Source organism: Bombina bombina, chromosome 1 (genome assembly GCF_027579735.1).
Source record: "Bombina bombina isolate aBomBom1 chromosome 1, aBomBom1.pri, whole genome shotgun sequence".
Taxonomy (NCBI): domain Eukaryota; kingdom Metazoa; phylum Chordata; class Amphibia; order Anura; family Bombinatoridae; genus Bombina; species Bombina bombina.
In genome coordinates, this window is record NC_069499.1 from 1144542668 (window position 1) to 1144614756 (window position 72089).

Sequence of the window (72089 nt, forward strand, 5' to 3'; positions counted from 1 at the left end):
CCCTGAAGATCCACTTACAGTTTTGAAGAGCCGACATCCATCTTCAACGAAGCCGGGAGAAGTCCTCAGCGAAGCGGCAAGAAGTCTTCATCCAAGCCGGGAGAAATGGTCCTCCAGACGGGCAGAAGTCTTCATCCAGACGGCATCTTCTATCTTCATCCATCCGGTGCGGAGCGGGCCCATCTTCAAGACGTCAGGCGCGGAGCATCCTCTTCTGCTGACGACTCCCAACGAATGAAGGTTCCTTTAAGAATTCTATCAGCCAATCGGAATTAAGGTTGAAAAAATCCTATTGGCTGATGCAATCAGCCAATAGGATTGAACTTCAATCCTATTGGCTGATCCAATCAGCCAATAGGATTGAGCTCACATTCTATTGGGTGTTTGTGTTTAGCTGTAATTTTTCTCTTACTCATTTACTGTACATATTATATACTATTTTTCTCACCATTAAATGGACTTTCTAAAGATACCATTCATCAAATCATATAATTTACTATAAAAAATATATATAAAATATGTTGAAAAAATGGAAACACACTTTTTCTAACGTAGACCCCCAAAATCTGTTACACATCTACAACCACCAAAAAACACCCATGCTAAATAGTTTCTAAATTTTGTCCTGAGTTTAGAAATACCCAATGTTTAAAAGTTCTTTGTTTTTTTGCAAGGATAAGTACAAGTAGCACTTTGCTATTTCCAAACCATTTTTTTTTTCAAAATTAGCGATAGTTACATTGTAACACTGATATCTGTCAGGAATCCCTGAATAACCCTTAACATGTATATATTTTTATTTAGTAGACAACCCAAAGTATTGATCTAGGCCTATTTTAGTATATTTCATGCCACAATTTCACCGCCAAATGCGATCAAATAAAAAAAATCGTTACCTTTTTCACAAACTTTAGGTTTCTCACTGAAATTATGACACAAATTGTTGTAAATGCTTCTCTGGGATCCCCTTTGTTCACAAATAGCAGCCATTTATGGCTTTGGCATTACTTTTTGGTAATTAGAAGGCCGCTAAACGCTGCTGCGCACCACACGTTTATTATGCCCAGCAGTGAAGGGGTTAATTAGGTAGCTTGTAGGGAGCTTGTAGGGTTAATTTTAGCTTTAGTGTAGTGTAGTAGAAAACCCAAAGTATTGATCTAGGCCCATTTTGGTATATTTCATGCCATCATTTCACTGCCAAATGTGATCAAATAAAAAAAACATTGTTCACTTTTTCACAAACTTTAGGTTTCTCACTGAAATTATTTAAACACAGCTTGTGCAATTATGGCACAAATGGTTGGAAATGCCTGTAAATTAGAAGGCTGCTAAATGCCGCTGTGCACCACACTTGAATTATGCCCGACAGTTAAGGGTTTAATTAGGTAGCTTGTAGGGTTAATTTTAGTTTTATTGTAGAGATCAGCCTCCCACATAACACATCCCACCCCCTGATCCCTCCCTGACCCCTCTCTAACATCCCCCCCCCACCTTACAATTGTCACCGCTATCTTAAATGCTGGCAGAAAGTCTGCCAGTACTAAAATAAAAGGCTTTTTTTATTTTATATTTTCTGCAGTATAGGACCCCTCCTAAGCCCCCAACCTCCCTGATCCCCCCCAAACAGCTCTCTAACCCTCCCCCCTCTACCTATTTGCTGCCATCTTGTGCACTGGTACAGTTTGCTACAAAATGTGCTTTTTTATATAAATATAATAGATCCTCAATTTTTCTGTAGTGTAGCTGCCCCCCTCAATACTCTCCCCCCTCCCCCTCCCAGATCCCTTTCCCCAACACTTATTCCCCCCTCCCTCTCCCATCTTCCCTCTTCCTCCATCAACATGCTCCCCTCGCGCGCACACGCCCTCTGCCGTTCACTCCCGGATCTGGAACTCCTCTCCAGCGATGGGCCTCCCACCCGCCCCCCTCGTATCCCCTCCCACACCACCACGGCACCATCGCTGGACAATGCAGAGAGAGCCACAGAGTGGCCCTCTCTGCATCGGTTTGCTTAAAAAAGGGTATTGCATGATGCCTCAATATTGCAAGCGACCAGAGCTTGAAACCTCAGTTTGGTCATTAACTGACACCCTTTGTAGGACGTGCCTGACACGTCCTCGGTCACCAAGGGGTTAAAGGGACATAAAAGACAAAAAAAAAATCATGTTTCAGACAGACCATACCATTTTAACCCCTTGATTGTTAACGACAGCTCTTAGCCGTCGCAGAGTTTCCCACTCTGGTGCTAACGATGGCTCAGAGTCGTCACTAGCACTCTCCCACCTTGAGGGGCTCCCACCCCCTCCTACCCCGGTGATCGGGCCTGCATAGTGACAGGCATCGCCGGGGCTTTACGTTATGTGTGGTGAAGTCACGCGCAATGACATGATGACATCACAGCGCAACTTTATTTTTACTTAACAATGTTAAGTATAGGAGCAGGGGGCATTCTGCTTAGAAGCCTGTATCTCAGGCATCTAAGCAGCTACAAATCCCAAAGACCCACCGTTGAAAAAGTAATCGCCTAACCTTTTAAACAGTTTAAGTCTTGGGGATCTGAAAAAAAACTTAGCACCCAGGTTTGAAAGTGCTTAGCACTCAAAGGGTTAAACAATTTTCCAATTTACTTCTATCATCTAATGTACTTTGCTTTCTTGGCATCATTTCAAAATCATAGCTAGGTAAGCTCAGGAGCTGAGAGCTAGCTGCTGATTGGTGGCTGCACATATATGCCTCTTTTCAAAGGCTTACCAATGTATTCAGCTAGCTCACAGTAGTGCATTGCTGCTCCTTTAATTACATTAAAATGTTTAAAAATGTATGCTCTATGGTCTATCTGAATCACAACAGAAACATTTTGGGTTTCATGTCCCTTTAAATCTTGCAATCATGATGTAATTTCAGTTTAAAATTAAGCGTTTTTTTTAAATACACTTCTATGGGGAAGATACTTTTAGTGAAACCTCTTCCCTGTTTCACACAAGGAGCTCATGTAGTTATGCACCATCCACCCTCATTCAAGCAGAACGCTTGCTCACAAGATTTGTCTGTAATGCTTATTGCAACATTAATAATATATGACACAGCCAGTTGACACGTGGCACCCTCTGTATAGGCATATTGTTTTAAAGAGTAGGCACAGTGCTTAAAGGGACATTGTACACTAGATTTTTTTTTTTTTTTTGCATAAATGTTTTGTAGATGAGCCACTTAAATAGCCTATCTGGGAGTGTTTTTGTAACAATGTATAGTTTTGCTTATTTTTTTAATAACATTGTGCTGATTTTCGGATTCCTAACCAAGCCCCAAAGTGTCAGATGTACACTGATGTCTACAGACTTATGCTTGCACCTGTTTGTCTAATCTGTCTTTTCATATGCAGGGAAGGGGGTGCGGGAGAGTGTCTGCTCCCAGCCCATTTCACTGGGTGTTCCAGCTAATCTCATCAGCAGTGCTAAACTTGGAGCTTCTAAGTAGGTTTTTAAAAGGTTGTATACTGGATTTTTAGATCGGTATCTGTGCATATTCTTCTTTATAGTAGTGTCTATCACATGCAGTTATATGAAAATTGGTGTTTACTGTCCCTGCAGCATTTTGCTAACACAAGTACATCATAAAATGCTTCCACTGAAATGCACTAATGTGCATTTTAAATTTGACATGTATGTCTCTTTAAAAGCTAAATTGATGCACACATATGGTATGGAAATCTGCTCAGCTTGATTGATTGGTTTAACGGTTTAAGTTTATTGTTTCTATTATCCGTATTGTCTTGAGCTATCCTATAATTTTCTGCTGATGATTAGTTTGTTACAATTCCAATAGATCACAGTTAGGGTTGCCACCTCAGCCATGTTTTCCTGGACACTTATGAGTTACACATGCTGCAGGGTTTGCAGGGAGGAACTTGTATTGTGCTGTTCATTAGCACTATTCATGTGATGTCCAGAGGCTCAATACATGTCCCCCCGCTTACCCTGCAACATGTGTAACTCATAAGTGTCCAGGAAAACATGGCTGAGGTGGCAACCCTAATCACAGTAGACACATACTGATTATTCCTAGCAGCATTACAGTTTGACATTTCACACAACAGCATGCTGATGCACAGGTAATAGACCTGATATGACAGTAATTTCCCTAAAAAAAAAAAAACAATAAGCTAAGTAATGTTATCCCATGTGCCACCAATGTCAAATGACATGGGGATCCTATGGTCTTACCTAGTCCAATTATAAAACATTCCATGAAAATGTCACAAAAATATTTTTTGGGGTAAAGGTAGCAGTAGCGTCGTCAACTTTAAAACCTATTTAATTTTGTGTATTAATTTGCATACCTGGTAAATCACAGAAAGTGCAGTTACTGACAGAAACCTACTGATATACAAACTTGTGTCTGTTTTAATTTATATTCTAGTTTTAGTGGAAGATTATATAATCTCTAAATAGACATGAACTTTATTCTTAACATGTTTATTAAAAAGCTACAGTTAAAGGGACATTAAACACTAAATACATGCTAGATAGAATGATGCATTCAAAGAAAAGATTAGTCCATGACTAACATGTAGATGTATTTTTTAAAGTTTCATTAGTTGTTTAATAAGTGACAAAATAAGTGTAAAGTTTTAGTGTCTATAAAACACTGGGAGCTGCCATGTTGTAACTTGTGTTACCTTCTCTGCTGTGGCCAATTAGGGATAGTTATACATAGGTCATTAGAGTGTGCAGCCAATGGTTGTGCTGGATTTAACAGTGTTCTGCACAGGAACTGAAAAGCTCACAATTTCAGAATGGAATTACAGTCAAATAGGAAAAAATAAATAATGAAAGTATATTGCAGAGTTGTTTTATATATACAATTTATCATTTTATATTACCATCTCAAAGTGTTTAATGTCCCTTTAAGCATGTTATTTATTTAATTAATGTATTATTATTAAAAACGGTTGAGTAAACTTTTTTTATTTGAAGTGAAACAAGAAGTACAGAATGCTGTAAACTGATTTCTGGGACAGAACAGCTCACTGGTAGACAGGGACAGGAACTATAATAAAAATAGTTTATTTAGCCCAGGAGCATCCATTAAAAATAAGTGTTAGAATACATTTTGAAAAATTCTCTTTTAAATAAAACAGAGAACATATTTGAGTAACATGTCATTTTAAAATATTTTTTAATCTTTTGCTTAATATGTTTGAGAATGAGATGATCCAAGAACATTTGAAATCTTTATTCTTTTTTATTTTTTTTTTTTATTTTTTTTTATTTTAATGCTTTTATTGAGATTTTTCCAGGGTATACATAGAATAACAATAAAGAAACATTCAAAACAACAACAATTATTGCAATAGATGAAACATTGTTACAATTATGCCACTATTCTTAGGACAGTAAAGCTCGAGGTTAGCTATTACTATTGGTTTGAATGACAAATACCAATCAGCTGCCGTCTATGTATGTAGATTATCTATGAGTGAGGTATTAGTAAGAGTGGCCGCCTCCCACCTGTTTTGAATTAGCTACATTGCGTAGCTGTATTGGTGTTCTGGTTATGGAGAGTGTGATCAGTAGTTAAGGGGTTGTGAGGAAATGAATTGTTACTGACTATTTATATATTCTTCCCATAAGAATATTATGTTGTGAAATTCTTCTACTCGTTTAGTGCGGGTATAGTGGTACTTTTCCAGTTGAAGATAGTGTGTGACTTTTGTTTTCCAAACTGCAGGAGATGGTAGGTTTGTTTTTTTCCAATTAAGTGGTATTAGTCTCTTTGCTGAATTGATCGCTATAGTGAGGAGGGTTCGTTTTAATTTACATGTAATTTTGGGGAATTTGTTGAAGAGAAAAACCCAGGGCGTGAACGGGAGTGGTGCCCCCAGAACCTTTTCGATTTCTGGTTTAAGGGAGTGCCAATATGATGTTACTATCGGGCAGGTCCACCAGATGTGTGCAAAAGTTGCCGGTTCCCCACAATCTCTCCAACACATGGTGGACGTGTTGGGAAGTAAATGGTGTAGTCGAACAGGTGTATAATACCATCTACTTAATAATTTTATATTCATCTCCAGCATCGAAATAGAAGATGAGGCTTTTGTCATTTGCTGGAAAATTATGGTCCAATCTTGAAAGTCTAGGGTGGTTTCGAGGTCTGCTTCCCATTTAGCTATGTATGTGGGGGGTGTCGCGTGTGACACCTGCGACAACATTTTATATGTTAACGATAAGATTCCCCTCTGTGGATGAGGTTGGAAGCATATTGTTTCAAATTGGGAGAGGCGTCTTTTCAATTGTGGTCTGAAAGGATGTGTTGATAGAAAGTGTTTCAGCTGTGTGTAAGTAAACCAGTTTTGGAAATGTGTTCCGAGGGTGTCGCAAATGACCTGTTGCGGTTGAATTTCTCTATCGTTATATAGAAGGTGATGTGGGATTGAGCTTTGTAGGGAGGAGGTAAGGTGGGCTGTGTTGGGTGTCTTTATCAAGGAGGAGAACGGTGTATTTTTGCTGACTGGTGTTAGGGGGGAGTACGTGGTGGAGATCGTGGGGTGTTTCTTAAGTATTTTATCCCATTGTCTGAATGTTTCATGCACCAGTCTTGGGGCTGTGGGTAATAGTTTACGTTGGACGTTGGGAATCCAGCAATTCCCGCATAGATAGTGCTTATCAGAGAGTGATTGTTCTAGTTGGACCCACTCTTTGTTCGTGTTATGTTTGCACCAATCAACAATTCGTGTGAGGAACACTGCCTGTCTATAGCGTGATATATTAGGGGCTCCTATCCCACCCAACTCTTTTGGGCGGTATAAAGTAGAGGTGGCAATGCGAGGTCGTTTGTGTGACCAAATGAAGCAGTTGATTTGCTTTTGTAGTGAGAATAGTAGGTGTTCTGGGAGTGGGATTGGGAGAGTTTGCAGAATGTATAAAATTTTAGGTAAAATGATCATTTTGATCGCGTTGATTTTCCCTAGCCAAGAAAGGGGTTTAGGGTTCCATGCATTGAGGGTATTTTGGATTGTCGAGTTGAGGGTTTTATAATTGAGGGAGATTATGGATTCCGCAGATGGTGAGATGTATACTCCTAGATATTTAATGGCCGTGGGTTGTATGGGGAAGTGATGACGTTGTTGGATTCTATCTATTATGTTTGGGTGCAAGTGTATGGCTAGTAGTTCAGATTTTGTGATATTAATTTTGAAATCTTTATTCTATTGAACCAAGGGTTATACCTTTGTGTGGGTAGAAATTGTATTTTAAAATTACCTAGGGGCAGCTCAAGACTACTAGTACTACATGGGTTAAAGGATGTCCCTGTCCACTACAGTCATGTAAACCCAACCATAGTCAGCTGTACCACTAAACATCGATTTTAAATCCCTTCATTAATCCCACATGTGCTTACTTCCTCCCTGCCAGAACTCTCAGGTTTCATTAAAATTAACACACTATCCCAAGTCTGTTCTCCAGACCAGATTATGTATCATCAGGTTTACTCTATGAAATTAATAATCAAATGTTGCAAATCTGTTCTTGTGCGATTACCCAGTGACAAAAATCAGTGCCTGGTTTACATTTATCATATTTAACCCCTTATATGTTTTTGTCAAGCACTATGTATTTGACATTGATAACCAGTCAAAAAATCTAAATTTCATAAAACTTACCCATTTTCTAATTCTATATATAGACTGACTATGTGTTTTTAAAATAAGATCACTAGAAAAGTCATCATTTATATTTACCAAAAAGTACAGAGCATTATTTTGACACCGCCCCTTCCAGACATCCCAACTTACAAAAACTCATTTCAGGAGGTGGCTTCAACCGCTGCTGGAGTTTCAGGGAGATTGCATTCCATTTGCTAGCATCAGGGAGTCACTATTACAATCAGGGAGACTCCCTTAACTTCAGGGAGAGTTGGGATGTCTGACTTACAATACATTTAATTATTCACAAAATATAGTTGGTTAAAACGTATCTTAAAATAAAATCATAGCTTACATGTCACTATTAAAACATAGATTGTAAGCTCTTATGGTTGTACTCAACTCATTTTCTTCCCTGTGAACTGTTTTGTTTTCATGTATCGTTTAATACTGTGTACAATTATTTTGCATGGATTTTTTTTTTCCCTGCACAGCGATACATATGGCAAGAACTTTGCAAATAAATAATATAAATTATATCACTACCTCAGAAAACATATTCGTTCAGGAAAGTATACATAAAATAGCAAATGACGACACATAAATACTCAGATTTTACAATCATGTCACTGTACAGCTGCAGTGCATGTGTGAATTCAATGGGAAAAAACTGATTTTGCAAATTTGTTTTTATTAATAACAAGTTTCTCGTTTGTTTTTTTCAAGAGCTTTTTGCGTATGAAATATCAGGTAGCAGCCAAAAAGTTTGCACGTCCAGTAAAAATCCCCCATTTATGAGTGAGAAACTGAATAACCATACAGAATAGTACTGTCCAATCCCAATAACCATAACAATGGGCCAATAACAACACTTAAAATCAAACCAATAGGAAGAAAGGTTTCATATGACAAATTTCAGGAAATACTGTTTTATGTTATGTACCACAGCACAAAACAGTAGCAGTAAATGAGATCTGATTATAAAGCTCCTCCGATTCCCTTCAGCAAAACACCTAGTTTGTATTTATTTAAAGGGCTGTTCGATAGATGCTGTTGAATTGTGATGTTGCTGGTATAGAAGCTATGAATGTGTCTCAGTAGATTCAATATAGAATAACCGACTGCTTGAAGGACTGTAGAATGAAGGTGCTTTTGTACGGTCTGATGCTCTTTGCCTCCTGCGGGGTGGTATCTCCTGCACGGGTGTTTAAGACACTATCCCACCTAAAAGCCCAGATGAATGATGATGTGCAGACGGCAGCTGTACAGGATTTGCTGCGCAGACTGATTGGTGACCGGGCGGATGAGTTTTCTGTGACTGTGGACAGCACCTTGGCTGGGAAAGAAGGTTTAGACACCTACCGGTTGAGCTCTTTGCAAGGGGGCAGGGTGGAAGTGGTGGGCAGCACTGGGGTAGCAGCTGCCACTGGATGCTACAGCTACTTGAAATATTACTGTGGGTGCCACATATCCTGGTCTGGTGTTCAACTGCAAGTGCCATCACCCCTCCCTCCAGTTAAAAATCCAGTCATTGTCAAAACGTCCAACAGGTAAAGTTCATGAACAAAGTACAAGGAAGTATAATTACTGTTAAGTTAATAGTAGAATTTATTTCAAGCACTAGCTGCATAGATTCTTCTTAAAGGGACAGTAAACAGCTTGCATTTTCAAGACATTTCTGTTGTGTTGCTATAGTATATTATGCCAGCTGAGTTTTAATTAACAACAACAAATTAACATCCTTTTCTACTGCGATTTATTTTTGATAGCCAAACTCCACTCACTGTCTGTTTATTTGGAGGAGACAGAGTCAATCTGGGCTTTAGTCCACTGACAACAAGGCTACCCGCTATCATAAAGTATAAAATACATTGTTTTGCAGTTGTTATCTGATATCTCTGAGGAAGTGAGCCTGGTGGCACATGAAATGTATCATTGTAGTGTCAAAATTAAATGCTATATTGCATTACATTTTATTTTTAAACACTTGTTTAACAATTGCAGACAGGTTTGATACATTGTCAAAGATTCTGCTAACTATAGGCCATTCAGTTTGACCTCAATTGCAGGGAAATTAATGGAAACTCTTTTAAAGGAAAGACTTGTATCTTTCATTCAGACAAACAACTTAGAAGACAAAGGACAGCATGGTTTCACTGCTGGAAGATCATGCCAGGCTAATCAAATTGATTTCTTTGACCATGTAACTAAAATAATAGACCAGGGAGGAGCCATAGATGTTGCATATCTAGAATTTAGCAAAGCATTTGACACCGTCCCACACAACAAACTTATTCACAAAATGTATTGCCTTGGAATAGATGCTAAGATTGTTAAGTGGGTAGAATGCTGGCTTAAAGATAGACGACAGAGGGTTTCAATTAATGGAGTACATTCAAATGAGGCATCAGTTACTAGTGGTGTTCCCCAAGGGTCAGTTCTTGTTTATCATGTTCATAAGTGATATTGGAAGTGGGCTTAAGGGGAAGGTTTGCTTGTTTGCTGATGATACAAACATTTGTAACAGGGTAGATGTTCCAGGAGGAGTTGATCAAATGAACTGTGATATTAATAAACTAGAGGACTGGTCAAATAAATGGGATCTCAAATTGAATATTACCAAGAGCAAAATTATGCATATAGGATCCAAAAACCTGAAGGCCAATTATAGTCTCAATGGTACATTACTGACTGTAATTAAAGAAGAAAGGGACTTGGGAATTATTATTTCAGATGATTTAAAATTTGGTACACAATGCAGCAGTGCAGCCAGCAAGGCCAGTCAAATGCTTGGTTGCATTGGAAAAGGTTTTAGTAGCAGAAATAGCAAGGTTCTTATGCCACTTTACAGATCATTAGTTAGATCAAATATGGAATACTGTGTACAGTTCTGTAGACCATATCTTCAGAAAGACATAAATAAACTAGAAGTTGTCCGAAGGAGGGCTACTAAAATGGTACATGGTATAAAATATAAAATGTACAAAGAAAGACTCTATGATCTAAATATGTATAGCTTAGAGGATAGAAGGGAAAGAGATGACATGATAGAAACCTTCAAATATATGAAGGGACTTAATAAATTAGAAGCTGAAAGCATTTTTCACAAAAAAATAAATGCCAAAACAAGGGGTCACAATCTAAAGTTAGAGGGTAGCAGATTCAGGAGAAATTTGAGGAAGCATTTTTTTTACAGAAAGGGTGGTGGATTCATGGAATACACTTCCATTTGAGGTGGTAAACACAAAGACTGTAAAGGAATTTAAAAATGGGACATGCATAAGGCTATCCTAAGGAAAAAGTAATATGGGTAGACTTGATGGGCCTTTTTGGTTGTTATCAACCATCAAATTCTAGGTTTCTAAAGTTGTGTTCCTATTTCACTATAGATTAGAACAGTGGTCGCCAACCGGTGGTCCGTGGGCCACTATTGGTCCACGAGAAGATGTTGGTGGTCCGTGACACCATCAAGCAGGAATTCATCTCCTCTGATGGTGTCACCCCCCCCCCCATCGTGCCACAACTCCCTACAGTGCCTGGCTGGACATCAGTGAAAATCAACAGAGGAGGAGTTAAATTACAATCTATTTACGCACGTTGCATAGTACTGCGCAACTTGCGTAGCTAGATTGTATTTTTAACTCCTCCCGCCCAGCGTGCTGCTCAGAGATAAATGCTTCCATTCTAAAGCCAGCAGAGGTTGGTATAGTCTTGGTTTGAAATAGTGGAATTATAGTATATATATATAAAAAAGAACATCTTAAAAAAAAAATTCTCTCTTATATTTAATTTATTTTCTTCCCTTTACCTGTCTCTTTGTAGTAGTTTTCCTAATTCCTTCAGATGGACTTACATCACTATTTGTCTTCCTCCCCTCCATTTTCTTATTTTTTTATTTTTTTTTAAAATATTAATTATTTTTCATTCTAATAATTTTCCCGCGCACAAAGCCATTCCACCTGAATTCCAGTAATTGCCATCCAGCAGACCAGCCATATCCCACCGGTATTATAGTAATTGCCAGTAACATCAGTCGTGGTTAGCTCACATCCATATTGAGAGCTTTCTGATATAAACTTAAAGGGATAGGACAGTAAAAATAAAACTTACATGATTCAGATAGAGCATGCAATTTTAAGACACTTTTAATTTCACTTCTATTTTCAAATGTGCTTCGTTCTCTTAGTATCCCTTGTTAAAAAATAAATACGCACATATCATACACTAGTGGGAGCTGCTGCTAATTGGTGCCTGTACACATTTGTCTCTTGTGATTGGCTAAATAGATATCTTCAGCTTCCTGTCAGTAGTGCAATGCTGTTCCTTCAGCAATGGATAACAAGAGAATGAAGAAAATTTGATATAATAATTAAATTGGAAAGTTGTTTAAAATTGTATGTTCTATTTGAATAATAAATGAAAATGTTTGGGGTTTGCTATCCCTTTAATTTATGACTCCAATGTCTGTCCGTAATCATAAGTAGTTTAGAATAATTCCTAACTGAGGAGGTAACTTGGAAGTTTTGTGGTCCTTTTAAAAGAAAATTATTTTTTTCCCACTTTCTGCCTCTCTGTTTCTAGCTCAAAATATAGCACTCACCCTTCATCTGTCATTTGGAAGTATTCTCTCAGTTCTGTCATTCAGTTAGCTAATTCCAAAAAAATAATTCTTAAAAATGTATATCCTATATAATAAAAGGCCAAGTGTGTTTGTCTGAAGCTGTCATGCACAGTAGAGACTGCGCGCGAGGACCAACACGCCTGGACTTAGAGACCCTACCCGAACAGCCGGTGCGGGCGAAAGTGGGCACGGCGGGGGCGTGGTCCGGCATGGCATGGCGGGGCATGGCCGAGCGCGGTCGGGATAGAGGGGAGAAAGACAGAAAGAGAATGGGTGAGAGATAGAAAGTGAGGGGGAGAGAACAAAATAGATGGGAAAGAGCAAGAGATGGGAATGAGCAAAATAGAGGAAAGAGAGGGGGGGAGAGAAAATAAGAGGGGGGAAAGAGAGAGAGCAAAAGAGAGGGATGGAGAGAGAGAGCAAAAGAGAGGGATGGAGAGAGAGCAAAAGAAAGGGGTAGAGAGAGCAAAAGAGAGGGGGGAGAGAGAGCGCAAAAGAGAGGGGGGGAGAGAGAGCAAAAGAGGGATTGAGAAAGCAAAAGAGAGGTGGGAGAAAGTGCAAAAGGGGGGGGAGAGAGCAAAAGAGAGGGGGGGAGAGAGAGCAAAAGAGAGGGGGAAAGAGAGAGTGCAAAAGGGGGGGGGAGAGAGCAAAAGAGGGATGGAGAGAGAGAGCAAAAGAGAGGGGGAAAGAGAGAGAGCAAAAGAGAGGGGGAAAGAGAGAGAGCAAAAGAGAGGGGGAGAGAGAGCAAAAGAGAGGGATGGAGAGAGCGCAAAAGAGAAGGGGAGAGAGAGAGAGAGCGCAAAAGAGAAGGGGAGAGAGAGAGAGCGCAAAAGAGAAGGGGAGAGAGAGAGAGTGCAAAAGAGAAGGGGAGAGAGAGAGCGCAAAAGAGAAGGGGAGAGAGGAGAGAGAGCAAAACAGATGGGGGGATAGAGAGAGCAAAAGAGGGGGTAGAGAGAACAAAAAAGAGGTGGAGCGAGAGAGAGCGCAAAAGAGAGGGGGAGAGAGCACAAAAGATGGGGGGGGAGAGAGAACAAAAGAGAGGGGGAGGGAGAGAGCGCAAGGGGTGGGACCACTATACTGCAAAAAATGGCCTGTGTGAACGGGCTTTAGGACTAGTGTGTGTGTGTGTATGTATGTAGGTATGTGTGTGTGTATATATGTGTGTGTGTGTATATATGTGTGTATGTATATATGTGTGTGTATGTATGTGTGTGTATATATATATATATATATATATATATATATATATATATACACATACATACACACACACACACACACACACACACTCTAAAGGTTTGTACCTTTTAATAAAAATTCATGTTAGTGGTCCACGGGATTCAAAATTGTGAGTTTAGTGGTCCCTGAGGTCCGAAAGGTTGGCGACCCCTGGGTTAGAATACAGTCAGTTAGGAACTGAGTAAAGGCATACATGTGTATGCTCTGGTCACTAGTTGTACCCTCATCTGGAACAGAATGTGGGTGTTTCAAGATTTCAACTTTAGTTACATGCTTAACCCTTTTGATTATTGTATTTTTAAACTAGAAAGTCCCTTTTTAAGTAGTAGTTTTGTTTTTTTCTTAACTGTAATTTATTTTGAAACATTCTTCTGAAGACGGAACAAATATAGAAATCAATAATAAAGTAACATTTTTAATGAAGCTTTACTTCAGCATAAAAGTATGTTAGGAACAAAATGGATTCTAGAACATGTTGATATCCTCTGGAAGTTGGTAATATCACCCGCATAACCTAGAAATGATGTAGCAGGGCCCGTAAATTTTTTTTTTTTTTTTTTTTTTTTTTTTTTACACTATTTAATTGATAGTATGCACCAATTTTCATATAACTGCATGTAATAGACACTACTATCGATAAGAATATGCACAGATACTGATCTAAAAATCCAGTATACTGTACAACCTTTTAAAAACGTACTTAGAAGCTCATAGTGTAGCACTGTTGATGAGGTTAAACTAGGACTCCAAGTGAAAGGGTCTGGGAAAACAGGAAGAGCATAAATTCACTCCCTCCCCTGCATATGAAAAACAGATTACACAAACAGGAACAAGCAGGAATCTGTAGACTTCAGTCTACATCTGATACTTTGGGGCTAGGTTAGGAGCCTTAAAATAAGTACAATGTTGTTAAAAAATAAATAAGCAAAACTGTATTTCTTCTATAAGATACGACGAGTCCACGGATTCATCTTTTACTTGTGGGATATTATCCTCCTGCTAACAGGAAGTGGCAAAGAGCACCACAGCAGAGCTGTCTATATAGCTCCTCCCTTAACTCCACCCCCAGTCATTCTCTTTGCCTACTCTAAGTACTAGGAAGGGTAAAGTGAAAGAGGTGATAAAATGTTTGTTTTTATTTTCTTCAAGGGGTTCCGTTTGAACCTATGCATTCCATAGATATTAAGCTTCTATCTTGGAAAGTTCTGTTTTTAGTTGCTATCTCTTTGGCTCGCAGAGTTTCTGAACTATCTGCATTGCAATGCGACTCGCCTTATCTTGTTTTCCATTCTGATAAGGTGGTTTTGCGTACCAAACCTGGATTCCTTCCTAAGGTTGTTACTAATAAGAATATTAATCAGGAAATTGTTGTTCCTTCTCTGTGTCCTAATCCTTCCTCTAAGAAGGAGAATCTGTTGCACAACTTGGACGTGGTTCGTGCTTTGAAGTTTTACTTGCAAGCGACCAAAGATTTCCGTCAAACATCTTCTTTGTTTGTTGTCTATTCTGGAAAACGTAGAGGTCAAAAAGCTACGGCCACCTCTCTTTCTTTTTGGCTGAAAAGCATTATCCGTTTGGCATACGAGACTGCTGGACAGCAGCCTCCTGAAAGAATTACAGCTCACTCTACTAGAGCGGTGGCTTCCACCTGGGCTTTTAAAAATGATGCTTCTGTTGAACAGATTTGTAAGGCTGCGACTTGGTCTTCGCTTCATACCTTTTCCAAATTTTACAAATTTGATACTTTTGCTTCTTCGGAGGCTATTTTTGGGAGAAAAGTTCTTCAAGCAGTGGTGCCTTCTGTTTAACCATCTGTCTTGTCCCTCCCGTTCATCCGTGTCCTGTAGCTTTGGTATTGTATCCCACAAGTAAAGGATGAATCCGTGTTCTCGTCGTATCTTATAGAAGAAAAGTAAATTTATGCTTACCTGATAAATTAATTTCTTCTATGATACGACGAGTTCAGGGCCCGCCCTGTCAATTTAACGGATTATATTTTTGATTTGAAACTTCAGTCACCTCTGCACCTTTTTAGTTTCTCCTTTTTCTTCCTGTACCTTCGGTCGAATGACTGGGGGGTGGAGTTAAGGTAGGAGCTATATAGACAGCTCTGCTGTGGTGATCTTTGCCACTTCCTGTTAGCAGGAGGATAATATCCCACAAGTAAAGGATGAATCCGTGGACTTGTCGTATCATAGAAGAAATTAATTTATCAGGTAAGCATAAATTTACTTTTTTTTACAAAAACTCTTCCAGATGGGCTATATAAGTGGATCATCGGCAAAACATGTATGCAGAGAAAATTCTAGTGTACAATGTCCCTTTAACTACAGATTATTAAAAATACATTGTTAAATAATGTAATAAAAAGTATATGGAATATTCACTTACTTTTAAATCTTGAAAATTTTGCAGCTTGACCATCCTCCGAAAATAATTGTCATGGCTAACATACCTTATTAGTACGACCAATCGCTGCACGATAATTAATGAGCCGTTTGCTTAATTTCTTTATGCAGGCTCACTCCGAGTGTATGCAGAATCCTTCTTTTCTTCATTGCATGCACATTTTTATACTCTATTATTATTAGCGCAGGTCACATCATTTTTTTTTCTTTGAAGACTAAGCTTCATTACAGTAAAAGTCTAGCTCAGTGTCACAAATTTAAATCTATATTTTACAGTGTTTATTGACTCATAAAAATGTTTAAACAATATTTTTATCTGCTGCAGAAGAGTCTGTGCCTCTCACTAAGACCCTGATGATCTAAAGTGCTGCGAGGCAGCGATATATTAAAAATGGATCTGACTCAATGTTGAGAATACCGGAAAAATATAAAAAAGTGCTAGTATTACTGTTTAAAGCATCGTTGTGATGTATTTTACTATACATCGCAATGGGTGGCGATGCTGGCAAAATATTCCAAGCAGCATCGGCATGTGATGTAAAGGATCTTTTTTAAATATATAGTACCAAGCCTAATACATATACCTATGTACCCCTAAATGACATTGCCCACCATTCCAAACTTACCCTACATAATTGATATACCGTCAATAGCCCACGCAATAAACGCCTAACCTATTAACTTCAATACCGCCATAACCCCCTTCAAAAACACCCCCTAAACTGCCACAACCTCCCAATGCAAACACCCCCTAGCCTATTAAACCCTAAACTGTCACAACCCCCAACGCAAACACCCTTAACCTATTAACCCCCTAAACTGCCACAACCCCCTAAGCAAACTAGCCCTACACCACTTAACTACATAATGGCTAATCACCTTAATACCCCTAAGCTAAGACCAGCTAAGTTACACAAAATAAGAAAAACGCTAACATTACAAATAATAATAAAAAAAAAAGCACTACCAACAAAAAAAAAAACAAAATACGGTTAGGCCTATCCTAAAACTAAATTCCCCATAAAAAAGCCCACCCAAAATAAAAAACCCTATGCCATGGTGGACTTTCGGGCGGCGGCCATGCTTGGACGCAAAATTTTGAGCTGCTCCAGTCATCCTGTTACATCAAGCTAATATCTCAATTTGGGATCTACATCTGGACTTCAATCTGATAGCATTTTGAACTACAGAAGATTTACTCTTAGCAGATACCTTTCTTTTCAGGATTGCTGCCTGATCTCAAAATCTGGAGCTTTTTCCTGAGGTTTAGGCCTCAACACAACCCCCCCCCCAGTGATTTTCCTATCGGACTTCATATGTGCGCTGATCAATAACAATCTCAGATACCTGCACAAAGCTAGTCATAGAGATTGAAAATGGAGACTGCTACATATATCTTGACTGAATTGAGCCGTTTGCTCGTAGGCTACCGAGTCAATTTCGAGGAGAATTTACAAATTGCGCCTAAACCTATCAGTGCTTGCTCCTCAGAAAAATGTCTCCAATTGGAGCCTGTTTGCTTAGAAGACGAGAGAGACGGAGCTTCTCATCCCCAGTGCATATTACCCGCTACTGGACATTCCTGTACACTCACTGATACAATTCCTAATACCAGGGATAATACAGCGCTGAGGGAGATTCACGGTGGCTCTACAACCAAGGGTTGTTCTGCTCTTACAGCGGGGTCAAAGGCTATGATACCAGCAACTGATGGGACCGCAGCTAACGTCTTTACCAGACCAAAGATGAATAACTGGCTGCTAACACTCACATTACCTGGACTGGAGGACCCATTGACTAGGTGAGACTTCGCTGCAAATTTTCTAGTCTGTCCACAGCTGCCATCCGCCTCCATGCGTACAGAGACGCCAAATGTGAGCCAGGACACAGGTACTGTCTTTCCATCTCCCAAGCAGCTCTGTCTCGAGCTAGATGCTGCAGAACTGGATCCTAACGCAACCTTGCTACCAGTAAAAATCCCATCATTTGTCCAGGATCTGTGCCGCCTGAGGGATATCTGGTACCAGAGATCTGCCCAGCTTGACCGCATTGGAGTGGGCTAATGGTCTTATATATTTTCCCTTCTGTCCTAGCTTAATTACCTTAGCCATCCAAGGCAAAATAACAAGAGCACTAATAGACTTACTTCATTAGCAGTTCTTCAAAGTACGTTATAGGCATAAATAAAGTTATATACACCATGTTACAGAGTAATATTATTACACCTCTGTCTTCCTATACCTATGCACCAAATTTGCCTGTAGAATCTACTGTAAATTTATATCTTTTTAGAAATTGCAAATAACTGTAAAGAATAATCTATATCAATGTCAAGTTAAAGCTAGATTCACAAGGGATATTTTAGACTTTAATAAGCTACCTAAGTTTATTTTACTAGTGTTAATGTGTATATTTCACTGTCATAAGAAATGCTTACTCTCCTCATATATATGACATGACTTCAGTTATCTGCTTTCCAGACATAGAAGCTATAAAAGCAGCATATTTTCTACTGGTTCATTCACACAATATTCCCATGGTAGGGTCTTATATGTTATAATTTAGATATTTCTAGTCTCCCTGTCTCTAGCACCGCACCCAAAGGGGTGTTTGATTCTTTGAAGTATGTTATTGGCAAAAAATAAATTTCTATGCACCATGTTACCAGGTTATATTATCCCTCCTTTGTCTTTCTATACCTATGTGCCCGATTTGTCTATAGAACCTAACTTGTTAGAAAGGGACATATTTAATGTATCATGTAGCTGAGCTGCCATCCCTTACTTTGTATTTAAACCCATCTCTTCTCATCATTTGTTGTGTAACAGTAGCTCTCCTTGAGAGTCTACATCTAGATCTTATTTATCACTAGCAAGAAGCGAATACAAATGTTAATTTATATGCATGGTAGATACTGCAGTTCTCACATTGTGTATTGAGCAGGTGTCCATATTCAATCTGAACCTTAAGACGTTGGTCTTTGCTACTAAGCGGACATAACTTTACCATTATTTAACTTTCCTACAGTTGTAGTTTATTTTACTCTAGAACTAGATTGTGTTAAAGGGACACTGAACCCAAATTTTTTTCTTTCGTGATTCAGATAGAGCATGAAATTTTTAGCAACTTTCTAATTTACTCCTATTATCAATTTTTCTTTATTCTCTTGGTATCTTTATTTGAAATGCAAGAATGTAAGTTTAGATGCCGGCTCATTTTTGGTGAACAACCTGGGTTGTCCTTGCTGATTATTGGTGGATAAATTCATCCACCAATAAAAAAGTGCTGTCCAGAGTTCTAAACCAAGAAAAAAAGCTTAGATGCCTTCTTGTTCAAATAAAGATAGCAAGAGAATGAAGAAAAATTGATAATAGTAGTAAATTAGAAAGTTGCTTAAAATTGCATGCTCTATCTGAATCATGAAAGAAAAAAATTGAGTTCAGTGTCCATTTAATGTTCAGAATTTTAAATCCATACTTGTAGGCCCAAAAGTGGCCTAACACCCTCAAACACCTCCAGCAAGTGTCATCTATTAGAAATGAAAGCCCAAAAGTGGCTTTAGCACAGTAGAGGAGGTATGAAATCTACAGAAGCTTAAAAAAAGAGGTTTTAAGGATAAAGGTTGTGAACTGTCATGGAGTATTATCACTTATGTTTCTGGTATTTGTTTACAGTTTTTATTCTGTCATTATATATACTTCTGACATTGTTGTGAAATTCTGTAAAATCCAAAGATGTGACTCCCTTTTGTACTTTGACTTTAATTGCTGGAAATGTTTTTGTTTCAACCCCCAAAAAATAAAAAACTAAGCTGGGTGCGGCCGTGTTGCAACCTAGGTTGTCCCCTTATTTATCCCTTATCTATTTCTTTTGCTTGAGACAGTTAGAGACAGATATAAAACAGGCAATAAAAGAAAGTGTGCAAATAAGGCTGTTAAATTATCTGAGTCTCCACACAGCCTTGTTTGCATACTCTCTTTTATTGCAAAAAGAAATTGGAGGAAGATAGTGAGATAATGTCCAGGAGAAATTATTAAATCTAATAGTATATTAAAATTTCTCCTGACAGGGTGTAGGCACCAAATGAACAATTACTAAAATAATTGTACATAGGCATACAAGTGGAAAGCGTGCCGAGCCCTGTATTGTAATTCAGAAATCACCACCTTTTGAAGTGAATATAGTTTGATTTTTAAACTTGCATATCCACATTCATATCTATGTTTATTGTTTATACACAGTCATGCAGTTACACATAAAATTAAAAACACTCAGCCGAATCTTTACCTGCCATCATAGTACCTATATCGATAGAAGGCAATTGACAGATATTTAATATTGCAGCAACTTGTTCATGACAAATCAGACTAGTCTTCTACAATCCGGGAGCCAAAATTAACATTAGCATTAACATAGCAAGTGCCGCAGTGAATAGGGACCCCTCTGAGTTATGTGAAACGCGCGTCAGGGGATCTCTGGAGAGTTTCATCTCCCCCTTTTTTAATTGCCAACTGTATGCTATTATCTCTAATCACTCAGATATACATCTATATTTTGGAAAGTATGCAGAGGGAGGTTTCCTATTCACTCCGGAACTTGCTATGTTAATGCTAATGTTGACTCCTGGATTGTAGGTGCTTAGTCTGGGTTATTTATTTAATATAATTCACATGTTTTCAAGCAATGTTCCCTGGGTAATTTGTGTACCCTTATAAGTGTTAATTTAAAGGGACAGTCTACACCAGAATTTTTATTGTTAAAAAAGATAGATAATCCCTTTATTACCCATTCCCCAGTTTTGCATAGCCAACACATTTATATTAATACACTATTAATACACTTTTTACCTCTACAGACTGCCCTCTTATCTCAGTTCTTTTGACAGACTTGCAGTTGCATTTTAGCCAATCAGTGCTGACTCCTAGGTAACTTCACATGCGTGAGCACAATGTTATATATATCCCACACATAAACTAACACCCTCTAGTTGTGAAAAAATTCAAAATTCATTCAGATTAAAGGCGGCCTTCAAGGGCTAAGAAATTGGCATATAAGCCATTCTAGGTTTAGCTTTTAACTAAGAATAACGAGAACAAAGCAAAATTGACGATAAAAGTAAATTGGAAAGTAGTTTAAAATTACATGTCCTATCTGAATTATGAAAGTTTATTTTTGACGAGACTGTCCCTTTAAGGCTCACGCTCTTCTTAGTAGAATTAAATGAAAACATTATTTATAATCACTAAATTGCATGTATCTCCACATAAAAAATACTGTTGTGTACTTATCCACTCATCTGTTAATAGCATGTGACTTATTGTTTTTCTGTCCCGCAAACACCAGTGAAACCAGTTACTAATCAGCAAGTCTTGTGATCTGACCACTTGTTAACACTTCCCTATTTTTTCCTGTAAACCCTGCAACTGTCTTTGCAGTTAATGTACAAAATAAGGTGGTGCAGTTTTATGTACTTTGGTCTAGATCCTATTTAAAATGCAATTTACTTCTATCATCAAATTTGCTTTGTTACCATGGTATTCTTTGTTGAAGAGGTACCTAGGTAGACATCTGAAGCACTACATGACCGGAAATAGTGCCATCTAGTGCTCTTGCAAACATATAGCATTCTTTCAAAACTGCTGCCTTATAGTGCTCTTGCAAACATATAACATTCTTTCAAAACTGCTGCCATATAGTGCTCTTGCAAACATATAACATTCTTTCAAAACTGCTGCCATCTAGTGCTCTTGCAAACATATAACATTCTTTCAAAACTGCTGCCATATAGTGCTCTTGCAAACATATAACATTCTTTCAAAACTGCTGCCATATAGTGCTCCACGTACGTGCATATTCATGAGCTTACGTCTCTGCTTTTCAACAGATACCAAGAAAACAAAGAACATTTGACAATAGAAGTAAATTAGAAAGTTGCTTAAAATTGCTTGCTGTATCTGTATCATGAAAGAGAAATATTGGGTTTCATGTCCCTTTAAGGAATAATAGGGATAGTCTTGTCTCAGTGCTAATACAACCCTTTTTTCATTACGACTTTAATTAACTTTTTTCATTACGACCTTTTAAGCTACATAATTAACCCTTCACTGCCGGGAATAATAGATTTGTGGGGGGCAGCTGCGATTTGTGGCCTTCTAATTGCCAAAAAACAATGGCAAAGCCATATATGTCTGCTATTTCTGAACAAAGGGGATCCCAGAGAAACTTTTACAAACATTTGTGCCATGATTGCACAAGAAGTATGTAAATAATTTCTGTGAGAAACCCAAAGTTTGTGAAAAAGGTACCAATTTTTTTATTTGATTGCATTTTGCGGTGAAATGGTGGCATGAAATATACCAAAATGGACCTACCTTTGGTTGTCAACATAAAAATATATATATAATTTTGATAGGTAAATAAAAAAATAAAAAAACAAGGCTCTATTTCTGTTTAAATTGAGTGATAGCAAAAATGCTAACAATTCTCTGGTATTTTAGGCAAGTTTTTGTCTAAAAGTCCCGGTAGTGAAAGGGTTAAACAGCTAGGCACAAATACAGTAGCAGGGTTACTTTTCACCATGTGTCTCTCTTTAATGTAGCTCCCTTATTTTAACCCTTAACTGATACCTCTAAGTGAAGCTCCTTATCTTCACATCTGGCGTTTCCATCTTGCACCATGTGACAGAAGCGCTGTGCATTCACAGATCAAAGACATTGTCTTTTTGACAAGTCAGGTCACACTTTAGCATACACAATACAGAGCAGGAGCTGTACATTTCTGCAGTGTCTGGATTGCTCTGATCTCTATTATTGCCAATGTTTTTTTCATATGTTTGTTATATTACTTTTAAACACTGTAAAAAACTGAAAAAAAAACTTTACACTATCCTATCATTCAAGCTTAACCAAAATGTAAGGTACATTTTTGCTTTCTTATTTGTTATTTACTGGGTGCTGCATACTAGAGTTTGGGTTGCACATTAGGCCTTTGCTGTTGGTTGAGATTAGTAGAGATCACAATAAGGTTTTATTGTGGGTGTGTGGAGGAATACATTTATGGTTAATGGGCAGTGACACTAGTACCTATATATGTATCAGTGGGTTAGACGTTGCTAAGAATACACTTTTATTCAGTGACAGGAGTATACAAATTGCTAAATAATAGTAATTTGTGTGTGACACTGCAGCAACAATACAACCCCTATGAAAAAGATTCTGAGATGAAGCAGTTGTGAGGCAGCAACTGTTATCGCTAACTGTTGTTTTTTTTTTAATAGCACCTCCATTTTAGCAGCTCACATAGACTCTAGCTGTTAGTTCAGTTTTATTCACTTAAAGGGACATTAAGCCCCTCAAGATATTAATTCGAATTGTTTAAATACATGTAGTAAAACAACTTTGCAATACACTTTCATTATTTATTTTGTTCTCCTTACAAGTAATTTAATTTTGAATATTTTGGGCATTCCAATTCATGTTAATTATGGAAGTTCAGACACAGCTATATTTCGCACAGTCAGTGGTTGCACACTCTAGTAAGCTATTTATAACCATTCCTAATTGGCCTCAGCAGAAAAGGTAACCTAGGTTACAATATAGCGGAGCCCACTGCTTTATGCTTAGAATGTTACCCTTATTTGTGTCAATATTTAAACAACTAATATAATTACACTATTACAAAATAAAATACATGTATAAGTTATTCTCAAGCTAATCTTTGCTTTTAATACAACATTCAAGCAATGATTTATTTAGCGTTTAGTGTCCCTTTAAGCGTAAAATTGTGTTTCTCTTGTTAAGTGTGTTCAGTCCACGGGTCATCCATTACTTATGGGATATATTCTCCTTCCCAACAGGAAGTTGCAAGAGGATCACCCAAGCAGAGCTGCTATATAGCTCCTCCCCTCACATGTCATATCCAGTCATTCTCTTGCAACCCTCAACAAAGAAGGAGGTCGCGAGAGGAGCTGGAGTTTTTACTTAACTATTCTGCAATCAAAAGTTTGTTATTTTAAATGGCACCGGAGTGTGCTGTTTTTCTATCTCAGGCAGTATTTGGAAGAAGAAACTGCCTGCGTTTTTTTTCTATGATCTTAGCAGGCGTAACTAAGATCCACTGGCTGTTCTCGACATTCTGAGGAGTGGGGTAACTTCAGAAACTGGGAATAGCATGCGGGGTCCTCCGCAAATGAGGTATGTACAGTACATTATTTTCTGGGAATGGAATTGACTAAGAAAATACTGCTGTTACCGTATGATGTTAGTACAGCCTTAAATGCAGTAGTGGCAACTGGTATCAGGCTGATAAATGTATGCGCAGTCGAGTTATTTTCTAGGGACTAGAATTTGACTGAGAAAATGCTGTTAAAACTGAAATAATACTTAAGCCTTATCTGCAGTGGTAGCGACTGGTAGCAGGCTTAGTGATAACTTTGCATGACATTGGAAAATGTTGTTTTTTAATAAAACGTTTACTGGCATGTTATTCGTTTTTGTGAGGTACTTTGGTGATAAATCTCTTTGGGCATGATATTTTCCACATGGCTAACATATATTTTCTGCATGGAAACCGTTATATCAGGGCTCCCACTGTTGTAATAGGAGTGGGAGGGACCTTGTTTTAGCGCCTCTGGAAGAGGCGATTCGCACAGCGCCATTGGATGAGGCTTTGTGCAAAGTTAGAACCCTTAAGCAAGCTAATGCGTTTGTTTCAGATGCCGTAGTACATCTAACCAAACTTACGGCTAAAAATTCCGGATTCGCCATACAGACGCGCAGAGCGCTCTGGCTTAAATCCTGGTCAGCGGATGTAACTTCCAAGTCTAAGCTACTTAACATTCCTTTCAAAGGGCAGACCTTATTCGGGCCCGGCTTGAAGGAAATTATTGCTGACATTACGGGAGGTAAGGGCCACGCCCTTCCTCAGGACAGGGCCAAACAAAGGCCAAACAGTCTAATTTTCGTGCCTTTCGTAACTTCAAGGCAGGAGCAGCATCAACTTCCTCCGCTCCAAAACAGGAAGGAACTACTGCTCGTTACAGACAGGGTTGGAAAGGCAACCAGTCATGGAACAAGGGCAAGCAGGCCAGAAAGCCTACTCCCGCCCCTAAGACAGCATGAAGACAGGGCCCCCTATCCGGAGACGGATTTAGTGGGGGGCAGACTTTCTCTCTTCGCCCAGGCTTGGGCAAGAGATGTGCAGGATCCCTGGACGTTGAAGATTATATCTCAGGGATACCTTCTGGATTTCAAAACCTCTCCTCCACAAGGGAGGTTCCATCTATCGAGGTTATCAACAAACCTAGTAAAGAGAGAGGCATTTCTACAATGTGTACAAGACCTCTTAATCATGGGAGTGATCCACTCAGTTCCGCGATCGGAACAGGGACAAGGATTTTACTCAAATCTATTCGTGGTTCCCAAAAAAAGAGGGAACCTTCAGACCAATCTTGGACTTAAAGATCTTAAACAAATTCCTAAGGGTACCATCGTTCAAGATGGAAATCATTCGAACCATCCTACCCATGATCCAAGAGGGTCAATATATGAGCACAGTGGACTTAAAGGATGCTTACCTTCACATACCGATTCACAAAGATCATTATCGGTACCTAAGGTTTGCCTTTCTAGACAGGCATTACCAGTTTGTGGCTCTTCCCTTCGGGTTAGCCACGGCCCCGAGAATTTTTACGAAGGTTCTGGCTTCACTTCTGGCGGTACTAAGACCACGAGGCATAGCGGTGGCTCCGTACCTAGACGACATTCAGATACAAGCGTCAAGTTTTCAGAATGCAAAGTCTCATACAGAGATAGTTCTAGCATTTCTGAGGTCGCATGGGTGGAAAGTGAACGTGGAAAAGAGTTCTCTGTTACCACTCACAAGGGTTCCTTTTCTAGGGACTCTTATAGATTCTGTAGAGATGAAGATTTACCTGACGGAGTCCAGGTTATCAAAGATTCTCAATGCTTGCCGTGTCCTTCATTCCGTTCCAAGCCCATCAGTAGCTCAGTGCATGGAGGTAATCGGCTTAATGGTCGCGGCAATGGACATAGTGCCATTTGCGTGCCTGCATCTCAGACCGCTGCAACTATGCATGCTCAGTCAATGGAACGGGGATTATTCAGATCTGTCCCCTTTGCTAAATCTGGACCAGGAGACCAGAGATTCTCTTCTCTGGTGGTTGTCACCGGTTCATCTGTCCAAAGGAATGACCTTTCGCAGACCAGATTGGATGATTGTAACAACGGATGCCAGCCTTCTAGGCTGGGGAGCAGTCTGGAATTCCCTGAAGGCTCAGGGATCGTGGACTCAGGAGGAGAAACTCCTTCCAATAAACATTCTAGAATTAAGAGCAATATTCAATGCTCTTCTAGCTTGGCCTCAGTTAGCAAAACTGAGGTTCATCAGATTTCAGTCGGACAATATCACGACTGTGGCTTACATCAATCATCAAGGGGGAACCAGGAGTTCCCTAGCGATGTTGGAAGTCTCAAAGATAATTCGCTGGGCAGAGTCTCACTCTTGCCACCTGTCAGCGATTTACATCCCAGGCATAGAGAACTGGGAGGCGGATTTCCTAAGTCGCCAGACTTTTCATCCGGGAGAGTGGGAACTTCACCCGGAGGTATTTGCTCAACTGATTCGTCGTTGGGGCAAACCGGATCTGGATCTCATGGCATCTCGCCAGAACGTGAAGCTTCCTTGTTACGGATCCAGGTCCAGGGACCCGGGAGCGGTGCTGGTAGATGCATTAGCAGCCCCTTGGGTTTTCAACATAGCTTATGTGTTTCCACCATTTCCGTTGCTACCTCGATTGATTGCCAGGATCAAACAGGAGAAGGCATCGGTAATTCTGATAGCGCCTGCGTGGCCACGCAGGACCTGGTATGCAGACCTAGTGGACATGTCGTCCTGTCCACCATGGTCTCTTCCTCTGAGGCAGGACCTTCTAATTCAGGGTCCTTTCAACCATCCAAACCTAATTTCTCTGAGGCTGACTGCCTGGAAATTGAACGCTTGATTCTATCAAAGCGTGGGTTTTCGGATTCGGTTATTGATACATTGATACAGGCTCGGAAACCTGTGACCAGAAAAATTTACCATAAGATATGGCGTAAATATTTATATTGGTGCGAATCCAAGAGTTACTCATGGAGTAAGGTTAGGATTCCTAGGATATTTGCTTTTCTACAAGAGGGTTTAGAAAAGGGTTTATCCGCTAGTTCGCTAAAGGGACAGATTTCAGCTCTGTCTATTCTTTTACACAAACGTCAGGCAGAGAATCCAGACGTCCAGGCCTTTTGTCAGGCTTTGGCTAGAGTTAAGCCTGTGTTTAAAGCTGTTGCTCCTCCGTGGAGCTTAAACTTGGTTCTTAAAGTTCTTCAGGGTGTTCCGTTTGAACCCCTTCATTCCATTGATATTAAGATTTTATCTTGGAAAGTTTTGTTTTTGATGGCTATTTCCTCGGCTCGAAGAGTCTCTGAGTTATCTGCCTTACATTGTGATTCTCCTTATCTGATCTTTCATTCAGACAAGGTAGTTCTGCGTATGAAACCTGGGTTTTTACCTAAGGTTGTTTCTAACAGGAATATCAATCAAGAGATTGTTGTTCCATCATTATGTCCTAATCCTTCTTCAAAGAAGGAACGTCTTTTGCATAATCTAGACGTGGTCCGTGCTCTGAAGTTCTACTTACAGGCAACTAAAGATTTTAGACAAACTTCTTCTCTGTTTGTCGTTTACTCTGGTCAGAGGAGAGGTCAAAAGGCTTCGGCTACCTCTCTCTCTTTCTGGCTTCGTAGCATAATACGTTTAGCCTATGAGACTGCTGGACAGCAGCCTCCTGAAAGAATTACAGCTCATTCCACTAGAGCTGTGGCTTCCACCTGGGCCTTTAAGAATGAGGCCTCTGTTGAACAGATTTGCAAGGCTGCAACTTGGTCTTCACTTCATACTTTTTCCAAATTTTACAAATTTGACACTTTCGCTTCTTCGGAGGCTGGTTTTGGGAGAAAGGTTCTACAGGCAGTGGTTCCTTCTGTTTAATGTTCCTGCCTTGTCCCTCCCATCATCCGTGTACTTAGCTTTGGTATTGGTATCCCCTAAGTAATGGATGACCCGTGGACTGAACACACTTAACAAGAGAAAACATAATTTATGCTTACCTGATAAATTTATTTCTCTTGTAGTGTGTTCAGTCCACGGCCCGCCCTGTCTTTTTAAGGCAGGTTCTAAATTTTAAAATTATAACTCCAGTCACCACTGCACCTTATAGTTTCTCCTTTCTCGTCTTGTTTCGGTCGAATTACTGGATATGACATGTGAGGGGAGGAGCTATATAGCAGCTCTGCTTGGGTGATCCTCTTGCAACTTCCTGTTGGGAAGGAGAATATATCCCATAAGTAATGGATGACCTGTGGACTGAACACACTACAAGAGAAATAAATTTATCAGGTAAGCATAAATTATGTTTTTGTCCACCTACTGCTGATCTACAATTTATTGCACCAGATGTCCATCACAGTGCCGCCTAACACTAAGCCAGCCCTTCACTGTTTTTTTTTTTTTTTTACTAAAATCACAAACCACTCAGTGCTAGAGATTGTTTAGTTCCCTCTGGTGCTCACACTCAGTACTGGGGAGTGTTTAGTTCCCTCTGGTGCTCACGCTCAGTACTGGGGAGTGTTTAGTTCCCACTGGTGCTCACGCTCAGTGCTGGGGAGTGTTTAGCTCCCTCTGGTGCTCACGCTCAGTGCTAGGGAGTGTTTAGTACTCTCTGGTGCTCACACTCAGTGCTGGGGAGTGTTTAGTTCCCTCTGGTGCTCACGCTCAGTGCTGAGGAGTGTTTAGTTCCCTCTAGTGCTCACACTCAGTGCTGGGGAGTGTTTAGTTCCCTCTGGTGCTCACGCTCAGTGCTGGGGAGTGTTTAGTTCCCTCTGGTGCTCACGCTCAGTGCTGGGGAGTGTTTAGTTCCCTCTGGTGCTCACGCTCAGTACTGGGGAGTGTTTAGTTCCCTCTGGTGCTCACGCTCAGTGCTGGGGAGTGTTTAGTTCCCTCTGGTGCTCACGCTCAGTACTGGGGAGTGTTTAGTTCCCTCTGGTGCTCACGCTCAGTGCTGGGGAGTCTTTAGCTCCCTCTGGTGCTCACGCTCAGTGCTGGGGAGTGTTTAGTTCCCTCTGGTGCTCACGCTCAGTACTGGGGAGGGTTTAGTTCCCTCTGGTGCTCACGCTCAGTGCTGGGGAGGGTTTAGTTCCCTCTGGTGCTCACGCTCAGTGCTGGGGAGTGTTTAGTTCCCTCTGGTGCTCACGCTCAGTGCTGGGGAGTCTTTAGCTCCCTCTGGTGCTCACGCTCAGTGCTGGGGAGTGTTTAGTTCCCTCTGGTGCTCACGCTCAGTGCTGGGGAGTGTTTAGTTCCCTCTGGTGCTCACGCTCAGTGCTGGGGAGTCTTTAGTTCCCTCTGGTGCTCACGCTCAGTGCTGGGGAGTGTTTAGTTCCCTCTGGTGCTCACGCTCAGTGCGGGGGAGTGCAAAAAAGTGCTTCTACCAAATACATTAGTGAATCTTCCTCCAGTTGTGAGCATTCTTTAAGGGAGCAAATATATACTGTGCCATGATCAACAGGTCCAGAGCAACCTTGAATATTATTTTAAAGGGTAAAATGAGACCAGTCCCCTTTCTTTAATAGTTTGCACTCCTGTAAGAACTGAGCATCACTTTTTATGGCTAATACCAGTGCCCTTTAGCCTGTCATATGGGAACTTTTTAACTTATAACATAAAGATTTTCATGAGACAGACTAGTTTGACTGAAATAGGATTGCTGTTTTCCCTTAAAGGAGCAATGCTCTCCCCTTTAATGTATTCCCAATAATCTATTTTACCCGTATTCATTTTACCTTTATTCTGTCATATGAAATAACTGATTTTGTCTGTTGAAAAAAAACCTGTACTGAGAATTATGAATACTGCAGTATTTTCTAATAAAAGCTATGTAATCAAGACACAACAGCATCTCTGAAATAGCTTGTTTTGCTCATTGAAACCCCCACACATAACTAACATTTCAATTCCTAACTATTGTTATTTGTGTATAGAGAGAGATGTCATGAGGAAGTCTGCTGATCTAAATGGGATTGCTCTTCATAACAATGGGTGATGGTTTCAAGGAGCAAAAATAGTTCTTGTAAATATAAAAAATAAACATGGAATGCATTAAGGGGAAACACATGTTACTGTAAAGTGTCTCTTTAAGTTAATATATGTGAAGTAAGAGCTTATTTGTTATAGCTTTCTGGCTGTCTCTACAAGATGGAACTGTGTAATTAAAGTAAAATCTAAATAGAAATGGGGCTGTTATTTTATCCAGAAAAAATGTTTATAAAAATCTTTTTTTTTTTATGTATTATTAAAATAATTATCTTTTAATAACAATATTTTGCAACATTGTTTAAAAACATTCTGTTTGAACTGAATCTCCCCATTTATGCAGGCATAATGTCCCTGTCAGTTGTTTTAAATGAAAAACATGTTTATTAAAACCATCATTTATACCATATGTTAGTTCTGACGTTCTACATCACACCTTAATTATTGTAGAAGGGACATCTGGAAGGCATTGTTACTTGTCCCCTGCAGGGCACTTTCAGATCATTGCAATGACTCCTGGAATTGTGAAATTCTTCTTAGATTAGATAATGTTTTTCTTAAAGGGACATGAAATCCAAAAAAATGTATTTCAAGATTTAGGTAGAACATGCAACAACTTTTCAATTTACTTCTATTATCAAATTTGTTATCATTTGTTGAAGGAGCAGCAATGCACTACTGGTTTCTAACTGAACACATGGATGAGCCAATGAGTGTGTGTATATATATATATATATATATATATATATATATATATACAGCCACCAATCAATCAGCAGCTTCTCCTGAACTTACCTAGATAAACCTTTCAACAAAGGATAACAAGTGAAGGAAGCAAATTAAATAATCAAAATAAATTGGAAACTTGTTTAAAATTGTGTGCTCTGTCTAAATCATTAATGTCTAATTATGACTTTACTGTCCCTTTAATACCATGAATGACATATTACCATAAACAAAAAACGCAGAAATCTATAAGTGTGTCAAGGGACATGAAACCTAAAATCTTCGCTAATATTAAAATGTTTCAATGTTTATTGCTCATATTATCATTAAATACATTTTTTAAATTATACATTTAATTTGTACTTTACATAGCAGAAAATATTCTAATATTAGAAAGTATTACTCTGCTCTGACCCAGCTACATATAATACCACACAGCTGGCAACATTTTCTCTGGAAAGCACTGACTTTTATTATCAAATTTGCTTAATTCCCATGGAATACTTTATTGAAGAGCATACCTAGATAGGTATGGTTCCCACCTACTGCCACCTAGTAATCTTGCAAATGTATAACATTTTTAAAGTTATTTTTGCAAAACTGCTGCCATATATTGTCCAGACACATGCATGCTCCTGAGCCTACCTATCTGCATTTTAGCAAAGCATACCAAGAAAACAAAGTAAATTTGGTAATAGAAGTAAATAGGATTATTGTTTTTATTTTTTTATTGTATACTCAAAAAATGTGTGGGTGGGGGCGGAGCTAACCACCAACGAGACTAGACGTGTGTATCTGAAGCTCCCTTATATAACCTTTTATCTACCTAACTTTGGCGAGATTTTTGAACTAAAGAAGCTATAATATCATCTACGGATCTTAAGTAAGAGCTTATATACACAATGTAGATACATTTGGACGCTTCTTTAATGCAGCAATGGTGATATAGTACTCTGATATGAAGAGGCCCTGACGGCGGGAAATGGCGCCCATATCCCTCTAGAGCAGAGACGCTAGCTAAAGCTATTTATCCCTACCTCTAACTAAGGCACCTTGGAGGGTTAGCGTATTGAGAGCAGCTGCATTGACCGGGTCATCTGAACCCCCCACTTCCACTTAGCCCCTGACAATTGCGGGGTAACTACGCTCACAGAGAGGCCAAACAGTTAAAGTGTGTGACCTATATGAGGATATGTATAGAATATAGCACGTTTGGGATACTGTCTTGCAATGGAGGACCCGCACATAATAGTCAAGCTCCTCCTGCGGGAGTTGGAGAGCAAAATGGATAGCCAATACGAGGATATTGTATCGATCTGTAAAGAGAACAGATGCGACACTCCCTTCCTGAACAAGAGCCTACCTTCCATAGATCGTGCAGGTAACCCCTCTTTTTCTTATTGTGGAATGCCCTCCCAGAACGGGACTTTGACTGAGGGACAGAAGCGGCTCAGTAGCGCTCAACAATGCAGTGCTGTTATACATGGCTCACATCCTCAACCCACCGCTGATGCCGGGAGAGATGCGGAATCAAGCAGAGATATGACAGCCACGATCGGTTCACTTGGTGATAGGCCGCATCATCTTGCTGCTACTTTCTTTCCTACGCTTGGGATCCTAGGTCACTGCACGGAGAAACTCGGGATCTGCATAGATGGGACTCCCCAGATAAGTATCCTACCATATGTACCAAGCAGAGGGGTTACTAAATGGCAACTGACATATATCTGGGCATTAACAGAGGGACCTGTTAGAAAACGAATGAACATCCTGCTGACAGTAACATTGCTCATAGCCATTTCTGAGACAAAACCCAAGCTGACACAGACTGCATCTCCCTCATTTTTTAGCCTCAAAACTGGTGTGGGATAGATCTAGATCAGAAGCACCCCTGTCCTCTTCGCTCATCTTTCACATGTACACGATGAGCTATGTGGACACTGAGACTGTGAGTGAATTAACCTGGAGCTTAATATCTTCATTGCTGCTGTCTATAATCCATACTAACTGTACCGCCATTTGCTGTGACTAGATCCTACACATTAGTGACAGAGCATATAAATACAAGACAGCAATATACTGAACTCTTAATAAAAATTGGACTCCTAAATGACGAGTTAACACTCTGAGAACCTGGGATCTTTTCTTTGGCTCTTCAGCCTCGCTAATATCCACATGTCTTGTTTGTTTCTGGACTCATACCTAACATGTTTGAGTAAATGTAAAGCTAGAGAGGTCCAAACCTTAGAAGTAGTGATGTTGGGTGCATTTATATTAACTGCTCCGCCATCTCCCGTGGCTAGATCCTGCACATTAGTGACAGGGCATATAACCTCAAGACAGAAGTATACTGGACTCCTGATAAAAATGGACTTCTAAATGACGGGTTACTACTCTGAGAACCTGGGAATCTTTTTTTTTTTTTTTTTGGCTCTTCAGCCTCACTAATATCTGCATGTCTTGTTTGTTTCTGGACTTACACCTAGCTTATTTGAGGAAATGTAAAGCCAGAGAGGACAGTTTTTTTTTTTTTTCCAGTATTAAAATATATCTATATTAGGATATAAGAGTTAGAAGGGGTATAATGTAATGTGTATGCCTATGACCATTGTATTGTTGCAATTTATGCAAAGAATCATAGAACAAGATGGCTCTTATGCTCCAACGGGCATAACTTAAACAGCTTAATTAGATTGGATTGCTGGAACATACGCCTCTGTTTGCAATCCTCCCTGAACTATTGTTTATTTAAGCTGGTAAATGTAAATGAGGCAGCTGGATGTCCCTAAATTTACTGTTAGAAGTGTTGTACTTATTTTAGCTATATATGTGGTTCAATATTTACTATCATGTGCTCTTGGTGTCACGCATAGCCCCAGACAACATGACAATAGTCCTTTATGTTATGCAGTTTATTACTAGTTTATCCACAGGATATTAGGTCTTATACTAAATTGATGTGATTGTTGTTCTACCTTAGTTGTATAATACCTATGAGGGATCTATTTGAGTCTTTCCCCCTACATATGCAGACGCAGAATCGTAATTACCTGTTATATCTGTTAGTGACTCATGGTTATATGTTATGTCCCTCCACTTTATCCCGAGGTGCACTGCCTAAAGTTATACACTTGCTACCAGACAGCAGCACCACTCTTTATCATTAAGTATATAGCTCATAGCGATATCACAACCTTACTGCTGAGTAGTGCTTCTCTCTACAAGCCACATAGTGTATTTCAAATTACCTATTTTACTTAGCATAAGCCTAGCACGATATTACAATAAAAGCAGGCCTGCTTCAACTTTGTACAGGTAGCTTGCCCACTATAAATAATGATCCAGTTTAGTTGATATTTCATGCTCTGACACAATGTGTGTGTTCCCAAGTTATATTTTTAAAATCTACTACGTGAGAACCTAACTAAATAGTCCTTTTATTGGAGTTTAACCCAACAGAGCCATCAGAGACTAGACGGGTTATTTATATTGGATATACTTCCCTATGATTGTTTAATATAGGCCCCAACCTAGCTTCTAGATATCTCACTATTAGGGAGTATGTATATCTACATGTAAGTAAGCTATTATCTAATGCAGGGAGCGTTTCAATCCTTGATGCTTTACAATACTGATATATCACCAGAGCCATGCTAGTACTAATATACTGCCCTCCATTTTTTTTTTTTATTTTTTTTTTATTTATTTATTTGATTTACTTTGGTCTAGTGAGAACTTGCAAGCTTGATAACTCTAGATTAAGGGTTTTATTTGTGATATTGCCCTACACTACAAGTGACTTTCCTTCCCTTGCTAGCCTAGATATGAGTTTATTTTTTGCATACTATTGATACCCAATCCTAACATATGTTATCATAACCCTATGGCCTACTCCCCACTTTATCCCCCTATAATTATAAAACTCCCATATTACCAGAGCCTTCCATCTCATCTAAGTTAAGGAATTAATAAAACATGTATTATCTGTCTACCTATAGATTATTTAACCTTTATATATACCCCTACTATGTATATGCATAGCTAACAATAAGTGGATAGTTAACCCTGCTTCATGGTCCATTCAATTTCCTTCATTGGCAGGACTAAAACCCCCCTCCAAGTTCCCTAAAATATTAGCATATATATATGGCTCCGCCCTCCACCCTTTCCCTTCTAAATATAGCAGTGCTTACCCGCTGAATATCCCCTCCCCCCTTGTTCACGCTCCTTTTGAAGCTCCTAAGGAGCTAGACTTCTGACCATCAGATATCTTTTATTTTCTATACTCTTGGTCCTTGGGGCCTAAAACCATGTTTCTAACTGGTCAGTTATACATGATATATTATTGAAAAATCGAGGTCCCATTAGCCTTTAGTCAATGTATTATATAGACGCCGAAATGTTTTGGTTACTTATGTTTGTATCCTATTCTTTTGACAAAAAGGTGTATTGTGTTTTATTTATGTTTTATGCAAATGCCTCAATAAAAAAATATTTAAAAAAAAAAAAAAAAAAAAAATGTGTGGGTGCCTTAATTGTACATGAGTATTTCTGTAACATGTTCATGCTTTATCTTTCTAGTTCCATGTTCTATTTTTCTGCCACAAAATTGTATTACTCATAGCCGTCGTTAAGTATAGATTATTACAAAGAGTCTGAATTAAAGTAGATTCTTGAAATGGGACCATCACCACATGAGTATTGTATATCCCTGACACAAGTCAGCCAGTCTTATGAGTAGCCGACTGATTGCTGGCATTAGTTGTGAGCCCTCATTAGACAAGGGCACATGTTTGCTGCACTTGGGTTTTGTGCTGTTCCAAAGCCAAGAACTCCCCAAAATGCTCCATGCCATGCATGCCGGTCACACAATCCACATCAAGTCTAATAATATGCATATAAATTGGTATCCTCATTGCTGAAATATACGCCTATTGTAACTTACATCATAATCTATTCCTTTTCTTTTTATTAACTCTTTTGGCAAATAGTAGTTCAACTGATAAAGTCAAATTTATTAAAATATCTAGCCCATACTCCAAGAACGTGTAGCAGCAGGTGCTATAGTTGTACTGGCACTCAGTCTTAGCTACATTAACACAATAAAAAGTTTTTATAGAAAATATTTAGTTATATGTAGTAAAACAACTTTGCAATATACTGTCATTATTTATTTTGCCTCCTTTAATTATAACTTAGCTCTGAAAATTGTGGATTCTCCAATTCTCAGAACTTGAATTCAACCCTGCTGACTTCATAAAGCCACATATCTTTCCCTAATTGGGTTCAGCTGATAACGACTACAAATCAATGCATTTTATACTAATATTATTATGTGGCTGGCCCAGATTAGCTCCTCCGAACATGGCAAATGGTGGGTGGGATTTGGCTGTTGAAAATAATTGTAGGTGAAAGGATGTTAATTGTTTTACAAAACATTTAGGCATGACTAATATGTTATTCTATATTGACACAACAGAAATGTCTTGTAATTACATGATGTTACTGTTCCTTTAAAGCTAGTAACGGCAACTGGAGGCATTAAACCTGGCAATATTTTTAGAAGTGTAATCCTGCAAAAAGTGGTTGGTGGGAGCTATCTTGATACATCCTGCTTACATTCACCAGCAAAGATTGGCTTCTTTTAAAGGGACCAGTCTTTGATGGTGTTTTTTTGCCTGGGCAGCTGAGTTTAAATGTGGACAATTAGTCACACTTTGGTAAGTATGATTAATTTCCAATATTTATGTCTCTTTACCAACTTTAGGCACATTTAGTAGAAGTAACTTTGAACAATTTCAGTTCAGCAAAGGTTAAAACTCAATCATGCTGTAAAGGATCCTTGTTAAATTCTCCACAAAGTCTGTTGAATTATGTAATTGCAGCCATTGATTTAAAGAGTTCCTCTTCTTCCAGGTTCCGTTACTATCAGAATGTCTGCACCTCCAGTTACTCCTTTGTGTGGTGGAACTGGGATCGCTGGGAGAAAGAGATCGATTGGATGGCACTAAATGGCATCAACATGCCCCTTGCGTTCACAGGCCAAGAGGCCATTTGGCAGCGGGTAAGACTTCTTGAAAGTATAATTCAGATTTTTAGTTTTATGGGTAGAGATACCTTGTTACAAAGATACATTGTTGTAGTTTCTGTTGGAATGCTAATGACACGTGCATGCTCCTGAGTCTACCTAAGTATAACAAGAGAGCAAAGTAAATTGGAAAGTTGTTTTTTAACTGCATGTACTTTCTTAATCTTGAAAGTTTATAGTAAGCCTTTTATAACCATTTCTAATTGACCTCAATGTAACCTACGTTACAATATGGTGACGCCCACTACTTTATGAACAATAACTTTACCCTTATTTTTTCAGTATTTAAACAACTAATATAATTTTTAAAAATACATATACAAATTATTCTCAGGCTAATCTTTGCTATGAATACATAATTCAAGCAATGATTTATTTAGCATTTAATGTCCCTTTAATCTGGATTTTACTGTATTCTTAATAAGGCTGAGTGTTATATGTGTTTGCAGGAGAGTAATTCCTTTGGGGGTTTTTTTTAGTATAATTATTATTTTTATAATTTTAGGTTTATTTGTCTCTGGGTCTGAAACAATCCGAACTTGATGAGTTCTTCACTGGACCAGCATTTTTGGCCTGGGGTCGGATGGGTAATATCCATACCTGGGGTGGTCCTCTACCTTCTTCCTGGATGGAAAGGCAACTGTACTTGCAGGTAACCTTGTCAATGGGAGTTGAATATTCCATGGGTATTGGTTACTAATGGCAGTGTCACTTTTACTGTCAAATGGAGGGAGGCACTTTGCATCTTAAGTTTAGGAAAATTAATCAATTTATTTACCATTTTAAATGTAAAATTAGTTTATATTGGTTCTGGGCAACCATATTCCTACACAGCTGTGCCTTTTTAAATGACTTTTACCTAGTTTTTTATTTGTATTCTATATATGCAGATAACTGTTCATATGTGATTGGAAGAGCTTAGTTTATTTTTCCTCTCTCCTTTCAAAATTACCAGTACAAGATCCTTAACAGAATGAGATCCTTGGGAATGATCACTGTGTTGCCAGCCTTTGCCGGACACATCCCACAAGGCATCCTAAGGTAATAAAACAAAGCAGAAATGAAGATATACAAGCCTTTTATGCATTTATTTTCATTAGATATCCACTTTTTGAGGAGCCACGGTCAGGAAAGTAGATGGCAAACTAAAAGAAACGTATTTCAGTTTTTGCCACAAACATGGTGACATCACAAAGGGGAGATGCAATTATAGCTCCTCTGGGGGATTTTGATGGACAGAGGTTAATCAAACCCCCTGATATCAGCTCCTTTATTAGCTACAGATGAAATAGTATCATCTGCTATGTCAAACGGTATTGGTGGTGGCCTTGAAAAGCACAAAACCCCCCACAAAAATAAAAAGTCAGAACATTGGGTTTTAATGTGGAGAAACATATGCTTCTATCACCAGGGCAAAAGTTTGTATTACTACCTCCAGAAGCCTTTATGGGTTTTAACATTTTTTGTAGCCTTCTCACATGCAATGAAGTATAAGAATAATAATGGTATGTTCTGAATTTGCACCACCTGCTAAAAAAAATATATAGAATTGTATGGGTCACTCACTCAAATATGAATTATAATCGTGTTTAAATTTAATGGGCTAGAAAGGTCAAAATGTAAATGTGCACGGGTGAATTTAAATGCACATATGCTTGTAGGGCCCAGTTTTCAAACATCACACCTTCTCATAGAGTCAGTGGTGGCTTGTATGATACAAATTGTCTTTACAGATGCAATAGACACCACTGCCAGCTCTTTTCAAAAGCATGTTGTTTGAATACTCGGTGCACAGACTCTCACAGGATATGTGCGTATGCCGCTGAGCAACAGTAAAAACTTTTACTGGAAGCATTTTTGCTCATGGAAGTATATTGCAAAAATGTTTGTTTAATTAAATGCACCAATTCACATTTTAATTTTGTCTTTTCTATCAGTAGTAAAATAAGAACAAAGGCAGCTTAGAACAGGGGTCTGAAAAAAACTTTGCAGTGAAAGAGTTAAATATGTTTACAATTTAATTTATTATCGAATTTTCTTTATCATTGTATAATTTGAATACCTAGGTAGCTACCATGCACATGTTTTGAGAACTACTGTATATAGCAACAGTTTTTCAAGAATGCTTTTGATCACTAGATGGCAGCAGTGTTTTTATGGTGTATAACATTGTTAACCACTTCAATATGCGCATGCAGATTGTGGCCTGTGGGCGCATGACGAGCCGTTCTCGTCTTGCGTGGGGTTTGCCGATCAAACACTCTTTTCTGTGATCCCCCCACTACAGGCCGGGGATCATTTGTGGCCCAGTGGGCTGCACTTCCAGGCTTCGTGAGAGTGCTGGTGATGTCACCTTGTATGCATGTGATGACATCACAATGAGGGTAGATTCAGGAAGATTAGTGTAGCTGCAATAGAGCTATATGGGGGAGGTTCTTAGCAGCTACAAACCTCCAATACCCCTTATTTGAAAGAGAATCGCCTGCTGGAGCAGTACCACCAACTGATCTTTTAAAATAAAGTAAAAAAACAGATAGAGATTTGTTTGGCCATTTTCATATTATTTACTAAAATCTAAGCAAAAATCATACTTTTTTTTTTTTTAACAGTTTTTGCCTCAGCTATTTCAGATGCTATAAATATAATAATGTTATATTGTGAATCTGCTGGGCCTGCTGAAAATACTGTATATAATTTGTGTTGACTTGCCATAGGGTTTAAATATAGGTAGCAAAAAAAAGTTTAAAATTGTCTTAGTACTGTGGTGAAAAAAGGGCTAGATTACGAGTTTTGCGTTAGAGGCTATGCGGTGCTAGCGAGCAGTTTTCTCCCACCGCTCACTTACCTGCAGCGCTGGTATTACAAGTTTTCAGAAACCCGTCGTTAAAAGACAAGAAGTGAGCGTTGAGCAAAATTTTGCTCCATATCTCACTTCAATACCAGCGCTGCTTAAGTCAGCGGTGAGCTGGTGTAACGTGCTCGTGCACGATTTCCCAATAGGAATCAACGGGGAGAGACGGCTGAAAAAAAGTCTAACACCTGCAAAAAAGCAGCGTAAAACTCAGTAACGCAGCCCCATTGATTCCTAGGGGGAAATAAAATTTATGTTTACACCTAACACCCTAACATGAACCCGAGTCTAAACACCCCGACATCGCCGACACCTACATTATAGTTAAGAACCCCTAATCTGCTGCCCCCAACATCGCCGACACCTACATTATATTTATTAACCCCTAATCTGACGCCCCCAATGTCGCCACAACCTTCCTACATTTATTAACCCCTAATCTGCCGCCCCCAACGTCACCACCACTATATTAAAGTTATTAACCCCTAAACCTAACACCCACTAACTTAAATATCATTTAAATAAATATTCCTATCATTAACTAAATTATTCCTATTTAAAACTAAATACAGATGGCCCTCGTTTTACAATGGTTCAATTTACACCGTTTCAGAATAACAACCTTTTCTCTTGTAAGGTGTATCCAGTCCACGGATCATCCATTACTTGTGGTATATTCTCCTCCCCAACAGGAAGTTGCAAGAGGACACCCACAGCAGAGCTGCTATATAGCTCCTCCCCTAACTGCCATACCCAGTCATTCTCTTGCAACTCTCAACAAAGATGGAGGTAGTAAGAGGAGAGTGGTAAAATATAGTTAGTTTTTTCTTCAATCAAAAGTTTGTTATTTTCAAATAGTACCAGAGTTGTACTATTTTATCTCGGGCAGTATTTAGAAGAAGAATCTGCCTGCGTTTTCTATGATCTTAGCAGCTTGTAACTAAGATCCACTGCTGTTTTCACATATGTCTGAGGAGTGAGGTAACTTCAGAGGGAGAATGGCGTGCAGGTTATCCTGCTATAAGGTATGTGCAGTTTTAAGTTTTTCTAGGGACTAGAAAATTTTGCTGATACCGGATTAATGTAAGTTAAGCCTAAATACAGTGATTTAATAGCGACTTGTATCAGGCTTACTATCAGAGATATATACTTTTATAAAATGGCAATATAAAATGTTTGCTGGCATGTTTAATCGTTTTTATATATGCTTTGGTGATAAAACTTTATTGGGGCCTAGTTTTTTCCACATGGCTGGCTTGATTTTTGCCTAGAAACAGTTTCCTGAGGCTTTCCACTGTTGTAGTATGAGTGGGAGGGGCCTATTTTAGCGCTTTTTTTGCGCAGTTAAAATTACAGACAGAGACATTCAGCTTCCCTCAGCAGTCCCCTGCATGCTATAGAACATCTCTGAAGGGCTCTAAAGGCTTCAAAAGTCATTTATTGAGGAAGGTAGGGCCACAGTAGAGCTGTGGCAGTTGTTGTGACTGTTTAAAAAACGTTTATTTAGTTTTTTTTATCCGTTTTTTGCATTTAGGGGTTAATCATCCATTTGCAAGCGGGTGCAATGCTCTGCTAACCTATTACATACACTGTAAAAATTTCGTTTGATTTACTGCCTTTTTTCACTGTTTTTCAAATTTTGACAAAATTTGTTTCTCTTAAAGGCACAGTACCGTTTTTTTATATAGGCTTGTTAACTTGATTTAAAGTGTTTTCCAAGCTTGCTAGTCTCATTGCTAGTCTGTACAAACATGTCTGACATAGAGGAAACTCCTTGTTCATTATGTTTAAAAGCCATGGTGGAACCCCATATGAGAATGTGTACTAAATGTATTGATTTCACTTTAAACAATAAAGATCAGCTTTTGTCTTTAAAAAATTTATCACCAGAGGATTCTGACGAGGGGGAAGTTATGCCGACTAACTCTCCCCACGTGTCAGACCCTTTGACTCCCGCTCAAGGGACTCACGCTCAAATGGCGCCAAGTACATCAAGGGCGCCCATAGCGATTACTTTACAAGACATGGCGGCAGTCATGGATAATACACTGTCAGCGGTATTAGCCAGGCTGCCTGAATTTAGAGGAAAGCGTGATAGCTCTGGTGTTAGGCTTAATACAGAGCATACAGACGCTTTAAGGTCCATGTCTGATACTGCCTCACAATATGCAGAAGCTGAGGAAGGAGACCTTCAGTCTGTGGGTGATATCTCTGACTCAGGGAAACCTGATTCTGATATTTCTACTTTTAAATTTAAGCTTGAGAACCTCCGTGTACTGCTTAGGGAGGTTTTAGCTGCTCTGAATGACTGTGACACAATTGCAGTGCCAGAGAAATTGTGTAGACTGGATAAATACTTTGCAGTGCCGGTGTGTACTGAGGTTTTTCCAATACCTAAAAGGTTTACAGAAATTATTAATAAAGAGTGGGATAGACCCGGTGTGCCGTTTTTCCCTTCCTCCTATTTTTAGAAAAATGTTTCCCATAGACGCCACCACACGGGACATATGGCAAACGGTCCCTAAGGTGGAGGGAGCAGTTTCTACTTTAGCAAAGCGTACTACTATCCCTGTCGAGGACAGTTGTGCTTTTTCAGATCCTATGGATAAAAAATTAGAGGGTTACCTTAAGAAAATGTTTATTCAACAAGGTTTTATCCTGCAGCCCCTTGCATGCATTGCTCCTGTCACTGCTGCTGCAGCGTTCTGGTTTGAGTCTCTGGAAGAGGCTTTACAGGCAACGACTCCATTGGATGAAATACTTAACAAGCTTAGAGCACTTAAGCTAGCTAATTCTTTTGTTTCTGATGCCATTGTTCATTTGACTAAACTAACGGCTAAGAATTCTGGATCTGCCATCCAGGCGCGCAGGGCGCTATGGCTTAAATCTTGGTCAGCTGACGTGACTTCAAAGTCTAAATTACTTAACATTCCCTTCAAGGGACAGACCCTATTCAAGCCTGGTTTGAAGGAAATTATTGCTGACATTACTGTAGGTAAAGGTCATGCCCTTCCTCAGGACAGGTCCAAATCAAGGGCCAAACAGTCTAATTTTCGTGCCTTTCGAAACTTCAAGGCAAGTGCAGCATCAACTTCCTCTGCTGCAAACCAAGAGGGAACTTTTGCTCAGTCCAAGACGGCCTGGAAACCTAACCAGTCCTGGAACAAAGGCAAGCAGGCCAAAAAGCCTGCTGCTGCCTCTAAGACAGCATGAAGGAACGGCCCCCTATCCGGTAACGGATCTAGTAGGGGACAGACTTTCTCTCTTCACCCAGGCTTGGGGAAGAGATGTTCAGGATCCCTGGGCGTTGGAGATTATATCTCAGGGGTATCTTCTGGACTTCAAGGCTTCCCCTCCACAAGGGAGATTTCACCTTTCACGATTATCTGTGAACCAGATAAAGAAAGAGGCATTCTTACACTGTGTGCAAGACCTTCTAGTTATAGGAGTGATCCATCCAGTTCCAAAGGAGGAACAGGGACAGGGATTTTACTCAAATCTGTTTGTGGTTCCCAAAAAAGAGGGAACCTTCAGACCAATCTTGGATCTAAAGATCTTAAACAAATTCCTCAGAGTTCCATCATTCAAAATGGAAACTATTCGGACCATCCTACCTATGATCCAGGAGGGTCAATATATGACTACCGTGGATTTAAAGGATGCTTACCTTCACATTCCGATACACAAAGATCATCATCGGTTCCTAAGGTTTGCCTTTCTGGACAGGTATTACCAGTTTGTGGCTCTTCCCTTCGGGTTAGCTACAGCCCCAAGAATTTTTACAAAGGTTCTAGGGTTGCTTCTGGCAGTCCTAAGGCCGCGGGGCATAGCAGTGGCCCCTTATCTAGACGACATCCTGATACAGGCGTCAAACTTCCAAATTGCCAAGTCCCATACGGACATAGTTCTGGCATTTCTGAGGTCGCATGGGTGGAAAGTGAACGAGGAAAAAGAGTTCTCTATCCCCACTCACAAGAGTCTCCTTCCTAGGGACTCTGATAGATTCTGTAGAAATGAAAATTTACCTGGCGGAGTCCAGGTTATCAAAACTTCTAAATTCTTGCCGTGTTCTCCATTCTATTCCGCGCCCTTCGGTGGCTCAGTGCATGGAAGTAATCGGCTTAATGGTAGCGGCAATGGACAAAGTACCGTTTGCGCGCCTACATCTCAGACCGCTGCAACTATGCATGCTCAGTCAGTGGAATGGGGATTACACAGATTTGTCCCCTCTACTAAATCTGGATCAAGAGACCAGAGATTCTCTTCTCTGGTGGCTATCTCGGGTCCATCTGTCCAAAGGTATGACCTTTCGCAGGCCAGATTGGACAATTGTAACGACAGATGCCAGCCTTCTGGGTTGGGGTGCAGTCTGGAATTCCCTGAAGGCTCAGGGATCGTGGACTCAGGAGGAGAAACTCCTCCCAATAAATATTCTGGAATTGAGGGCAATATTCAATGCTCTTCAAGCCTGGCCTCAGTTGACAACCCTGAGGTTCATCAAATTTCAGTCGGACAACATCACGACTGTGGCTTACATCAACCATCAAGGGGGAACAAGGAGTTCCCTAGCGATGTTAGAAGTCTCCAAAATAATTCGCTGGGCAGAGAGACACTCTTCAGCGATCCATATCCCTGTGTAGAGAACTGGGAGGCGGATTTTCTAAGTCGTCAGACTTTTCATCCGGGGTAGTGGGAACTCCATCCGGAGGTGTTTGCTCAATTGATTCATCGTTGGGGCAAACCAGAACTGGATCTCATGGCGTCTCGCCAGAACGCCAAGCTTCCTTATTACGGATCCAGGTCCAGGGACCCGGAAGTGACGCTGATAGATGCTCTAGCAGCGCCTTGGTCTTTCAACCTGGCTTACGTGTTTCCACCGTTTCCTCTGCTCCCTCAACTGATTGCCAAAATCAAGCAGGAGAGAGCATCTGTGATCTTGATAGCACCTGCGTGGCCACGCAGGACCTGGTATGCAGACCTAGTGGACATGTCATCCTTTCCACCTTGGACTCTGCCTTTGAGACGAGACCTTCTACTTCAAGGTCCTTTCAATCATCCAAATCTAATTTCTCTGAGACTGACTGCCTGGAGATTGAACGCTTGATTTTTGGCTTCTCCGAGTCAGTTATTGATACCTTAATACAGGCACGAAAGCCTGTCACCAGGAAAATCTACCATAAGATATGGCGTAAATATCTTTATTGGTGTGAATCCAAAAGTTACTCACGGAGTAAGGTTAGAATTCCCAGGATATTATCTTTTCTCCAAGAGGGTTTGGAAAAAGGATTATCAGCTAGTTCTTTGAAGGGACAGATTTCTGCACAGTCTATTCTTTTGCACAAGCGTCTGGCGGATGTTCCAGACGTTCAGGCGTTGATTAGAATCAAGCCTGTGTTTAAACCTGTTGCTCCCCCATGGAGCTTAAATTTGGTTCTTAAAGTTCTTCAAGGGGTTCCGTTTGAACCTCTTCATTCCATAGATATCAAACTTTTATCTTGGAAAGTTCTTTTTTTGATGGCTATTTCCTCGGCTCGTAGAGTTTCCGAGTTATCTGCTTTACAATGTGATTCTCCTTATCTGATCTTCCATACAGATAAGGTGGTTCTGTGTACAAAACCTGGGTTTTTGCCTAAGGTGGTATCTACTAAGAATATCAATCAAGAGATTGTTGTTCCATCATTGTGTCCTAATCCTTCTTCAAAGAAGGAACGTCTTTTACATAATCTGGACGTGGTTCGTGCTTTAAAGTTTTACTTAAAAGCTACTAAAGATTTTTGTCAAACATCTGGGATTACAGCTCATTCTACTAGAGCTGTAGCTTCCACTTGGGCCTTTAAAAATGAGGCTTCTGTTGAACAGATTTGCAAGGCGGCGACTTGGTCTTCGCTTCATACTTTTTCCAAATTCTACAAATTTGATACTTTTGCTTCTTCGGAGGCTATTTTTGGGAGAAAGGTTTTACAGGCAGTGGTACCTTCCGTTTAAGTACCTGCCTTGTCCCTCCCTTCATCCGTGTACTTTAGCTTTGGTATTGGTATCCCACAAGTAATGGATGATCCGTGGACTGGATACACCTTACAAGAGAAAACACAATTTATGCTTACCTGATAAATTTATTTCTCTTGTGGTGTATCCAGTCCACGGCCCGCCCTGTCATTTTAAGGCAGGTCAAAATTTTAGATTAAACTACAGTCACCACTGCACCCTATGGTTTCTCCTTTCTCGGATTGAGCTCACATTCTATTGGCTGTTCCAATCCAATTGGCTGTACCAATTATCCCGTCCAGAGCTAGATCATCTGAAGTCTTACATAGACGAAAATCTTAGGAAGGGATTTATTAGACCGAGCACCTCCCCTGCTGGTGCAGGGATATTCTTTGTGAAAAACAAAGACGGGTCTCTAAGACCCATTGTTGATTACCGTGAGCTTAATAAAAGGACCAGGAAAAATAGGTACCCCCTTCCACTGATCCCAGAGCTGATAGAGAGGTTAAGGGGTGCGTCTGTGTTCACAAAATTGGACCTCAGAGGTGCCTACAACCTCATCAGAATGAGAGCTGGGGATGAATGGCTTACAGCATTTAGGACTCGGTACGGTCTATTTGAGTATACTGTAATGCCATTTGGTCTGTGTAACGCTCCAGCGACATTTCAATGTCTTATTAATGACATCTTTCGGGACATCCTTGATGTTTTTCTTGTCGTATATTTGGACGACATATTGATATATTCCACAACATCATAGATCATAGAGAACATGTTAGGACAGTTCTCACCAGATTATGTCAGAACTCTTTATATGTAAAGTTAGAGAAATGTATATTCAATTCACAAGACATATCATTTTTGGGTTACCGAATTACACCACAAGGCATTAACATGGAGAGTACCAAAGTCGTAGCTGTAAGAGACTGGCCGCAACCCCAGAATAAAAAGGAGGTACAACGATTTCTTGGGTTTGCTAATTTTTACAGGAGATTCATACCTAATTTTGCTGCAATAGCAAAACCCCTGACGGATTTAACTAAGTCACATTCGCCATTTCTTTGGACACCTCTTACTCAATCCTGTTTCGAACAACTAAAACACAGATTTACAACTGCTCCCATACTCAGATTTCCTGACACCGACCACCAATTAATTGTGGAAGTTGATGCCTCTGAGTATGCAATTGGAGCCATACTCTCGCAGAAAACCTCATTCAAGGAACCCCTTCATCCTGTCGCCTTTTATTCCCGCCTTATGACTTCCGCCGAAGTGAATTATCCAGTGGGTGAAAAGGAGCTCCTGGCTACTAAGTGTTCCTTTGACCATTGGCGGCACCTGCTGGAGGGGTCTTCACATCCTATTATAATATACACAGATCATAAAAACCTACAATATTTGCAGTCTAATAGTACCTTATCCTTCAGACAACTCCGCTGGAGTTTGTACTTCTCCAGATTTCATTATGTTAAAACTTACCGTCCTGGAAGCAAGAATGCTAAAGCGGACGCCCTTTCACGAATTTTTGACAAGCCGTGTTATAATACAACTCCATCATCTGTCATACCCAAGCATTGCTTCATTGGACTCCTTTTCACTTTAATTCCAGAGATTAAAGCCGCTCAAAAGGCAGAACTTGACAAACCACTTGATTTGCTACAGCCAGATCACCAAGGTCTTCTCTTCCACCAACAAAAGCTTTATATCCCATCATCACTCCGACTCCGGATTCTGGAAGAATACCATGACTCACCCCTAGTCGGACACCTTGGAAGACAAAAAACCTATGCAGTTCTGAATCGCACCCTGTGGTGGCCAAACATGCATAGAAGCGTTGATGATTATGTGAAGTCCTGCTCTACCTGTAAGACCTCTAAATACTCTAGACAACATCCTATTGGTCTCCTTCAGCCCTTACCAGTACCTGAGGGGCCTTGGAGAATGTTATCCATGGATTTCATAGTTGATCTACCACCCTCCTTTTCTTACACTACTATCCTTGTGGTGGTAGACATCTTTTCTAAGATGACACATTTCATACCCACCAAGAACCTACCCACTTCTTTACAGACCTCAGTTATGTTCATCAGGGAGGCGGTACGTCTCCATGGTTTGCCTCTTACAGTACTCAGCGATAGGGGTACCCAATTCACATAAAGGTTTTGGAGAAGCATGTGTGAATCTCTTCATATTAACCAACGTTTTACCACTTCATTGAACCCTCAATTCCTCCCGTATGTGTTTGTAAATTTAGTCCTGTCTCTTTGAAGTTTTATATTCTTATTTTATTTATATGAACTGTATCCATGGACAGCGCTGCGGAATATGATAGCACTTAATAAATAAAGTATAATAATAATAAACATGTATACAAAGCTGATGGGCATGTTACGTTTGTAGTCTACTCTGATATAGACATTCCCATAAAGTCCAAATTAAACATATATAACGAAGGTCTAGGTGGCAAGGTCTAGTTGACTTGGATATATACACTATACGACTTTACTACATTATAGTACGGTATATGTTTCTAGACATCAACAACAAAAAAATGGAAAACGTGAGGTTTATTTGCAACATGTTAATATTTTCACTATGTAACAGATTTGGTCATAACTGTGGATGAAGCGATTGCTATGATTTTCTTTTTGTAATGTCATTTATTTGTGTTATTGCATTTTTTGCCTCAGTAAAAATTATTTAGAAAATAAATAAAAAAATTGCAGTAGGTTTACAAAAGTTAGAGACAAATTAAATGCTTCCAGTTAAACAATTTATTAATGGATTGTGCAATTTAAGCCAAGGTAGTCCTAAAATCAAAGGGAACAGGAGTGAAACTACAACGTCAAATTGCAAAGTCTGATTATGATCAGTACCCAAAGACACTGATAGCAGTGATGTCTCTTGCACAACAGGACCCCAACCCATAGGACTACCAACAGCAACACATAGTTAAACTGTAAAAGATCTTGCTTTAAGAGGCAGCTCAATATTTCTAGCCAAAGTAGAGTAAAAAAAAGCAGCCACTGGCAACAGAGTGGATAATAGCCTTCACATTTTCTTTGTTGACCACTGCAACAAGAAGGGAACTGATAAGTAAGAAGCCACAGTAAAAGATGAAGTATTTAGGAAAACAGCACTAAAAACTTGATTGCCTTCTTTAGAAGTTCTCTTAGGCCTCACAGGACAATGACAAAGGAAGTGGCCACCTTTACCACAATAGAAGCATACATTCAAGTCTCTACGTTTGGAATGTTTAGAAGAAGAGATGAGAACCTTGATAGTGTCAATCTGCATTGGCTCCTCCTAGGAACTGGATTTAGCAGCCTTAGAACTTGAAAGAGGATTAACAGGAAAGGTTTGAGTAGTCACTGAAGCTTGAAAAGCAAGTCTCTCCTGTTGTCTTTCAAGAAGGCTTCTGTCAATATGTATCACTAAAGAGATCATACTTTCTAGATTACTGGGTGGGCCAACTTGAGCAAGTTCATCCTTTAGTTGCTCAGAAAGACCCTGACGGAATTGATCAAGAAGTGCTGGTGCATTCCATTCTGTGTCACAAAATATGCAACGAAAATCAGACATATAGGGTCCCATTTATCAAGCTCCGAACGGAGCTTGTGGGCCCGTGTTTCTGGCGAGTCTTCAGACTCGCCAGACACACCAGTTATGAAGCAGCGGTCTAAAGACCGCTGCTCCATAACTCTGTCCGCCTGCTCTGATGAGGCGGACAGGAATCGCCGGAAATCAACCCGATCAAGTACGATCAGGTTGATTGACACCCCCCTGCCGGCGACCAATTGGCCGCAAATCTGCAGGGGGCAGCATTGCACCAGCAGCTCTTGTGAGCTGCTGGTGCAATGCTGAATACGGAGAGCATATTGCTCTCCGCATTCAGCGAGGTCTTGCGGACCTGATCTGCACTGTCGGATCAGGTCCGCAAGACCTTTGATAAATAGGCCCCATAGTATCACGTTCTGAGCCTAGACCTGTAAACTCTCCACACGCTGAAGCAGATTAAGCTGTGAGGCCTGTAGAAGCCTGCAAGGTAGGGGTCGACCGATAATCGGTGCGGTCCACTTTTAGGGCGGATATCCCTAATTTCTAAAGTTATCGTTATCGGTCCGAAACTCACCGATTTATGTCCCTGCGCAGCATGCTTGCTGCAGTCTTCTTGCAAAGTCTGATTATAACCAGTACCCAAAGACACTGATAACAGCAATGTCTCTTGCACAATAGGATCCAAACCCATAGGACTACCAACAGCAACACATAGTTAAACTGTAAAAGATCTTGCTTGAAGAGGCAGCTCAATATTTCTAGCCAAAGTAGAGTCAAAAAAGCAGCCGCTGGCAACAGAGTGGATAATAGCCTTCACATTTTCTTTGTTGACCACTGCAACAAGAAAGGAACTGATAAGTAAGAAGCTACAGGAAAAGATGAAGTATTTAGGAAAACAGCAGTATAAACTTGATTGCCTTCTTTAGAAGTTCTCTTAGGCCTCACAGGACAATGACAAAGGAAGTTGCCACCTTTACCACAATAGAAGCATACATTCAAGTCTCTACGTTTGGAACGTTTAGAAGAAGCGATGAGAACCTTGATAGTGCTAATCTGCATTGGCTCCTCCTAGTAACTGGATTTAGCATTAAATTAATAGGAAAGGTTTGGGTAGTCACTGAAGCTTGAAAAGCATGTCTCTCCTGTTGTCTCTCAATAATGCTTCTGTCAATATGTATCACTAAAGAGATTATACTTTCTAGATTACTGGGTGCGCCAACTTGAGCAAGTTCATCCTTTAGTTGCTCAGAAAGACCCTGACGGAATTGATCAAGAAGTGCTGGTGCATTCCATTCTGTGTCACAAAATATGCAACACAAATCAGACATATAGTATCACGTTCTGAGCCTAGACCTGTAAACTCTCCACACGCTGAAGCAGATTAAGCTGTGCATAAATGATTGCATAAATCAGTGTGCTCGGTGGTTTAAGAGTCCTAGTATTATTCCACATCAGCAAGGAATACAAGCTATTGAGTTTTTTTCTAGAGAGGTACTCAGGGTATGATGATAACACTAAAGAATTCATTATAAGATCTATTAAGTACCTTTTGACGCACAATTTCTTCTTGTTTGGAGGGGATTTCTATCTTCAGAAACATGGAACAGCTATGGGAGCAAAGTTTGCTCCCACATATGCCAACCTATATTTAGGTTGATGGGAGCTGTTCCACGTTTTTGGAGCTGGAAATCCCTTCAGGGAAACTATACGATATTACGGCAGATATATAGATGATCTGCTATTTATATGGGAGTCTGATGACTTAAATGAATTGCATGAGTTCTTAAAGTACATCAAACAGAACAATTTGAATTTGGACTTTACTATGGATTTTTCTAAGACATCCATTCCATATGTGATGCTTAAAACAAATAAACAGAATACTGACATTACAGTAAGTTTTTTTTATATAGAAAGCCAAAAGCAGGGAATACTATTCTCAATGCCAGATCCTGCCATCCAACCATGTAATTAAAGCTATAAAAATGAATTGTACCTCACAGGAGGATTACAATTTATACTCACAAGAAACCACACGATTTTTATCTAGAGGTTATAATACAGGTCAGCTTAACATTGCAAAGGAACAGGTTGACAATATGGAAAGAGACTCTATGTTGAAATTTAGGAAGAAATGCCATAATAAGAAACATAACAACAAACCTTTCTTCATTACAACTTACAGTAAAGAGTACAGTCAAGTGTGTAACATCATCAAAGGGCCATTGCCCATTTTGAGAACTGATAAAATTATGAATGAGATAATTGACTCAGGTCTTACTTTTGTGAGTAGGAAATCTAGAACTCTTAGCAATATGCTGTCACCTTCCATGTTGCCTCCAGAGAATAAAAAGAATTGGCTAACTAAAAAAACAGGATATTACAGATGTGGTAGTAGGAGGTGTAAAACATGTGCCTACATTGTCCTTGGAGATGAATTTACATCTCAAGATGAATCTAAAACGTATGAGATCAAACAGTATATCAACTGTAATACTAAATATGTGATATATTTGTTGACGTGCAGAGGCTGTGGGAAAAAGTATGTAGGTCATACGACCCAGATTTCTTAAGGATCGTTTCTTGGAGCACTTACGTGCAATTGAAGATCCGGAATCAACCACACCCATAGCCCTGCATTTCCACAAATATCACGCATCTAATAGTTTTTTTTATTGACAGTGCAAGGCATTGAGCATATGCAGAGACACCCCAGAGGGGAAAATAGAATCAGATCATTAAAACAACAGGAAGTTTTTTGGATCTTCCAGTTAGAGACCAGCATTCCTGTGGGATTAAATAGTGAATGGGATGTAAAATTATTTGTTGATTTAAAGCTCTGCAAATCTAAAATCTGTATCAGCTATGTATCCAATCTATGTAACTACACGTTTCTTTTTATAAGTATGTTCTAAGGTTACTTCAGATAATACACAGCCTGTGCATAAGGGAGTTCTCATTTAGCTTTAATATCATAGCAATTCTAATGCTTTTATGTGTGCATTTATCTTGATAGATTTATTATATTGTTAACATGAAATGATAAATGTTATGTGATATATATATATATATATATATATATATATATGCATTTTATATTGTAAGAGTAGCCAGCAATGGGGTAAGGGTGTAGGCATTTAAATGTTGTGAGGTACTTAATAGTTAATTTGATTTATTACACAAGGGGTGTGTTGTTTCTGACCTATATAAGCAAGATTGTTAGACTCTTAAATATGGCAAGCGCTCCGAAAATCCTCTTTTTTTTCTTCCGTGTGTCTTCTGACGTTCCCTCTAGGTCATTGAAGTTACGTTTTTACTGACGAAACATGTTGGACCAGATTGACTCCTACTTCTTTTCAATCTGATTGCTGTTTAACGGATGAATTAAAGAATGTTTTGGACTTTACACACACTGTTCCTGTGTGTTATTCAACACTACCGATGTGCTAGGAATCTTTCTTTGTTGGATTTTCGTCATTTGGGAGGCGTAGGTGAGGCTTCCCCACTCTTTTCCTTCTAGTACCGGACCATGGTCTTTGTTTCAAGTTCCCGGAAGGAACTCCCAGATTGCAGGACTGGGCAGCGGAAGTGATACTCAGCGTGAAGAACGCCAGAAGACACACGGAAGAAAGAGGAGGATTTTCGGAGCGCTTGCCATTGCTGTATTTAAGATTCCTAGTACTCTGGGACCTCCAATAACTCCATATTCTAAATATCAGAGTATTAAGACTCTTAAAAGCACACAGATTTATGCAATCATTGCAATTAATTTAGTTTTCATTGATTTATCTTCTATATTTTAGTTAAGAATTTATCATTAAAAGTTAAGTTTTATAATTACACACAAAATGCTATTTGATTCCCAAAGGGAACAGGGAAGTACACCTTTTTCATTTTTCTCTCTCAATTCTACAGAGGGTTTAATTCCCTATGTGTTCTTCCCTGAGATTGTGATCTCCAACTTTTCTATTAGCTAGCAAGCAGATTTATGTAATGTATGGCTGATGTATGAGCAAATCAAAAGTAATTTTAATCAGTGCACTTCAGGGTAACTTTATGCAAGTCCATCTATAGGCCTGCCATTGGGGCTTACATAAACCAACGTAGATGGTTTGTGAAATGAAAAATGTGATCTATATGTGGCACTTAAAACTACATTGTTTCCCTGAAGTACACAGAGCTAAATTACTTTTGATTTGCTCATAGGCAATACATAAAATCAATGTGTTATACCAGTTTATACCAGATTTGTGTAAAAATTGTGTTGATTTTTCAAAACTGTAAATGTACAGAATATCGGCCCCTAATATCGGTTATCGGCCTGAAAGTCGGCCTATAATCTGTATCAGCCCTGAAAAAACAATATCGGTCTATCCTTATCATGGTACGTGCCAGAAAAGAAAGCTGCTGCAGCAAGGTGGTAATAATGTTTGCCATTTCCGCTGGATCCATTATGGCTTGGTTATTATATATGGTAATAATTAGATTACATAATTTTGGAGCTGGAACCAGTGATGCAGGAAAGTAGCAGTATTCTGTTAACCAACCACAGGTGTCTAAACAAAGGGATGAGACAGATACGTAAATCAGGGCACAGTTCCAGAGTTGATTTTCAACAAAAGATACCAAGGGAACGAAGAAAAATTAATTAAAATAAATTAGAAAATTGTTTATAATTGCATACTCTGAATTATGAAAGAAAGGGTTTCATATCCCTTTAATTTGTCCTCCATTTTCCTCTCTCCTGAACTCCCCAACACTGTTCTCCATCATGATCTCTATTTTCCTTCCAGAACTCTTAAATTCTTTACCCTTGTACCTCTCCTTTAATGGCTACATCTTTGGTTGGGGTTATGCAAAGTGCTTGACATTTTGGGCATTTAATGGCTATCATAGGTAATCTGTGCCGAGGTTCCCATGTAAAGTAGTTTGTGGGGCATGCTTCACTTTTGCTCTTCTCTCCTTGCCCTTGTTTTTAATGGTTCTGGGATCCTCTTTAAACCCTTGATTTGCCTTCTATAATACCATACTAATTCACCTGAAACCAATATTAATAAATCATCTCTGCTTCCTGCATTCTCATGATCAATGTGAGCGAAAACTGGGAATTTGTGCATACTATTAAATTCATTTCTTCACATTTTGAGTGATGGTACATAAAGATCATCCCTTCTGTAGTTGTGGTTTCTTCAATTCAGTTTTTCTTATTTGTTCCCCTCTTCTACCTTCTTCCTTAACTTAGCTAAGTGATAGAACTGTAGAGGAAGATGGAGTGGGTAGTAGTAGGGGTTCTAGTCCACATTTTCATTTTAAGTTTCTGCCTGTGATATTAACTCATTGGTATTGAATTGTCTCATTTAATGTATTGTTACTCAGAATGTAATCATGTTTTCATCTTTACATATGATAATATGCCTCACATAAAAGGAAAGGAACATCAATTTTTTAAATTAATATATGTTGAACTGTTCTCTAATTTACCTAGGGTGTATCCCAAGGTCAATGTGACTAAACTGGGTGGATGGGCTGGATTCAACTGCACATATTCCTGTAGCTATGTTTTGGATCCTGAAGACCCCATTTTCCAGAAGATTGGTGGACTTTTCATGAGGGAGATGATAAAGGAGTTTGGAACTGACCATATCTACAACGCAGATACCTTCAATGAGATGACCCCAACATCAAGCGACCCAGACTATTTGTCTGCCTTCAGTGGAGCTATATTTAACTCAATGGTAAAAGGTAATAAGGAGAGAAAGCATTGATTTAATTTGTTGTAGGGGTCTGTACAATAGGAAATGTGTTGTCACAGAGTTCCTGTCCCCTTTTCTCTCTTGATATCTCCCTTTTATAGATCTGTTTTATCACTTACCACGGATGTTTTCTGTTGCAACACATCTATTTTTTTTATACTTGCAGAGCAACTACAATAATTTAACCTAATTATTGACATAGCTTCAATTTTACAATAATAGCACAAAGTTCAGTGCAGTTTATATGCCCATTTTTTACAGAATTTAATAATCTATAATCTATTTAGCATGTTTTTTTTATTAAAAAAAAAAAAAAACGATAATCAAATTTCTATAGACATGGTCCTTGAGGACAGTCTGATATTTTATTGTTGCTGTGGTGGTGCCTTATTCATAGCCACACCTGATTAATACACCTGTGCTAAGAGAGAAAATTAAATTATTCAAGAACTATACAGGTAGCCCTCAGTTTACGCCGGGGTTAGGTTCCAGGAGGAATGGTTGTAAAATGAAACCGTTGTAAATTGAAACCCAGTTTTTAATGTAAGTCAATGGAAAATGAGGGAGTTAGGTTCCAGGCCCCTCTCAAAATTGTCATAAGTAACAACTAATACATTATTTTTAAAGGTTTGAAATGAAGACTTTAAATGCAAAACAGCATTATAAACCTAATAATATAGATTGTATCATCATCAAACTAAGTTTAATGAACAAAAACATTTGCTAAACCTCACCTAATAAAATAATTACACAACAGATTGCATCATCATCAAACTAAGTTTAATGAATAAAAACATTTTTTTACTTGCGTTTTTCTGCAAACCTTTCTCTGCATTGTTAGCATGTTGGATAATATTGGGTCTGCACCTATTCTATGCATTTCAATCTGCAGTGATTAATAGGCAGTTAGGCACCCTCACCTCAAACAGCTGGACAGGAAGATAATAGGGAAGTGGCTGCAAAATCTTCACGATAGGTCTTGTCTGATCTGTGTACACAGATCAATTTCAGGCTGTTAAATTAAATAACTTTGCTGTAAAACAAGCGGACAGCTCCTCCTACTGACTATTTTAATTAGTGCACTGCTTTTCAATGCATTTCAATAGCAGTCCCATGACTATAAAAAAAGGTTGTTATTCTGAAACGGCGCAAATTGAACCGGCGTAAACCGAGGGCCACCTGTATTACATATCCCTGTCCCAACAGTACCAGATTCCAAACTGGGATATATATTGGGGATCAGTTCATTAAAGGAGTGGTAAGTACTGGTCCTCCACGAACAGCCATTTCTGCACTGCATTGCAGGTAACCTGCTGCTTTCTTCCAGATAAGTTCAATGCATTCAATGCACAAACCTCAGCACTCAAATTGGATAATGATAGTACACATTTTACTTAACAAAATATGTGCACAAGTATGTTTAACTTGTGATCAATATGGAAGACAGCCACACTTCTAGCAATCTTGTCTGATATAGGGATATTAAACAGTGCTCCTTTGGTACAAACAAATATGTTAAATCAAAGTAAACATAAATAGAATCAACACACTTGTTTTCTTGCAACATTAGCACTAAGAATTTCTCACTGAAGCCCCTTCCCTCAGGGAAGAGTGGAGAAACTTAAGTTGCATTCTGCCTGTTCTGAGCATGGGCAAAACCAGCTCATGTTACTCTAGCAGTTTTACTAAATCATGCTAGGTAAGCCTTCCTGTAGAGACCACAGCCTCCGCGTAGAGCTCTGACAGGAAGTAATGAACACTGCAGAAGTTAAGTTTAAAAAAATAAAAGGTAAAATCCATTTAAAATGAGGAATAATTCATATTGCAATGATTTTTATTAAGTATAAGCCACTGCTTAGTGTTTTTTTTATTACAACTGTGAAACAGACTACTTAATATCCCTTAAAAGAGACAGTTACTTAAATAAATAAGCACCTTTATAATAGTATGTGTTTATATAAGTATATAAACAATACTTATTTTGCAATAAAGTTCTCTCTTCTTCTGTTCCAAAGTGTCAAATTTAATGCTTGCTCCCAGTACTTTCCCCTCTCTCCAGCAGTACTGTCCTGTGAATTATTCCTGTATCAGCTCTTGGTTAACTATAGGCATACTCTATTGTACAATGATGCTTTTAAAGTTTCTACCTCCATGGCTAACTATTTTAATATTTAAAGGGAGAGTGTCCTGTAACTTTTTCTCCCCTCTAATGTGTCCCCAGTGATCCATGTTACGTGCTGGTGTATTCAGTTATTTACATATAGATCCTTTACTTGTTTTCACACAAAAAAGTAAGTAAACAAAAGCTACAAAAGTGTATTACAAAAATATGCATTTGGAAATGTAAGCAATATATCAGTTTTGCATATTCCTAATGCACCTCCTGCTAACGGAAAAATGTTAACATGATGCTTGTGGTAATCTAAAAGTCAAAGAAAGACCAGCACTTACACCAGGAATATAAGGAATAGCCGTGAGCCACTGCCAAACTCCAAGACACACTAATAAATGACTAAATGACTGTATCCAAAGAATTAAAATCCCTTTATTATTTAAAGTATGGGGATCGTCATAAAACAACGTTTCGGGCGGTCCCCTTAATCATGTAATACCAATAGGTCATACAATGTCCTAATTTATAACACTTTCAATGTATCAATCGCAACAGTTAATTCATTGCAATTCAGTTAATTGATCAAGAGCAAAGACTATACAAAATAAAACCGAAAAAACACATAGAAATTATATATACAAGTATAAACAATATTACCTAAAATCATTACCCTAAAAGGTATACAGCAAAAATATATCCAGCCTAGAACTATTAGAAAACTGCATCTAGAACATTTTTCAAAAGGACCCAATGTTCAGATTGTGATACTCAGATGAAAAAAAAGGGAACATATATTAATTACAAATATGCTAATAAAAGAGTGACCAATTTATTTATTTGTTTAGTCCCTCAGGCTCCATAGTGTCAAGTCTAAATATAAACAAAAAACTCACATTGCTTCAAAAGAACTCTCTGTTGCCTCCCGCCTGGGAGTATCAACTTTCTCAATGACCTGGAAGCGCAATTAAATAATTTGTTGCTCTTATGTTCACTTATGCAGTCTTTAATGCTTCTGGTAGTTTCTCCAACGTAACCATGCACACAAGAGCATTTAATAAGATAAACAACATAAGGTGTAAGGCATGTATAATGTGCATTATGTTTAAACTTTTGTCCAGTCAATGGATGAGTGAAGTGTGGACCCTTGTTTATAGAACCACAATTTACACAGCCAAGGCAAGGAAAACATTCCAAATTTTTGTCAGAAATAAGTTTGTTTCAATGTTTTATTGGAGCCTATATCGGCTGTCATAAGGAAATCCCTCAGATTCTTGCTATCTGTAAAATAGCATATTGTTGTGTTGTAAAACTGTAAGATGTAATTGCACATGCAGCAAGATATAGGATAACATTGTTCTTATTTGTCCCTCTTTCATTAAAGATAAATGTAAATTTTCTCTCTTTCTGCAGTGGATCCTGGGGCCATTTGGTTGATGCAAGGATGGCTATTTGTTAATTGTCCTACGTTTTGGAAGCCAGCCCAAATAAAAGCACTGCTCCATGGGGCACCCATTGGAAGGATGATTGTTTTGGACCTGTCTGCAGAGACTGTGCCAGTTTACACAATGACAGAGTCTTTTTATGGGCAGCCATTTATCTGGTGTATGCTCCATAACTTTGGTGGCAATCATGGTTTGTTTGGCCAGGTTGATTGCGTCAATAAAGGACCATTTGAAGCTTTATCCTTCCCAAATTCTACCATGGTCGGCACAGGGATCACGCCTGAAGGAATTGAACAGAATGATGTAGTATATGAATTGATGAATGAACTTAGTTGGAGTTCCAGACCCCTAAATTTGACCCAGTGGATAACTGGCTACTCGGACAGGCGGTATGGAGAAAGTAATCCCAAAGCCCAAGCTGCTTGGCAGATCCTCCTCTGGAGTGTCTACAATTGCTCACAGATATGGAAGGACCACAACCACAATACACTGGTACGAAGACCATCACTACGGATGAGAACAGACATCTGTTTCAATAAAACAGAATTTTTTGAAGCATGGAAGCTTATGCTTGATGCATCCTCCACTTTAGCCAAGAGCAGAACATTCCTTTACGACTTAGTGGATGTCACTAGGGAGGCTGTGATGTTGCTGATGACTAAATACTATTTAAACATCGTAATAGCATATGAAACCCAATCTTTAGAAAATCTAATGATAGCAGGAGGAACTCTTGTTTATGAGCTCCTTCCTGATCTTGATGCACTCCTTTCCAGCCAGCCACAGTTTTTGCTTGGTCGGTGGTTGGAGGCAGCCAGTTTGATGGCAACTACAGAAGAGGAAGTTGCTCTTTATGATATGAATGCCCGCAATCAGATCACATTGTGGGGCCCTACTGGCAACATTTTGGACTATGCCAACAAGCAAATGGGAGGGTTAGTAAGGGACTATTATAGGAAACGGTGGAGCCTCTTTGTGCAGTACCTTGTAGAGAGCCTTAATACTGAGGTGCCCTTCCATCAGGAAAAGTTTAATCTGGCAGTCTTCCAAGTAGAAAAAGGATTCATCTTCAATGGCAAAACATACAGTCCTCATCCCAGTGGAAACACTTTGGAGATTGCCAAAAAGATTTTCCTCAAGTATTACCCATGATACATTTTTTCAGGTGGGTGAGAAAAAGATGGTGAAAACTCGACTTAAATTTTACTAGTTCTTGAATTGCCATCTAATGGTCTAAATGAAATTACATCATCAACATTTAACCAGAATACACTGCAGAATTAGAAAGAAGTGCAAAAGTTGGCAAAAATGTTGGACAGCATTTGAGTGATACTTATTAATCACCAAAGCATGTGCCACAATCTGCTGGTACATTATAAAAGACTATTTAGATGTCTATCTCTGAAGAAAATAGAAACAAAATAAAATGCATTATCTCTGTTTTTATTTTGTCTGTGCATGTGAAGATATTAATGATACCTATAAATGAATACAAGAAATATATTTTGCAGAATATAAAATTGAAAAGTGATCAAACTGAAATATAATTTTGAATACGGCTGCTTAGCAGTACCTATTTTTTTATCTTTTGTAGTTCTATTTCTTTGGTACTATATTAGTTTTTATGGTTTTGGTGAGCATATGCCCTTTCAGAAATTCCTCTAATTTTTTACAGAAATTTGTATTGTGATTTACCTCCTTTGATGATGAAATTTGAATAAATATGTTTTGCTAAATTTCTTAGGGATTGCTTAGGCACATTGATTGCTTTTATACCACAATTTTTCATGAAGAAATAAATCATTATTTTAAAAAAATAACATGCTAGAATATTTTATAGTTTGGTGTCTTTTTTTTCTTCTTCTTCTTCTTCTTCTTCTTCTTCAAATAGTCACACTTAGTTGCCATAAATCAACAGGAAAATATCACATGAACATCTCTATGTAAGATTTTTTTTTAACTCACCAGAGTAAGCACTCTGTGAACATTTTATAACTCGGCTAATTATCTACATGGGGGAAAAAGCAGCCAATCAGCTCCATCTGTGCTAATACCACACTTTGTTTTACTGGGATCCCATGAGATTTCACTAAAATCTCGAGAGATTTCCTATTAAATTTCCTTTAAATGAGGAGGGAAATAATATGCCGTATGCATACTCCCTTGCAAACCTGGAACTAGTGTCCTGATTGGCTGCTAAATCCCTTTACAATGGGATGTGGCTACAGAAATTTTGAGATAAAATATATTCCTTTTTTACAGTGATTTGTTCAGGGGATATTCTCTACTCCGATTTTTACAGCTATGCTTTATCACTTTCAAGTGCTTCATCATTTGGGTATCATGTCCCTTTAAAGTGCAACTTCTTCACCTGGAAAACGTATGGCTTAACCACAGACACCACGTACTATTCCGCGGCCCACAAATCTTACTCCAAATCTTACTCCAAATTGGACTATATCTTTACTAGTCAAATTCTACAATCGGTCCTTAGGTCAGCCAGCATTCATACGTGCATCTGGTCAAACCATTCTATAACCCAAATTCAACTAGGTGAGATACAAAACCCTAATAGATCAAGGTCTTGGACTTTTGACCCGACATGCTTAAAAAAACCCTCTGACCAAAAATAATCTACTTAAAGCAATAGGGGAATATTGGCATATTAATCTGGGTACCACACCCAATCCTTTATCAGTGTGGGCTGCACACAAATCGGTAGTTCGGGGCTTACTTATCAAAGAAAACTTTATATATGATAAGAAAATTAGAACCCATATATCACAACTGTACACTGAGATAGAGGAACTAGAACGCATACATAAATCAACTCTCACCTATTCATCCCTTTGCTCATTACAACACAAGAGACAAATACTAGCAAAATACCTGACAGAGCACTCCATTAAGACGGCACATAGACTGAAAACAAATTACTTTCTATATGTTAATAAGCCAGATAGATATCTGGCAAAAAAGATTAGGGACACCCATCAAGCTTCCTTAATCCCACTTATACAGAATTCAGTGGGACGCCTGACATCTCATCCACAGGAGATTGTAGACGAGTTTGCAACTACTATAGTAACCTCTATGATGGTAGCAAAGTTGGCCAGGATAGTGCGGTGCAGCAAAAGTTGCAACATTTCCTAGAGTTAGCTAATCTACGTAAGATATCGGATCAGGAAGTATTGAATGCCAAAATAACGCAGGCAGAAATATTAAAAGTCCTTAAGGATCTTAAACCAGGGAAAGCGCCGGGACCGGATGGGTTCCCAGGTGAATATTATTTACTTTTTAAAACCACATTAATTCATCATTTAATTAAATTTGCCAACCATGTCATGGACAGTCATGACATCCCAACAGAATTACTTCAAGCCAAAATAATAGTCTTACCAAAATCAGGCAAAAATCCCAAATACTGCACCAGTTACAGGCCCATCTCCCTCATAAACCAAGACCTAAAAATAGTAACTAAAATACTGGCTAACAGGCTTTAACAGATATCCCGACAATTGTACACCCAGACCAGGTTGGGTTTATTTCAGGTAGGGAAGCCCCAGACAAAATACGGAGGATGGTGGCGGTGGTGGACTATCTGACAGACAAAGGGGTGCCTTCTCTGCTCCTTTCACTGGATGTGGAGAAGGCATTCGATAGAGTGGACTGGACATACATGTGGACAGTTCTGAGGAGAATTGGGTTTCATGGACCCTTTCTCACAGCAATTCAAAATGTATCACACAAAGAAAGTCCAGCACTCACATGCTCACAGGAAAGATTTAAAAGCAAAAATGGAAAGGTTAGTTACCGCATCTGCCCAAATGAGACAAGCCCAGGTACCACGTCAAGGTCCTTTCCAATACCTGGGACCCTAAAACAGCCACACAATGCAAGCTCTCAAATCCAAACAAACTGGGAACAAGGGAAGGGTGCACAGGCTTATGTAATCAAATGTATACTCCAAACCAACAGCACAGGTCAGGGCAATTGGGCATCAATCCAAAGTGATCCAGATCCTGAATAGCACCAGACAGGGGTGCCCCCTTTTGCCACTCCTGTTTGCCATATGCATTGAGCCACTTGTGGCCGCTATTAGAAACAATCCGGATATTGCAGGGCTACAAATTGGGAAGTTCACACATAAAATCACTCTTGTTGCAGAGGATGTGTTACTGACACTGACTAAACCGCTTATATCCCTACCTAACCTGTATAACGCTATCCAGGACTTTTCCTCTATCTCGGGATATAAAATAAATCTAGAAAAGTGTTAGGCCCTCCCCATCAGGCTCCCCAAACACACGATTAAACTAATAGAAGCTAATTTTGAAATAAGATGGGTTAAAGATAGCATAAAATATCTCAGGATTAACTTAACATCTCCCTCCATGCATTTATATACACAAAACTATATACCACTCTTCAGATCTCACCAAATGGAAGACATATAAATTCTCTTGGTATGGGAGATTAATGTCCATTAAGATAAATATACTGCCAAGGATGCTTTACCTGTTTCGAGTACTGCCTATCAAGGTTAATATACAGGATCTTGAATCACTTCAATCAGCACTACCTATATTCCTTAGGGACAAGAAACAGGCCAGAATACCTTACCAGGTCTAGACGAGACACAGACAGTTGGGAGGGGTTGGGTTACCTAACCTACTTGACTACTACCACGAAGCTAGGTTAGTCCTAATCTCTCTTTGTCGTATTAGAGAGAGAAACATTTTGTGGCCCATGCTGGAGTCCGAAATGGGGGGGGGGGTGGATTCGTTCTCCAGAAGATATCATATGGAATATGGATTCCAAAGGGGAGGAAACATCACAAGCTTATCTAACTACTAAACTATCAATTCAAGAATGGCGGGCTGCCCTTGGGAACCAGGCCATTTCCCCCGTAAACTCCTTGAAAAAAACCTATAAAATACATGATATCTGGGGACTATAGGCCCCTTATCGGCAAATGGGAAAACAAAGGCCTCTATAGAGTAGCTGACTTTGTGTGCAATGGTTCCCCTCTAACCTTCTCACAACTGAAACAAAAAATAGAGCCTCTACCACTCTATTTGCAAATCATATCTGCTGTTCGAGCTTACATAACTAGAACCTACATGCTTACCCACAAATTTAGAAAGATTGTGCTGCGCCCCCTAATAGACCTAAAAAGACAATATCGCTGATATATATTGATATATATTGATTTACAAAAGGTTAAACTCAAAACCAAGACACCCTTGCTTCTTAGGTGGGAGGCGGATATAGGAGTGGCTATAGACCTAGATCAGTGGGATGAATTGTTCCATGACCCCTGCAAAAGCTTACTCAGTGCTGACCTTAGGGAGAATAGCATTAAAACATATTTTTATTAGTATCTGACACCCTTACAGACTGCCTTCTCCACAAAGGGGGGATCCAGACTTTGCTATAGAGGGTGTAACAAATTAGGAACTTACTTGCATATGTGGTGGGACTGCCCCAGGGTGTCAGGGTTTTGTTTGCCATGTGCTGCTGGCAACCATTTTACTCACCTGTCTTGCTGACTCTGGTGCATACTGTGTGATGCTGCTCATTTCCTGCACTTCCTTTTATGGCCATACTGGTGTACATCATCCATGTGAGACAGGATGCAGTCTCAGAATTGTGATGTCATCATTTATTATTTAAAAGGCCTCTGTTCCGTATGCTTTGCCCTTGCGTTGTTTCAGACCTGTTTGTGAGAGCTCCTTTGTATAACCTGGCTGTCTGACGTCCCTCCTGGTTCCTGATCCCTGGCTTGTTCCTGACTCTGCTGTTCTCCTTGTTCCTGATTCCGGCTCGTCTGACTATTCGCTTTGGCTCCTGACTCGGCTCGTCTAACTACCAGCTCTGGTTTTGATTCCTGGCTTGTTATTTGACTTGTGGACTTTTTATTATTTTTTGCTATTAATAAAGGTGTGATTATTTTTGCACTTCTTGTCTCAGTCTGATTCCTGGCACCCTGACATTACGCAAGGGCCATGAATCCTGATGGTGCTAATAATCCACCTTTACCTGCCATAATTTCCAGGATGGATGAACAGGATCACCACTTGGATCAATTTGCAATAGCCCTGCAAACCCTGCTGACTCGCACTGCACATTTGGACCAAAGTGTCCCGCAAGTTATGGCTGCTCCTGTTTCCACTGCTGCACCTAGTCCTACCAGGAGCTTGTCCGGGTCTGCACCTCTACCTCAGCGATATGGACGCAATCCCAATCGGTGCAGAGGGTTTTTGAACCAGGTGGGCATTTACTTTGAGATGTTACCTCAGGCGTTTCCCTCTGACAGAGCTAAGGTGTAATTTCTCATCTCGTTACTCTCTGACACAGCACTTGCCTGGGCTAATCCCTTGTGGGAGACTAATAAACCTGTGATTTCAAATTACCCTGAATTTGTAGCCTCCTTTCGAAGGGTATTTGATGTTCCGGCTCGCTCCTCCTCTGATGCTAAACGACTCATGTCCATTCAACAAGGTACAAGATCTGTTGCTCAGTATGCCCTTGAGTTCCGTATGCTTGCCACAGAGGTAGGTTGGAACAATGAAGCCCTTGTTGCCGCCTTCTTTCATGGGCTCTCTGATGCAATTAAAGACAAAGTTGCTGCCAGAGATTTACCAGAAGATCTCGAGGCATTGGTGTCTTTTTTGATCCTAATTCACATTGATGCCCTCTTTCAAGGAGCGCTTGCGGAAGCCTCCTGTTACGTTGTCTCCTTCGTGTTTGTTCCGACCCATGCCTCCCTCTCCTCCCATGCCTCCTGGTCCCGAGTCACCAGGTACTGCTGAGTCAATGCAGTTGGGATTCACGCATCTCTCCGTGACGGAGAGGGCCTTTAGGAGGAGGGAGGGGCTCTGCCTCTATTTTGGGTTACAGGGCAACCTTTTGAAGTCTTTTGTTATGTGGCCGGGAAACCCTCACACCTAAGGTCCTGTCGGGGGCAGACTTTGGGTGGTTTATCCTTGTCTCCAGAACCGCTAAAGGAGAGACCTTTGGTCACAGTTGTCCTTTCCTGGGTGGATTCCTCCATAGTCACCTAGGCTCTTGTTGACTCCGGTGCTGCGGGCTATTTCATTGACAGTGCTTTTGTATCAAAGCACTCCATTCCTGTTTTACCTCTGTCCGTTCCGCTTGCTATTGAGGCCATTGATGGCAGGCCCCTTCAACCCGCACTCGTTACTCACGAAACTGCTCCGTTATCCATGGCTGTTGGGGCTCTCCATTTTGAAACCCTCCAGTTCCAGGTGATAAACTCTCCGCATTTTCCGGTTGTTCTGGGTTATCCCTGGCTCCAAAAGCACAATCCCAGTCTCGACTGGCGCAAGTCCGAAATTTTGTTGTGGTCTCTGCAATTTATTTCCACTTGTTTTTGGAAACCAGTTAGTCTTGTGCACTTCTTTGGTATCTCAATTGCCAGAGGAGTACCGAGAGTTCCCAGACTTTTTGACAAGATGCATGCCGGTACGTTGCCTCCTCACCGGTCTTACGATTGTGCCATAGACCTGCAACCCAGAGCCATTCCTCCTCGGGGCCAGGTTTACCCTCTGTCTGTTGCGGAGAATTGTGCTATGGAGGACTATGTTACTGATGCTCTGTCGCGGGGGATCATCTGCAAATCCTGCTCTCCTGCAGGGACTGGCTTCTTCTTTGTGAAGAAAAAGGGTGGCGAGTTAAGACCATGCATCGATTATAGGGGTCTTAATCATCTTACCATTAAGAATGCTTACCCTATTTCGCTCATTACAGAACTCTTTGACCACCTCAAGGGAGCTACGGTCTTTACTAAACTTAATTTGAGAGGAGCGTACAATCTCGTTAGGATCAAGGAGGGCAACGAATAGAAAACAGCATTTAATACCAGGAGCGGGCATTATGAGTATCTTGTAATGGCCTTTGGCCTATGTAATGTTCCTGCTGTTTTCCAGGAATTTATCAATGATGTCCTATGAGATATGTTGCAACAGTGTGTTATGGTGTACTTGGACGACATCCTCATACACTCACCCACACTTGAGGCTCATCGTTCTGATGTTACACAGGTTCTTCAGAGACTACGTGAGAATGGCCTGTTTTGTAAACTTGAGACATGTGAGTTCCATCAGACTCAAGTAACCTTCCTAGGTTATGTTATCTCCGTTGCAGGGTTCTCCATGGATCCTGACAAGTTATCTGCAGTTCTGCAGTGGCCTCGCCCAGTTGGTCTTCGGTTTATTCAACGTTTTTTGGGGTTCGCCAATTACTATAGAAAGCTTATTAAAAACTTTTCTTCCTTGGTCAAACCTATCGCAGACATGACCCGTAAAGAGAATGATCCATTCCATTGGTCACCTACTGCCATTAAGGCCTTTGATAGTCTTAAGACTGCCTTTGCTGCTGCTCCAGTTCTGGCTCATCCTAACCCTGTCCTGCCTTTCGTTCTTGAGGTCGATGCGTCTGAGACTGGAGTAGGTGCCCTCTTGTCTCAACGTCCTACGCCTGATGGTTCCTTGCATCCGTGTGGTTTCTTCTCTAAGAAATTGTCTCCAGCGGAGTGCAATTATGAAACTGGCGACACGGAATTACTGGCCATAATTTTGGCACTCAAGGAATGGAGACATCTTCTCGAGGGTACTAGCGTGCCAGTGCTCATTCTTACGGACCACAAGAATTTAAATTATCTATCTGAAGCAAAATGTTTGTCACCCAACAGGTCAGATGGGCGCTATTTATTTGTCTCGGTTCAATTATGTGGTCTCCTACCTGCCTGGTAGTAAGAATGTTAGGGCTGATGCCCTCTCTCGACAATTTTCCCCTCTGTCCAAGGAGGAGTCTGTACCTACTCCAGTTATACCTCCTGACCATAATTTGGCTACCATACGTACTAATTTGACTTCTCCCTTGGGGGAGGAGATCCTGACTGCACAAACAAATGCACCTCCTGAGAAACGTAGTGGTAAGTGTTTTGTTCCTGAGAATCTTCAAACTAAACTTTTGCACACTTATCACTATCCTAAAGCCACAGGTCACCCAGGCAAGAACCAAATGATTTGGTCTGTCACTCGACAATTCTGGTGGCCAGGTCTTCGTTCTGATGTTGCTGCGTATGTTGCCTCTTGCTCAGTTTGTGCACAGATTAAGACTCCTCGACGTCTTCCTGTGGGTCTTCTTCAACCTATTGCTAATGGTGAGTGTTCTTGGACACATCTTTTCATTTCATTGTCGAGCTCCCTGTTTCCAATGGCAATACTGTTATCCTTATGGTGGTTGACCGTTTTTCTAAAATGTTACATTGCATTCCCTTGAAGAAGTTGCCTACCGCTCAGGAGCTTGCTTCAGTTTTTGCCTGGGAGGTCTTCCGTTTACATGGGTTACCCAAGGAGATAGTGTCGGACCAGGGTAGCCAGTTTGTCTCCAGATTTTGGCGTTCCTTTTGTGCTCAAATGGGGATCCAGCTTTCCTTCTCCTCGGCATATCACACTCAATGCAATGGTGCTGCGGAACGGTTTAATCAAGCTCTGGAACAGTTCCTCTGTTGCTACGTCTCAGATCACCACAATAATTGGTCTGAACTGTTACCTTGGGCAGAGTTTGCTCGTAATAGTGCTATTTATGCTTCCTCCAAGTTATTATAATATAATAGTAGAGGGATAATTCTCAATTAGGGCCCCATAAATGACTCATACCATCAAGAATAAAGGGAGGATATATATATTATTAATCTATCCAAAAATATGGGGGGTGCTCAATGTCCTAAAGTTCAAAGTGTATACATAAAAGGGAAAGAAAAAGTGGACAAAATAGAGCACTCACAGAAAAATTATATCTATTATTAACATGCCCATACAAGTGAAGGCAGCGACAACCCAGATAATCTGGATATAAAATATAACTTTTATTAAACGTACATAAAATTATTTATGAGTGTATATAGTGTATTAAAACTTGGATTAAAAATGAACAAGAGCTGGCGACCAGTCAAGGTAAGAAAATATACATATGGTAACAATCAATATATTGCTATAAGGTAGGATACAATGGCATTAAGTAAAGAACTGCTAGAGAAAGCACTCCCAGGAAAAGCACCAACAAAAATTAGCACTGAGTGAAATAAAAATCACTGTATATCAAATTAAGGGTGTGAATCCAGGGAGCGTAGCAATAAATAGAGCAACCGCTAACAAAACTCAGTTGGAATAGATCATATAAACCTCATCTATTGACAATACATTGTGAGGATATAGACAGTTAGCCCAGATGTATTGTCAACTATAATAGTAGAAGCTAGAAACTTAACAAAGTAGCTAATTATCGGTAACAACGAGAAGCGCCAAAACTAAATTACTGAGAGTAGGGCGAGACTTATACACGCCACAAAATACTGCAAATAAAGGCGCTGTTACGTAGTTACTAAGTGAATCAATGAATCCAAAAATATATGAAGTGACTTAGAGTCCAACAGAATTAATATTAGTCCACAACCACAAACAGTCACACTCCAAACTCCAAAGAGCTGTCGAAGGACACCAGAAACAAAATTGTAGACCTGCACCAGGCTGGGAAGCCTGAATCTGCAATAGGCAAGCAGCTTGGTGTGAAGAAATCAACTGTGGGAGCAATAATTAGAAAATGGAAGACATACAAGACCACTGATAATCTCCCTCGATCTGGGGCTCCACGCAAGATCTCACCCCGTGGGGTCAAAATGATCACAAGAACGGTGAGCAAACATCACAGACCACACGGGGGGACCTAGTGAATGACCTGCCGAGAGCTGGGACCAACGTAACAAAGGCTACCATCAGTAACACACTACGCCGCCAGGGACTCAGATCCTGCAGTGCCAGACATGTCCCCCTGCTTAAGCCAGTACATGTCCGGGCCCGTCTGAAGTATGCTAGAGAGCATTTTGATGATCCAGAAGTGGATTGGGAGAATGTCATATGGTCAGATGAAACCAAAGTAGAACTGTTTGGTAGAAACACAACTCGTCGTGTTTGGAGGAGAGAGAATGCTGAGTTGCAACCAAAGAACACTATACCACGACTGATCCGTGTACATGAAAGAATGAATGGTGCCATGTATTGTGAGATTTTGAGTGCAAACCTCCTTCCATCAGCAAATGCATTGAAGATGAAACATGGCTGGATCTTTCAGCATGACAATGATCCCAAACACACCGCCCGGGCAACGAAGGAGTGGCTTCGTAAGAAGCATTTCAAGGTCCTGGAGTGGCCTAGCCAGTCTCCAGATCTCAACCCCATAAAAAACCTGAGTGAAATAAAAATCCTGCATGCAGGAATGGGCCAACATACCAGCAACAGTGTGTGACAACCTTGTGAAGACTTACAGAAAACGTTTGACCCATTGTCAACAAAGGATATATAACAAAGTATTGAGATTAACTTTTGATATTGACCAAATACTTATTTTCCACCATCATTTGCAAATAAATTCTTTCCAAATCAGACAATGTGATTGTCTGGATAAGTTTCCACATTTTGTCTCTCATTGTTGAGGTATACCTATGATGAAAATTACAGGCCTCTCTCATCTTCTTAAGTGGGAGAAACTTGCACAATTGGTGGCTGACTAAATACTTTTTTGCCCCACTGTATTAGTCTCACCCTACTTTCAGTAATTTAGTTTTGGCGCTTCTCGTTGTTGCAGATAATTGGTTACTTTGTTAAGTTTCTAGCTGCTACTATTATCGTTGACAATACATCTGAGCTAACTGTCTATATCCTCACAATGTACAGTATTTTCTATAGATGAGGTTTATATGATCTATTCCAACTGGGTTTTGTTAGCGGTTGCTCTATTTATTGCTATGTTCCCTGGATTCACACCCTTAATTTGATATACAGTGATTTTTATTTCACTCAGCGCTAATTTTTGTTGGTGCTTTTCCTGGGAGTGCTTTCTCTAGCAGTTCTTTACTTAATGCCATTGTATCCTACCTTATAGCAATATATTGATTGTTACCATATGTATATTTCTTTTTAAAGACACGATGAGTCCATGGATTTCATCCTTGTGGGATTACTCCTCTTGGTCAGCAGGAGTAGGCAAATAGCACCACAGCAGAGCTGTATATATAGCTCTTCCCTCCCACTCCAGTCATTCTCTTTGCCTGTGTTAGTGATAGGAAGAGGTAAAGTGAGGTGTTAGTTTAGATTCTTCAATCAAGAGTTTATTATTTTTAAAATGGTACCAGTGAGTGCTATTTTATTATAGGGTGTAGCCATATTCCTTGTCAGCCTCTAGAGTAGAGCTACTGGTGGCTTTAAAGCAATGAGAACTGGTGGGACATAATTCTCACTGCGCCTCCCATACTGTGTTGCTGCCCTTCCGATGATGGCCTTAGCAGATACTAACTAAGGCCCTATCTGTGTCCACAGGGCTATAGGAGGGAGAAGACCTCTTGATCCTGTGGGACCTGTCATGCTGTCGGACAGCATCAAGGTAAGTGCAGTCTTTTTCTGGATCATATAATATCTCAGAAACGACTATGCACTTATCATGTGTTGGGAACATGGGCTCTCTTGGGAAGGGTTTCCCCTTTTGAACAGAATGTATGATTTTCATATGGTCATGACAACCGGCAATGTTACAACAGATGTGCTGGGACTGTACCTTATTGAGGGACATGGGCTCTTTACAATGAGGACTCCCCTGCCAGTCAATGTTTATATGTACTGTGGGCAAGACGCTGGGGCTATATTTACCCGGAGCTTTAAAATAAGGAGGCTCCAGTACAAGGCTGTGTTTTTTCTGGGCTACGTTTGGGTAACTGATCGACGATTAGTTGGTTTTTACTAAAATCTTAGCCGGATGGTTTTGCGTGATGCCCACGAAGGGCGGGGTTAACTTTGGCGTGTATGGGTCAGAGAAACCACGCAGTGATTATTGCTCCAGAGATCCTGACGTTTAGTGATCCTCATCGCATGTCAGGTGTTATGCTAAGACCGCATGGTTGAATAAGCAGGCGGTCTTTAGCGTTCTGAGACAAGATCAGGAGTTTTGCTGGGAGAGTGGTCGGTGTATCGTGGGGGCAGGTAGGCGCCTCAGCAGAGCTGTTGAGGCGAAGAGGTGTTCTTTCTTTTAAGTTAAAACGCATTGCATAGAAATTGGCTAACAGATTAGCCAGTGCAGTAAAATTGTTAGACGTTTTATTTTTTAAAGGCACAGTATCCTGTTATTTTTCAGGATATATTGACAAGTGTTTATATTAGTGCTTGTACACATTGTGTTTTTTGACCATAAATTAAAGGCCTATATAATTTAAAGGAGCCAAGACCAATTTTTTTCTTTGCTTTTTGTTATCATGGACTCGGAAGATATCCAGAATGTTACATGTTCCATGTGTTTGAATGCCAATGTGGAACCTCCTGTTCCTTTTTGTCCCTCATGTGTTGAGAGGGCTTTACACTATAGAGAACAAATTTTCTTTGCTAAAAAATTGCCCAAAGCAGATGCTTCTCAGGGGTCTACCGATGAGATGCAGAGTATGCC

At 39.7% G+C, this 72089-nt stretch overlaps 1 protein-coding gene across 1 annotated transcript; it reads left to right on the plus strand.

Annotated features, from left to right (window-relative positions):
• The first annotated feature begins 8583 nt into the window (after positions 1-8583).
• Positions 8584-60013, plus strand: NAGLU (N-acetyl-alpha-glucosaminidase). The gene is made up of 6 exons (XM_053699207.1): positions 8584-9195; positions 36698-36845; positions 37375-37521; positions 37825-37910; positions 54749-55005; positions 58540-60013. Exons 1-6 carry the CDS (start codon positions 8786-8788, stop codon positions 59721-59723), a joined length of 2232 nt encoding a protein of 743 aa, XP_053555182.1. The 5' UTR covers positions 8584-8785; the 3' UTR covers positions 59724-60013.
• The last annotated feature ends 12076 nt before the right edge of the window (positions 60014-72089 follow it).

Excerpts from the sequence above, each read along its gene's own strand:
- NAGLU (XM_053699207.1), top strand. The coding sequence starts at position 8,786 with ATGAAGGTGCTTTTGTACGGTCTGATGCTCTTTGCCTCCTGCGGGGTG. Across the intron at positions 9,196-36,697 it reads ATTGTCAAAACGTCCAACAG|GTTCCGTTACTATCAGAATG; the intron begins GTAAAGTTCATG and ends CTCTTCTTCCAG. Across the intron at positions 55,006-58,539 it reads ATTTAACTCAATGGTAAAAG|TGGATCCTGGGGCCATTTGG; the intron begins GTAATAAGGAGA and ends CTCTTTCTGCAG.